The sequence below is a fragment of the Malaya genurostris genome, chromosome 3, assembly GCF_030247185.1.
Source record: "Malaya genurostris strain Urasoe2022 chromosome 3, Malgen_1.1, whole genome shotgun sequence".
Classification (NCBI taxonomy): domain Eukaryota; kingdom Metazoa; phylum Arthropoda; class Insecta; order Diptera; family Culicidae; genus Malaya; species Malaya genurostris.
The window spans coordinates 181457205-181518152 of NC_080572.1; the positions used below are offsets into that span (position 1 = coordinate 181457205).

A 60948-nucleotide genomic window follows, 5' to 3' on the forward strand; every position below is an offset into this window, starting at 1 on the left:
TCTAAACGTTAATGATGTAAGTGAGATTCAATTCAACAAGGCGTCGAACTGTGTGTACATTATGTTTAAACGTGAAAAAGATGCAATTGCATTTGCTTCGGGTAATAACGGGGTGCACAGTATTGATCATGACAATGTTAAATATAAAATCCCTGTGTTCATGGTGGACAATGCCATAGAAGTACGCGTGCATGACCTTCCCCCGCAGACCAGCGAGGGGTATGTTCGGGAATGTATGTCGCAGTACGGTGAAGTTCTTTCCATCGAAAAGGAAGTATGGCGGAATTTTTTCCCGGGTATCCGGAATGGCGTGCGAGTGGTACGTATGCAACTACGTAAAGCAATTCCATCTTACATCATTTGTGGTCAAGACGGGATACATCCGTGTAAAACGTTGATTACGTATGAAAATCAATTGGTTACATGTCAGTTTTGTGAACAACCTGCACACTACGGCAAACCATGCACTGAAACTGCGAAAACAAACAAAACAAACAAAAACAAGGACAACCACCCGACAACGGAAACTAGTGAATGCAGTGCTCCTGTTTCAAAAGCACCTTCACCATCTAACCAACTATCAACGGCAATCAATGTACAAAGCGCATCTACAGCAACTGCAAATGAACCCAAGACTGCGATCAACAATGAAAACAAGGAAACGGAAACCACTCACAATTCCAATGATGTAGCAATGGATGATATGAGCAACGGACAAAATGACGGACAATCTTCGCTAGAAGGAAATGGAAGCTCCTCTCCCCCTAGAAGAAGGGTGACAACGAGATCCAACAATAAAAAAATAATTTTATGTAACAAAAACATGGGTAAATCGGCCACGTAAAGCTATACGCAAATTGGCCTGAATAAAAATTGTTATAAATAAAAAAAAAATCTAATGGCAACTTATTATGTGCGCTAAATCATTAGAAAGCAAGGAAAATCTCTTAGTTTGACATTAGCGCTTCTACATAACAATCTTTTTCATTGATTCAATCAAAAAATTTCTGATTTGTTATGCCGTTTTTCATTGAAGAACACTGGTGGCGTGGATTGCTCTGATTTTGCACTTTCGAGCAGAAATGCAACATTCTGACGGTGTTTCATTGCGATTTCTGCTCGAAAGTGCAAAACCAGAGCAATCCACGCCACCAGTGTTTATCAATGAAAAACGCCATTAAACTCGCACTCACGATGACCAATATTATTTATCTATGTCCATTACACACAATCCATCAACTGGTAAACGATATCAGAACTTTTTCTCCTGCCTACAGCGGTTTTCTGGTCATATGCATTCCGTTATTGAGTCATTTGGCAAGCAATAAATGCGATATTAAATTAAGCACGTGGCTCGCAAAGACGAATCACATGCATCAAGTAGGCATGTGAAAACTTCACACAAAACAACTCGTTGCGCGCCAAAAGATTCTTTCAACGATCTAGTATTCCTTTCTTCGACGGCCAAACACTTATGCAATTCGTTATGCGCCAAACACCTATCAATGATCTAGCAATCATTGACGACTTTTTCAGTGGAAAATTCCATTGTCCATACAAAATAACTTTATTGGTTTTTCCCACTTTTCCGGTAAGTTTTCCTAATTTTTTTTATGTACGAACCCGGTGGGGGTAAAAACTGATCAAACAAAAAAAAATCATCTCAATCCGTCCATCCGTTCTTACGTGATGCGATTACAAAGAATGATCTCTGCATTTATATATATATATATATATATATATATATATATATATATATATATATATATATATATATATATATATATATATATATATATATATATATATATATATATATATATATATATATATATATATATATATATATATATATATAGATTTGGTATCCTACTGTATTCGTTTTTCATCTTTGTGTAAAACTTTAAAGTCCAGTTTAGCCCCATGTGGAGTCCGAGTAGTAGCTCCGAGGTTCCTAAACATTGGATTTTGGGTTGATCACATAATGGTAACTTGGTACAAAAACTTTTTTTTCAAGTCACAACTGTATAAATAAATTGGGTGAACACCTAGGTGTAACGGGTGTTTTTCCAATTTCCAAGTAGTGTCCAGGTTTAGCCCCGCAATATCTGGAATTTTGGATTTTGAGTAGTAACCAACATCGTGACTTTTTGTGGAAACTAACGCATATTTTTCCAAATCACAAGTTGGGAATTGTGGCCGAAAGTTTAAGCTACATAACGGTATAGATAACTTGAGTAAAAAGCTAGTTGTAAAGGGTGCTTTTTCAATTTCCAAAAAGTGTCCGACTTAGCCCCGGTCTCCCCTCTTAAGAGCATTAAGCGCAAAAACGTTTGCTATGAAAAAATCGTTTAAGAATACCTTTTTTGCAACAATCAGCAAAAACCTTTTAATGCAAAAACCAGATAAAAACATTTGTTTTGAATAAAAGATGTTTTAAAACAGTTTGGCATTGCAAAGCACGTTTTCATGATCAATATTCTTATGCAGTTTTCGCATTCAAAAAAACCTAAACGGAATTTTCAAAATTAAGTTGCACTATTCCGATTTTTGCATTCGGCCATTCAATTGTCAAATTTCCAATGAGAAAAAACCATAACAATCCTTCACGGTTATTGCAATTACCTCTAAGTAACTTAGGTTCCCCATTCCGCTCAATTTTATGGGGAACGTCTAAACTGATTCCAACAAGCTAGAGCTCGTTTGAAAGTAACCAACAGGTCATTTATCAAGTTCGAGGTTCAAATGGCTGTCACTTCTAGTACCGGAGATATAATAATATAAGTATTGTCGCTGCAGCACTAATCTGCAATTCGCTGGACAGTCCAGCGCAGCTACGTTGCCGAGCGACGTCAGTTGAACTGCCATTTCCTATACATCAACTGATAGAATCATGTTATTTTATACATATTTTGTTGTCTTGTTTATGAACCACGTGCTTCAACATAAATGAATACATTGTCTTGCCTCCACTATCGAAGCACATAACGATGGAATATTACTTTCTTCATGCGCTTAAAGTTGATAATGTATGTTTGGGAATGGGTTTGACACTGAACGTTACAAGGGAGTGAATTTTCGTACAATTATGAATGATTAATATATCAAATGACAGTCTACATACCATTGGGGCACAGTGAACTTCGCTGGAGCAACATAATCAGGCGAGAGAGACGTCGCTTCCGATTTTTATCTGCATGTACAATAACGTAATCGACAAAAGGAACGTCATCTTTTCTGCTTTTGCTACCGATATACTACACTGCTGAAAATCAACACTTTTCTCAGAAGTGTTTCTCTACATGAATTTCATGTTTCTAGTCCCATTAAACAATCAAGTACGCTCCATTTGTTTTGCAAAAATTGAACACATAAATATAAAGTGTTTCGTCATATGACATATGCGAAGGTCATCTTATTTGAATCTTAAGTGTGGAGATGTTGATATCGAATGCTTTGAAGATAAGATTAAATTGTGTAACTCTATGACTTAGATCAATGTCATAACATGTCAGTTTGAAGTGTCGCCGTACTGATGTTTATATGATAACTTAATAATCCTTATATTATCTGACAATTACGGCAATATTATGTGCAAAGCATATGAATAAGAAGTCCATAATGGCTGCAATAGTCTTCGTGCAACTGTTTGATACTGATGTTTCGTTTTGTTTTTACTGGGAAAATAAAGAAAGTGTTCGTGATTGCGTCAAAATAGTAGGAAAATAAGGTAAACTTGCTAGCCTTTTTTATTTTTATTTTGATGATTCATACGATGTGTTTGTGTTATCACTCAATGGAATTGGAATAAATCATATTTCATGTGTTATTTGAAGCCTAATTTTTATTTGAAGACATTCCAACAAAAAATCAACTTGCATTCATTATGAAAATGTATTTTTCATGATACTTAAGTCTAAAATTTATGGAATCTAAGAAGTTTCATCAGTTTAAATGTGTTTTTCTTACAGTTATGATTCAAGCATGTCAAGCAAATTAAATCATAAGTGTAATACATTTGGAATATATCTGCTGTTTGATTTATAGAATTTAAATGTCATATCTATAGGTTTAAATACAATCCCACTTAAAAAAGATTTGAAGTGATTTACACTTGCATTTTAAGTGTCGAGTCAAATGCGGCGAAATTAGGTGTAAAACACTTCAACTCAACGTGTCGATTTTTTATCAGTGTATGTTCGGGTCAAATGAAAACTCAACTTGAAATTTATTTCTGAACTCTATTTATCTGGTAGTGCTTCTGTATAAGTGCATTTTCATTCATTCATCCACTCATGTTTTCCATGGATTTTTTTTTCAAAAAACGTTTCTTTAAAATAAGTCTCTCACAAAATCTAAAACAGTAACAAAACGATATGTTAATTATGCCTACAAACTATCTTTGTTTGTGTATGTTAAATCGGTTTTGGTATATGTATATAGATAGGTCAGCGTTTCTTTAGCCATGCACGGCTGTGATCTGAAGGCCACGGTTTCTTATCTATCTTAGTTGTATGTAAAAAGACTAGCCGCAACACTGTTTTTTTTCTCACGGAATCTACATCTATTATGTGACGTCACGGAACTCAAACAAAATCACAAACGATATGAAATCACGCCTCTGTTTCTTGTTCGGTGATGTCCTGTTGAATCTCCTCCGGGGTTCGCAAATCAATTGCAAACTTTTTTCTTATCGACTTGCCATTCGTTTCTCCTCCGTTCTGCTCTTCCGCTTCCTTTACTCGTTTGGAATAATCCTGGAATGATGCGGCCAGCGCAAATGTCAATCTGCGGGCCATGGCTCTGTAATTGCAGAAAAATTCGATCAGAGGAAACAGTTTTGAGTATATATGGTAAAACGAAAGTATTTTTACCGACTATCACAAACGAACGCATGCACCTCGAAAGGATTCTCATCCTTCAAATTGTAATTTTCTTTAACCACAATCATGGCGAAAACTCGAGTGTACACCAGGTCTTGTACTCCATAGGAGATTGTATCGATGGTGAAGTTGGTAAGTGTACTCAGTTTGGAGGTTATCGTTTCCATTTTGACGCCATCTAGAGAAACCGTCAGATTGCAGAATGGAAGGATCCTGTTCGGAGGAAGACTTTTTGCAGCGCTGACCTAGAATGAAGGATTAGGAGAAATTGAACGATTCAGATTACTAAGTATGCAAACGTCGTTAAAATACTCCGTTCTTTAATATAATTGGTAATTGGAATGCGATTTAAACAAATAATGACACCACTAACACTGAATGAAAAGTCATATGGCCCTTTTCAAACATATATCATTCGTGTACAGTCAATATGGTGGGGCTAACGAGACTCAAAATACAACAAACATAATGAACATTGAATATTCTGTTAAAAATTCTTCTCACTCGGCCTTGGAGATGATTTTTAGTAACGCCATGATCACAGAGACAGCAAAATTTTTACATGCAGTACGACTGTTTAAAATGGATAAAAATGATGTACTTCGGCTGGAAACGAATTCAAGAAAACCGAAGAAGAGAAAACGATCGAATTTCGACAATGGTTTTTCTTTTATGATCCTCCAGTTAAATTAGATTTCAGTTTTGGCATTAAAAATGCCTTACTTCACTATACAGGGCCAATTAAAAAGTGCTAAACTAGCCGCGTAATCTTTTTCTGTCATAATTTGGAACGCTTATAATTCAGTCATTTGTTGATGGATTTGTAAAATTTAACTACCAATCAATCGACCGTTTGATTTGACCTATGTTTTTTCGAGCCAATCACTGCTTGCCATAATGATGTCATCCTCTCGACCGTACGAATTGTCGCACAAAACGGAATCTATAAATATATGCCCTACACGTTTGATTCTCAGTCTGGCTGAGATCGGGGTCGGTAGTTTGACTGGCGAGTAGATAACAAAAAAGAAAGTTACATAGATACTTCTTGTTCATTTAATGTGACAAAACACAAGAAACAATCTTTCTATCTTTTAATCAACTAAGCTATAACTACGTAACCTAATTGACATGATTTAATAAAAAAATGTATTTTGGTCTAATGTTTGATAAAAATCTTGCGTCGAGGATCACATAGAAGGAATTCAGACTACCAGGAATAAACGCTTCGAAATATTCAGAATAAAATTGTTGAAGTTACCATGAAGCGGCCTCCTATGTTTAATATAAATGGGTTGTACGGACTCACGTATACAGAATCATTAGATCTGATTTTGCATAGTATTATCAGTAGAATTCGACCAAAATATATGCAATATTCTATTGAATCGATTCACTGTTTATAAAATTAATAAATTTGTACGTACCCTACTTCCGGACCAAAAGACAAGCAGGTTTTCAATTTCTTCTATCACAGTATCGTGGAAACAAATGATTTCTTAATGGTCGTAACTGAATCCAGTAAATAAAAAAAAATGAAAAGCCGTCTGTCGTTAAAGAATATCCGAAGAGGGTAGAATCAATCATTATGAAGGAATCTAATCGCCAATTTCCTCATACGTTAACAACCTTTGCGCTTCGACTAGAATTAGTTTCTAGTTAAGTGCATAATCGAAAATTTGTATATTTTAAGATAACCTAAGAATTGCTTTATTTTAAATGTCATTGTGCTCAGTCGCATCTTGTATTTTCTAGTTAAGTTCATCCACCATAATGCAATGGATGGATCCATGATACATACATTGTTACATATCGACGCAAAAATCTGATTCATTACTTGTAAAAACAGCCTGTGCTACACTGCTCTGAATCAACAACTCGTTGTTGCTTTTGATCAACTGTGAGTAAACGCGGCACCCACTTTGAAAAGAGCTTTCTTGTGGTCAAATGTTAATGCATAATTGTAAACACGCTGTCTTCTGTTATTTTAACAAACCTACACGGATAAAAATCTATTGCCGGTACTATGATTAGGAATTATGAAAATCATGAAACGTGAGACAATGGGCCGTATGAATAAAACGTAGCATGCTTGAATTTCGGTAGTAAATGCTACGTGTGGATCACGTTCCTGTCAAAACATGCTACAAACTGTAGTATTTACTACAAGTTTTCGGTAGGTAGCTCTAGAGGTTGCTACTCGTGTGTTTGCTGATAAAGTGAAGTACAGAACTTAAAAAGTGGTATTTTTACAGATGTAAGTACGTTTCTTGCTTTGCGCATGCTTATGCCAGCTTTTCCGGCTCTGTGTCGATACGGTATGCAGTAAATGCTTAAATTCGGAAGTAGCATTAACTACATGTTCGAACTTGTTTTTATTCATACCAACCGCGTTATACTCTGTGGACTTTGTTTTTGAGAAGATACTACAAACAACAGACTTTACTACATTTTATTCATACGGCCCAATGGCAATGCATGCTTGAATTTCGGTAGTAAATTCTACATGTGGATCACGTTCCTGTCAAAAGCAGAGACTTTACTACACAACAACGTTCGAACATGTAGTATTTACTACAATTTTTCGATAGGTAGCTCCAGAGGTTGCTACTCGTGTGTTTGCTGATAAAGTGAAGTAGAAAAATTAAATTAAGTGGCATTTTTGCAGCAGTAAGTACTTTTCTTGCTTTGTACATACTTATTCCAGCTTTTCCGGCTCTGAGTCGATACGGCATACAATAAATGCTCAAATTCGATGGTAGCATTAACTACATGTTCGAACTTGTTTTTTTATTCATACCAAACGTGTTTTACTCTGTGGACTATGTTTTTGAGAAGATACTACAAACAACAGACTTTACTACATTTTATTCATACGGCCCAATATCTATTATTAATGATATGATGAGCAAAATGACTTAAATCATGAAAATTTCAATTTATGATTAGATATAACCAATTTGTGCACTTTTTTATTTTTTCTAGATTAACTACCTCCAGAACCAGAACGTTCAACACCATCGGTATTTGTATGACCACGTTCGAATTCAACAAACCAATAACAAATGTTTCTGTTCGATGGTGTAGAGCTCGAATTATACTTTCGAAGCCACTGCTGAGCTTGCACAGAATTGTTTTTCGTCAAGACGCAATGATAAATTAACACTCGAAATTGCTTTGAATCCATTGCTTTGAAAAATGACAAAAGTAGCTTCACTCAAATGGCTGTGACTAATGGAAATATCATACAATTTCACACACAGTCTTTTTAAAGTTGCTACTTCATGAACGCAAAAACATCATATTATCAAGGTATCCAGCTCTCACATTTTACGAGCAAAACGTAAGTGACATACTTTTTTGTGAGCATGGTGCCCTCAGGCGATTCCGCATAGAATTTTGTACATACAATTAAGTGAAAGAAATGTCAAATTGGTGCGCACCAAAATGCGCTGCACTGTGCGCCCGTACACTTGACATGATATGTCAAATTTGATGCCGTGCGATGGTGTAGCTGAACTAAAGACTGATTTCTCTCTAAGCTGACAGGGTCCGATAACCGTCATATGGATTTTACAATGATAGTGTCATTTATATGTCAGTCACACAACTTATTGAGCGATATGTTATGTACCACCCACCGAGGAAGCGGTTAGATCTTGTTGGGCGTTGAGCGTTTGTTCATCGACATACTTTTTTTTCGTGCTTTGCGTAAGTTTGATAGTTGACGATTAAGAATGTCGATCTACTACCGCATGCGTGACAGATCCCTGATCGACATACTGAACAAAATACTCGTTCAGTTGTTTTGGAACGTTTTTTTATTGTTTTTTTTTTCTATAAAAATAGTATAAAAACTCGAACTGTTCATCGCCGTAGAGCAGAGGTTGATTAGCCAATGTTTCCGGAAGAGCCTAACAAAGGCAAATGAAAATTCAGACGAATCTTCAAGAGAAGTTTGTTGTTCAGCAGAGCAACGAATCAAAGCATACTTCCAAAAAGATTAAAACTTTTTTCTGGTAATGTCACATCAAACCGCTGGAATGGCCTTCACAAAATTCAGATTCAAAATTCGTTGAGAATTCTTTAGTGATTCTCGATGTCGGAGTTGATGAAGCTAAAGCAATGCCATGATATTACATTCCTTTTGTGGAATTTGAGCTTCTGACACTAAGTTGATGTGTTGATAAAACTAGTGTTATCAATAAAAATGACAATTTGGAAACGGCTAGGGAAAAGCCAAATTACAGATAACAGATATACAGGCTCAAAATTTTTCAAAATCTTGTGTAAAAATTTTTCAAAATCCTGTGTAAATTTCAAATTTGCTATACGTTGCAAACACTACTGCCACCTACTCGACTGTTCGCCGCGATCCTTCAAAACATTCCACTACGTTCCGGAACGATAACTAAACCCTCCTGCCTGTTATAGAAATATTTTAACTACAATAATTTTAACACTTATCACACGCTTTTCCTAAGTGTTAAAGATGTCGCATAAATCACACGAGAATTCGATCGGAATAAACCAAAAATAAACTTGTCATTTAAAAAAACAGCAAAACAAAAATCTAGCATGAAGTGAATGTAGCACCCACGCTGATTGAGAAAATTTTACACACAGTTAATATGTGAGACTGTATATCTGTTTTCTGCGGCTGAGCCAATTTTAAACAGAATTCGATATTCACTACATCTAACGCTTGGCAATATTACTAAGTAATACATAGATTCGAGTAGATACAACTACACTGAGCTCTCTTTACGACGTTTTTATGCGGTTTTGTTTTACGTGCTTTTCTGAAGTTGCGCGATTTTTGGTGCGGATGTACGAAGTTACGCGGTTTTTTATGTAAATTTTCAAAGTAATGCGGTTTTCTTGTTTTTGCATGAAACGTCGAGATCTGATGTAGTCTTGACATTTTTTAAGTCAACTCTCTAACTCTTAGAAAAAAATTTCTTGTGCGGAAAGTATCCTCTGCGTAAAAAAGACCTCAGTGTATATATATTTAGATAATTATAGATCGAAATTTCAATTGACAAAGCCTAATGTCAAATTCTGTCTGGTTTCCATGCCATCTTTTATCATCTGGCTTTTTTTCATAAATACGTTTATTTCATAGGCAATATACATACGTTTTTCTTCGTCGTAGCATCCATAACACATGGTACTTTAAACCTAATGCATTTCGAATATCATATTAATATGTTGGAATTCGTTAGTTAATTTAAACACTGTTTTTATAAAGCGATTTATAACTATAGCTGACAAGTGTTTTTTGGCGAGACGCACTATAAAATTCGTCGAAAGCCATCGGTCTCTCAGAATATTTCACCTTCAATAGCACCACGTTTGGCTATAATATAGGCTATTTCATTACCTGAAATGGAGCAATGAGCCGGGACCCAGAGCACTTGGCTTAGTACACTATTATTCAAACAGAGCCACTATTAACACAACCAGAATTAGTATTAAACCGACTCGAACGCTGCGGTTCGTGAATGCTATTAGTGAAAGCCGTAAAAAGGACGCTGCACTTATCAACAAGAGTTCCTTCTGCGGATTTATTTTACGCACCATTCGCCTCGCATGAGACACAAAAACCTACAGTGATTTTGACAATAGTTGTGTAGTCCTACGTCAACAGTTTTTAGTTTTTTTTAATGTAAACTGACTATCAAATTAAGTAGTTTGGTATTGACATGATCTAATCAACGGAAATATTTAGGCTCAACGTATGATAAAATTTCTAAACTGAACTGAAAACTACACAAATCGATAGCTATTATCAGTAGGCAGCAAAACAAACCGATTCTGGCTGTCCTGGTTTCCGGTTTTCGATAAACGATGGGAGATAATAGTCATATGCTCAAAAATGGATCTTACTCTCTTTTCTCAAAGATCGCAGAACCGATATTCCCCATCTTAAGGTCCAATGAAAGGTCTTATGGTCTTACAAAAAATTATTGCATATTTTCGAATACAACAAAAATTTCAATCGTCGTATAGAGTACGATGTCAAAATCGTATGAAATCTTCAAAATTTGAATAAAAATTAGTAGAGTTTGTACGACATGTTAGTTGGTGGCCGTACGAACCGACTTCGATTATACTGGTACTCGAGTTCCAGCGCAGGAAGTACATATAATAGTGAACCCACTTCGTTTTGTTAAGGATGACTTACGCGAACAAAGCACTGTTTTATTATGTATGTTATACTAGTTAATGCACAAACAATCCCTTGGTTTCTTTCAAAAATCGAAGAGAAACATTTTGAATCGAATTCCACAGTATTATATATATGAGAAAGGCATCATTACGCCACTAGGTGGATTAGAACGATTCATTTTGACAGCAAGAGACCGAATTAGTGATAATGTTCCATGTTATTTCTGACCAAATATCGAAAAATAATCCAATCTTTCGAAATCTTTGAACTTCTCCACTTAAATAAAACGGTATAGATTTACTTACTAGATGATCCACCGGCCGCCTCGTGTGTTTGATGCCCCAAAGACCTCGTGCATACTGGCTGCCTAGATATTTAACCTGCGAATATGGAAACAAAAATAAAAAACCACGCAATGAAAGCAAAAGTTATAGCAATCTGAACCGGGGATCGGAATATAATTATATGTATAGCAGGAAAGTAAAGTCATTAATTTATAATGCGAAAAATGATGCGATACATACATGGCTGTATCATAACAATGTGAAAATAGCTTAAGAAACCAAAAAGTTTGCGTTCCACTTTCCATTTCAGTGCGCTTCTGCTCGTTCGTTAGAAGATTTCTCGATCAGAAATCAATTTGGGTAAAAAGCAATCGCACCAAAGTGGATGTGAAAAACCAAGTGCTGGACTGTTAATTAGGAACGCGAATATCTAAGCCTGCTCTGAAAAGATTAGCGTTGTTTATATTTTCAGTGATTAGCAGTTAGCTCAATTACTGGTAGCTATGCCTGGTGATCATCAGAGAAGTTACATGATAGATAATCATTTCCCGCTTAGCGCATCTGACCAGCTTCTTCCATCCCGCGAACCCATCGACTTCAACGACGAACGCATTGAGAGATTGAAAGGCTTTTTGTACTTCGCTATACCGTTAATGAACATCAAAATACCATTATATTAGTCCGCATGAACGAGGGGGAACCATCGAACGGGCGCGAAATTTTTACCATCTATTTTGATGGATTTTCACAAAGGTGGAACAATGATTGAGGGATATTTTGGAAATTTGACGATGCATCTGGAGCCTCTTAATGCGGCAATTAAACCGTTGACCTTTATTGGTAAAACGGGGAAAGTAGTTATTGTTCGGCAAAGGTTGATCTTGTGTTGAAGCAGTTTGAATAAAATACAATCCGTAGTGGTGTGGATTTTTTGGACAGTTTAACAATTTTCGAGACCTAATGGCATGGGTAGCTTAAAGCAAAGATTGTACAATTGGATTTGCAATGTAGTTTATAAATTGAACCATCGATATATAAATTATCACCCATCCATGTCAATGTTTCTATGTGTCAATGCTTGGTGAGATCTGGTTTTAAATGAAAATATACGTTTTTAGTTCTAGCATATATACCATCCAAATTAAAACTCAGCTCAAACAGTCATATTCACACAGATTCCGATGTAGATCCATTCCACTCGGTTTGAACGAAGACTTTCCGCTAAATTACATTTCACAATTGTTCGTACGAATTCAAATGGTGACACTGACTAATACTTAGAACAGGTGTGCCAATAGCCATTCGGTACATTTCAACACACTCTCCAAAAGAGCCCACACACAAAAAAAAATTAGGCAACGATGCGTTTCACTGGATGCACGTTAAATTCGATGGGCTAGTCTCGTCACTCGCCATTTTCCATTGTAAAACGGAAGTCAACCATGAACTTCCGCTGAGTGTCGAAAGCATCGCACTGGAACTATACCAAAGTGCTACCAACGAGATTATCATCATCGCAGGTCACGTAACAAATTGAGGAAAGATCATAACAACGAAAAACTATTCACCTAACAGTGTAATAATACCGATCTCATATGACTGAAAAAAGCTAACAGCTCGAAATTTTTCAAACTAAAACAAACGAATAGCCAACAAACATTTTGTGTTTTAAATTTTCAATCTGGAAATTATAACTACTTCCCATTATAACCCGACTTCCCTAAGTGTTTAAGATAGCTTTATTTCCATGTCGCATAATTCACACGAGAATTCGATCAGAATAAAACAAAAAAAAAAACTTGTCATTTTAATCAACAGCAAATTTTACACACTTAATATATGAGCCTGTATATCTGCACGGATAGACCGAAATCAGCATTTTGGCGAAAAAATTAGTTAATTTTCTGATTTTAGTTAGTTTTTTTTTCGAGGCAACTAAAAATATCTTACTTTTGCTAATTTAGATTTTTTAATTCTCATTCCCCTAATACTAAAAAAATTTTAGAATGGCTATTTTTTTAGTTGAATTCACCAAATAAATGTGCTGTCATTTCTTAGCTAAGGCACACTTCATTTCTATTCATTTAAATTTTTGGAAGATACAAAAAACATCATTTGACATATACAATTAGAGTGTAACATTCGAAACTCACTTCACTGTTTCGCGTAAAAACATTATTACGCACAATCGCGTCAAATGCTCACAAATTCTGAATAAATACACTTTCCACTAAGAGCTTACGTCATTTTTACATATCGGTTTAGAAATTTGTATATGGATATATCGTAATCCATGCGAAAACATAAAAACAATTTGCAAGCAGTTTCAACAAGACTGTCCTTTTTAGCTTTTTAATGGATTGTTTTGCTTTGTGAGGGCTGGGGTCCACTAGGAGATTGATAGTACCAATTAGCTCTCTCCGGACAATACCAGCCTAGATGCCGTGTGGAATCCGGCGGAAAAAAATGAACCAAGAATAGATCCACTGGGTTCCTGCTTCCATGTCGTAAAAGGCGACAATTGCAGGAGTTTCTTTTTCCTTTCAGTTATCAAATATTTTCAATAAATTATCTCTTCATTCAACCTATCAATTTCCGTCTAGCTTCGGAGAAAAGTTTTATTTGGAATGTTTTCTTCTTCCATGTTATTGATTGTCTTTCAGAATTATAAATTGAATTGATAACTATTGCGCAAATCCGTTGATATTACAAAGTTAATAACAGAGATAACATATATCGGTATATTTAATACATAGTAAAAAACACTTGATAATAATATTTCAAACAACAAATAATATTTTTCTCGGTAGCCGGCTGCCCAGATCAACCAATATAACCGATTAATAATATTAATAAATAATTAAAATAACAAAGCGGAAATAATCAAGATTCAAGACGCGCATGAAATCTGTTGACCTTTATTCGGTGATTTAAAATGATTTTATAACAACTGTTTAGAATATGTCAATGTAATGAATCAACTATTTTGTTTCACGTAATTTCATTCATAAAAAATAGTTTTTTTTCTTTACGCGATAGTATTGCAAATTTTTCTTCAGTTACCTCGAATAAGAGCTGTGAACAAAGACTTTCCGGGACTACAGTATCGGATATTACTGAAACGTTCACTCGGGAATTCAGTGAGTTTAGTGGTACATCCGAGCATCTTGAAACCGGATCATACTGAGTCGCGCGCGAAACCAATATTGAAATTTTTACTAACAAATATCCTTCTCCCGTGACACTTGTGGAGTGCGCAGTAGTATATACGGCCTCTAGTAACAACAAGTGTTGGACTAACATCCCTTCCCATTCCTTAGACGATCTACGTTCGGGCCTGGCCGGCGCCGGTACTGATCAATGAATTCTGGGGTTACCAGAAGATGTACATTGAAGGATGATTTACCAGTCCCAGGTCGGATCATCTAGAAACTCCCTGTACAATTTCAGGTAATCCCGATCAGTAACGGAGTAGCAACCAGGGGTGGTCGCTCAAGCTCAAGCAAGCTTTAATGGATTGTTTTGCTTTGACACTTCTCATGAGTTTTTGGCTAATAAACTTGTTAATAAAACCAATTTCATTTTTGTATTCTTTGTGCTGTCCTTCAGTAATGATGATGATAGATAAATAGAAATTTTTTTTCTGATTTTAATAACAAAATTAGTTGTCAATGAAAATTTCGTGTTGGATTGAAATATTGCTGGTTTTTGTCCAGGATATTCGCCAACTGAACACATTCTCTAAAAATAAGAGTTTTTTCAGTAAAGTAAATTCTCAATTTTAATCATTTCCATAGTTATTTTAAAATTTTGTTGTTAAAATAACTAATTCAAAAACAGTAATACGAATTAGCCGCAGAGCTAATTTCGGTCGTTCCGTGTGTTTTCTAGACACAGAGAGCGTGAAGGCTAAACCAGCATAGAGAATTCTAAAGAGTAGCATTTTGATCATAGTTTGTCTAGATAAACTTTGATGGACACTTTTTGGAACAATGTTATAAGAATGACAATTCGTAACGTGAGCAATACAAGTGAGGAATATTGGGACCGATGGATATTTGACTTTGCTATTTACCCAAATTCAGTTTTTACAAAGAGAGTTTCCGGGAGTGGTTATCCTTCAATAAATAAATACAGTAGGGGAGACCGGGGCTAGTTGGCCGAACTACAATTTGGCAGATCAGCTTTTCTGAAAGGGCTATTGTGCGCAGTGGCGACATCTATAATGATTTTGGTGGAGCATTAGGTCACCCATGTGCCGACGTAATTTTAGGTGTTTCTGTATTGTCGCTTGTGAAGGAGCACGTTTTTTTTTGTTTCGGCAATGGTAAATAAATTTCTGTTTTTGTAAAGTAATACGTGTAACGTGGATCAATTTATGTTTGATTTCCAAAAACATGGTACCATTTGAAAGGGTATTCAAAACTTTACAAAATGGCATATTGGTTTTCAGCATAACCTTACTTTTTTTTGTTAATCGTGATTGTTCTCGAAAACATTCATTGGGGCAGGTTGAGCATTTTTGTGCGGGGTTGGTTGGGCGAGTTGTAATTTTGGCTTAGAGTAAAGTGCACTTGGATCCTTTATTTGACGGAATTGGATTGTATGTTTATATTGATGATCATAAGGAAAAATATACATGAGAAATAAGTAATGGAAATAAATTAAAATCATTGACAAATAGAAATAAGAGATTAGAATCACTCCAAGTTGGAAATTGTCGATAGAAATGATGATTCCAATATTTTATGAATCAAATGCCATCAAAACTTTCAGCATTTAGAGTTCCTGTAAGGATTTCTCGCAGATTGACCCAACCCCGAACAAACGTCCATCATTATAGAAACTACAAAGAAAATTTTAACAATGCTCTTATAAAGGCAACATTGAAAGAGTGAAAATGAAACCAAGCGTAAACGCGAACGCTGGTAAAGGAAATGGTAGAAAGGAAACTGAAAAAGTTTGTTAATGCGGTCGAAACTAATTCCAGAATAGTTAAAAAGACTCAAAAACCAAAAAGGGGAGTTTTTTCACGTACTTAACAGTTCGGCTGAAAAGTTCGCATCGTTTATAGAAACACACATTTTTTTTGCCAAAATCTGTTTTTATTATTCAACATAATTGCCATCATAGGCGATACAGCGATTATAGCGATCTTCCAACTTTTCGATACCATTTTTGTAGTACGATTTGTCCTTTGCCTCAAAATAGGCCTCAGTTTCAGCGATTACCTCTTCATTGTTTCTAAATTTTTTACCAGCGAGCATTCTCTTGAGGTCTGAGAACAGGAAAAAGTCACTGGGGGCCAAATCTGGAGAATACGGTGGATGAGGGAGCAATTCGAAGCCCAAATCGTTCAATTTCAGCATGGTTTTCATCGACTTGTGACACGGTGCATTGTCTTGATGAAACAAAACTTTTTTCTTCTTCAAATGAGGCCGTTTTTTTGAAATTTCGTTCTTCAAACGCTCTAATAACGCTATATAATAGTCACTGTTGATGGTTTTTCCCTTTTCAAGGTAGTCGATGAAAATTATACCATGCGAATCCCAAAACACATACGCCATAACCTTACCGGCCGATTGTTGAGTCTTTCCACGCTTTGGGTTCGGTTCATCGCGTGCAGTCCACTTAGCTGACTGTCGATTGGACTCCGGAGTGAAGTGATGGAGCCATGTTTCGTCCATTGTTATATATCGACGAAAAAAATCGGTTTTATTTCGATATAACAGCTCCAAACACTGCTCAGAATCATCAATTCGTTGTTGTTTTTGATCGATTGTGAGCTCACGCGGCACCCATTTTGCACAAAGCTTTCTCATATCCAAATATTCGTGAATAATATGTCCAACACGTTCCTTTGATATCTTTAGGGTGTCAGCTATCTCGATCAACTTCACTTTACGGTCATTGAAAATCATTTTGTGGATTTTGTTCACGTTTTCATCGGTAACAGCCTCTCTTGGACGTCCACTGCGTTCATCGTCTTCGATGCTCATATGACCAGTACGAAATTTTGCAAACCACTTACAAATTGTTGCTTCGCCCGGTGCAGAGTCTGGATAACACTCATCAAGCCATTTTTTGGTATCGGCGGCACTTTTTTTCATCAAAAAGTAGTGTTTCATCAACACACGAAATTCCTTTTTTTCTATTTTTTTCACAATAACAAAAGTAGCTTCACTCAAAATGCAATATCTCACAAACTAATAATCAGACAGCTGTCAAATTTATACACGTATCTTTTGAAGGTTGGTACTAACTGAAAATGGTATGGATTTATTTCTAGTGGCGCCCTCTCATAGAAACGATACGAACTTTTCAGCCGATCTGTTACATAATAAAAATGATTCAAGCAGACTTTTTTTTAAATAATGAAAACGTTTATTGATACAATTGATGTGTTTCACATATTTTTTAAAACTCAGCCAACCTACCCCGGCTATGGAGTTGGTTGGTCGATTTTTTTTATCCGCATTTGAGTGTTAATAACTAATTTTCCTGATTTTCATACAGGAATGAAAAAAATCACACATGTGCTCAAAAGGTGTATCTTCATGACAGAGCAAAGCGTTTATCAAAATGTCTAACCAGAAAGCGTACAGAAATTCCGAAAGCGAAACTAGGCCAACTAGCCCCGGTCTCCCCTATGTACTCAAAGCCGGGAGCTTATGCTTAGAACTACACGGAACTGAAAACCTACCTTATTATGAGTATTTATTACATAACTTAGAGATTCCGCTCATTAACCTTATTTTAGGTAAAGAGGCGCTGTAGTTTCCCCAAGGCACTTGCAAAATTAGTGAGTTAAACCTACTCACTAGTAAGTTATAATTACTTAACATTTGAGTCGCATTGACTCGATTTCAGGTTGAATGCGGATTATTTAATTTTAGTTTATTGAACGAAACTCTCGCTGTTGGGCAATTTTTCCCATTGTGTTATGACAACAATGGAAAGAGCGAATGGAAGAAAATATTCAAAATAACTCAAGATTAAGTTTAAAAAAGTCAAACAATAGGTATTGTATTTATTGAACAAAGAAAAATATTTGAGTTCTTTTCACTGAAAATAAAGAAAAACTCTCTTAATCCACCAATAATGGCTTTCTCTTGTCATTCAAACAGTCTCATTGAAACATATTCTTTTCATTTGTATAATTTCAGACACAAAATTGCGGGTATATAACTAAAGTTAAAATTCAAAGACTAGAATAGTACTGGTAATTTGTACATTCGTAAAAATCACAGAAAACCGTCCTTTCCAACTTACAAACCGACCTTCCACGAAAAACCCATTTTCCGGGAGATTGCATAGCTTTTCTTCCTATGAAAACGGTAAACAAGACCTTGTCTCTGCCACGGTTAGTGCTTTCGAACGAATGCGATATGGCTGTTTGGAAGGGTGCTTGGTAAAGTTAGAGAGTAGGAATCTAGTTAACCTGGTTCACTGCCTATTGATGCTTTTATGAGTTCACTTGGGTGCGGCAATAATTAAGATTTTGAGTAGTTTACAATTTAAATGTTTTTTCGTGTGTGAGAGTGTGATTGGCATCACATCACACCATCATGAATATAAATCAATTATAACATAACATACAGCAAGTAAAATGTACCTTTCAGTTTGTTATTTCTGGATTTTATACATTGGTCTTGATCAGTGATTCCCAAACTTTTTTGGTCGAATGCCCATTTTGGATATATTATTCTATTCCCACCTGGTAAAAAATTTAATAAAATCCTATATTGATCTATTTAGCATTTTTGCAGTTAACTTGAGTTTAAAATTCAAATCTAGTTTCCTTTCCAATTCTGCAAGGGTAAAATAAAACATTAATTCAAGATCTTATCGAGCAAACATAGACTTAATAATAGCAGACTTGATAAATGTTAAAGTGCAGTATTAAACTAAAATTTAAACCATACCGGCCATGCACAGTGAGATCATATTCCAAGATCTATTCTACCACTTTCTGAATTGTGTTCCATCACATCCACAGTAGTTCAATTGGCAGAACGATTTCCCCGGATTGGAGAAGGTTGAGAATTATTAGCTCTGTCGCCACTTTACGTATTTCGTTATTTTCATTTCATCAGTAATACTTTTAATCTGTCTTTCCGTTGGGTAGTGGAAAAAAAAATTCTACTTAGGATGTGTTTTCAGATGGCATATGTGGACAATAGTGTGTATTTTCCGTTGGTGGTTTTCTAACGCGTGTTTACCCAAATCACTGACCGTGTTCAACTCTCGCTCAAAAGTAACTTCTTGAAACATTTATGGTGTTGGGTTTACTGCATGTGCGTGAGAAAAACAGAATCAAACAGTTGATTTACGACTCACAGTCTTCCAAATGGAAAATAAAGACACAAGTTTTATAGTTTTATAATATGCATGATTGTGTTTATCAATTTTGTTAATATTTGGTTCTGTGATCGACAAAAAAACTTACAAACCATCCCACTCAGTAATAATTATAGAATTTCTCAATTAGGCAACCAAAACTACATTGAATTTTTGTTTGACAGGGCATGAAGAAGGAATCGCAATAACAGGCCAAAATAAAGTTTGGGCATCTCGCATTCGTCCTCAACAAGTATCACGCCTACTGCCTGATTTTGATATTTTCTTCTCGATTGTGAAAACAGCAAAAGTAGTGACCCGTTCATAATTTTGCTTGTGCATCGCGAAAATTCATACTACTCGCTCTCAAAGTTTTCGAAATTGACGACATGATTTAAATTTTTGTTGAACATTTGAACATTTGGTGCTCCATCTTTTACAAGGCGGATTATGATGAGCGACAAAGGCCACTTCCACCTGGACAACGCGGTAAACAAGAAAAACTGTCATTATTATGTCGAGACGAATCCGTTACAGGTTGTGGAGAAGCCCTTCCAATAATTAAAAATGTTTTTCTAAACTCACGAATAGTTGTAACGTACAACTGATTCTTCAAAACCAAACAACAACACTGTTTTAGTTGCTACGAACAGTAACTAAGAAACCCAGAATAAATAAACAAATAGTTTGAAAAAAGTAGTGAAATCGTCTGTGTTAATTCCGCAACGCTACGTATTGTTTTGGAAAAAACGCAGAGAAACGAATTCCTCCTTAGTGCGGATCCCTAAAGTCTTACCATCATCAAAACAAAAAAAAATAATCGAATCTTGGAGTACTTCGTGACATTACAGCTGAACCGAACCTCAGTAAAACCTGACTATCCAGGTTGATCTAAATATAAAACAATTATAACAAATAGTGCCCGAAATCATTCACCTCGAAGTCGAAGGGGTAGAACAGAAGTAGCGCAAGCATAATTCTTCAAACAAATTTGGCCTTCTGGTAAGCAGCAAAGAGGGATCGTCTCAAAAATTTTCTTATTTACAATCTAATTAATGTCGTTTTCGTTTTTAAATTGCACTACACCGGTGTAGCGAAAGCTGCACTGAAACCGTTCGTTTTTACCAATTGCACTACACCAGTGCTACACTTTTTCTGCACCGATGCCACTGGTGTAGCACTCATCAAAAGTTTGGTGTAGCTCTGTGCAATGGAATCGTTTATTGTAGTCAATGGTTACTGTTTTTGTTTTCGTCATTTTTGTTCGTTTATTCATGCCTCAGTGTAGCACTGCACCGGTGTAGTGCAAATTAAAAACGAAAACGCCATAAGTCTTCGAGTTAGCAGTAACCAAGGTTGCGGTAACTGTTATTCGAAAAACAACAGTTTTCGGTCTGGGTTGCCAATTTCAAACATTTTCCAAATGACTTCATTTTGACATTACCAGTTACTGAGGGATAGTTAAATTTACGATACAGTTTTGATGGAAGAGTGGCAGGTCGTGTCGTCGCTTCAGTGTTCCGTGATGGTAAACTACTAGAGGAACATAAACTTTCATTCTTCTACTTTCTGTTACCGTGTTCGATTTCTCCCTCCATTGTTTGGTTCCAGTGTAACAAGAGAATAGAATGTGTCAGGTTCCTTTGCGCAACTCTGTACAAAAGATAACTGCACCAGTCAATTCAAAGAAAATCACAGAAAAAGTTTGGCCCTTTTCAAAAGACAGTTTAGATAAATTTCGGAAAAATGAAGTATTCCAAGCGGATTTCTGTGCAAAAGTCAGAAAGTTTCATTGAAATCTGGAAAAGTACTACCAACATTTGTTCGAAATGGTATGAAATTCGACTATAATATAAATCAATTATCAAACTTAGCTTACCTTGAAAGTAATAGGTAAATCCTTAATGGTAACTTGCACCTCCATGCTCTGTGCGTCATTGTTGGTGTTACTCGCGACTGTATTATTGTTGTCATTGCTATGACCATTATTATTGCTGGCACTCATATCGGCTGTGGTAGACATTTTTTCAACAAAGTTAGTATTTATTCAATTTTGGTTAACAATTCCACTGAATTAGCATCACTCGAACTAGCGCAACTTTTTTGGTATGATCTTCGTACTTTCCGATCCACTAATGTGACTGAAACACTACTTTTAACTTTATGGTAGCACAAAAAAATAACGCACAATCCACCGATGTTGTCACAGTCTGTTTCGCTCGCAGATAAAATTCGGAATCATCAAACTTCCTTGTCACAGTTTGAAACAAACAACAAAAAACCGATCAGTGGTCATCGGGGGATTTCAAGTGGAACCTAGCTCCCGTCAGGCCGGAAGTGAATTTTAGCCCCTTCTACTGTTTTCGTTAACAGTCTCATAATCAGCGGCACCGCTGACATTGAAGCACAGTTTTTTTTCAACCTTCAATTAGTGTCCACGGATCTTTTAGGCATTTTCAGAGATACTATGCAGACGATTTTCCTGATGGAAGAGAAAAAAATAATATCAATCTATCGTGACGTAAGTACGATTTTCCAATTTATAAAAACAAAGTTCAATGTTCAAATTGTGCTGCTTCCAGCCGTTTTGTTCTCAACCATGTAGTCAAGGCTCTAGTTTATAATGGCATTATAAATTGTCTACTATTTTATGTAGTCAGTAGTTGAATGACTTCTCACCGGTGTCAAGGAAATAATTAGTCCACCCGTTCGAGTCAAGCGACTACTGTACGTTATGTCCACAAGTGTTCAGTGTATTTACTAGCAATTTTTCAATGGCTTCACGGTTCGGAAGCCATAGGCCACGGGAAAACAAACGAAATTCATTCTAATAACTGCGCAACAGTTGTTCTCAACGTCCATTGTACCAGCGACGGTTGACTTTCAGAATGCCTATTCAAACGACTCTTCCACAAAACTATTCTGCACTACAATTTACTCATTTCAAAGCTATGGTATTGTACATACCAGTGCATATGAAGGGATGTTCGCATTATGCTTACGATACGAAAAAAATCGAATCGCCTACAATCGATCTACAATAGTTGAGATTATATTGATCTGGTTTCAGATATCTAAACATAGAAATATATGGTTATGGTCTAGTCCTCTCGCTCCAAAAATTTTGTAATTTTTTTTCGAACATCCTTATTTCCTAAAACTCTTCGTTTAAACTGAATACCATAATAGTGGAAAACATACATATTAGAACTCAAATCAGCAGTAATTGATAAATGATCACTCCATGCAGACCCGTACCCAGGATTTTGTTTCTGGAGGGGCCAGTTGACTTCACCAGTTCCGGAAGCATCAGAAATAAACTATCAAAAACGTCGAAATGGCTCTCACATCGATTGTTCCGATATTTATTGGCCTATTTTACGAACTTATATTCAAATGACAGGTGTTATTATCCCGTATGGCATTTAAACTAATCGAGATCCAACTTCCAGGTCCGTGATGAGTGATGAAAATTTTAAATTGCCATTAGAAGTAACGATGCAACAAAAACAGACAAATCTTTTCCACTTAGTTCAAATCTGTTTCAACTTCATGGTCTTGTTAGTTAGTTTTTATACAAACTTGGCGCTACCGGTTTTCAAAACAGAACTGACATAGATTTATATGAGATGACAAGGCCGATTTTCACAAATGATTGAATGGATTCAAATGTAATTCCAATGTAATCCGAATTCGGATTCTGGTTTCAGAAATACAGAATATTGAGTGCTGAAAATCTCAAACTTAAATACACGTTTCTTCAATGACTTCTGTTAGAGTTGAAGAAGTAGTCTTTGAAGTCTTTCAAGAATACTACTATTGCTCGCAATCGAGAATGATGCTGTACTGTCTGTTAAAGACAGAACTTTTCCAACTGGAAGTTTCATGATTGAGCATTGAAATAAAATTGGTGAGTCTCCTTCAAGGCACGTGTGCCCCTTGGAAGCACTCGTGCCGACTTCAGATCATGGTCGAGTAGTAATTTTTTTCCTGGTGTATAAGATTGGATCCAGTCAAACATGTACTCGAAGTGCGCTTGCGTTTGTCTTTTTAGTTCTAAATAAGCGTGTGGGATACAACGAAAGGATATCTTTCTCATCTGCAGAATCTTTCCAGTCATTCAGTACAATTTTATGTATTATTACTATTAAGGTTTATTTGGTCATGCGTTAACCTACATTTTATGTAGTTTTGACACAGTCAAAGATAGTGAAGTTTTGAAAATCTTGAAACCACTATCTCACGGTGTAAACTGCAAGATCATCAGCCCCATACTATTCATCAAACTTTTTTTGTTATTATTCCTAATTTCGGGCCCCCCTCTAGGTAGCTTACATTATTTTCAGTATCTAAGCGGAAAAATAGAGTGAAAAACAAATGAATACTAGCTCACAGAAAAGAGATGTTTTAGAAAAAAAAATACCGACCAGAAGCAGAGCTACATTCTTGTGCAATCCGTGAATTCGCGGGTTGCATAAGAATACTGGTTCGAGTGCTGTCACTGGGTGGATTTTATTCCAAAACATCTATTCTATTATTATTTTTTTTGTATTTAGGTTTCGTCAGTAGTTCATGTTGAACTACCACGCTACGCAGCAGTTCAACATAATCCGCTAAGCAGACTCTACTTAAGCTTAGCTTAGTCGAACGCCCGAGTGTTTCACTTGATTGATCAGAACCCAGTTGTAGCTGCATATTGAACTAGATGCATGATATTTGGGAGTAGTAGATCATGAAAAATGATCAATAACGTAGATGGCCGTCGCCCATGCAGGTCACTGTAGGATGGAAAGGAATGTTAGTCCAACACGTCTTGCTCCTAGTGACACTTACTAATAGTTCTCGGCATCACCACAAGTATAACAGGAAAAAAGTGGTGTTCAGAAATTAGAACTAATTGGCTCAAGTAACACGTTTCCCTAGTTATTTGGAGATTTGTGCCTTGTCGTGGCTTCTCATCATTTTCCTACAGGGAAGAGAAGAATAGAATGAACATGGAAGGGAAATGTATAGTGGGTAGAGGTGGAAAAACAGCATAAAACTTAAAGAAACAAATCGTTCTGCATCCTCGAACAGCTGCTGAACGATTTGCAGGTGCCAAAATGCACAGTTAAGAAAACCTCCAACCCCCGAGAGGATTAAGAAATTTTACAAAAGCGACACCATTCTGCATTCCCGGAAGAATGCAGAACGATTCGCAGTGTGTGTGTGTGAGCAGAAGTATTTTCGGCACCCATAAGATATGTCAAACAATCTGCTAAAACATATTAAGGTCAATATAGAAAGGATTCATTCACTTCAGGAAGAACGATGAACCCCTCTGACTATAGCTACATTGGGTGAGAAACGATAGAATATCCTTAGCTTATAATTTTAGCTTCACATACACAAACGCAACCATGTATGGAGGGCCAAAAACCCGGTGATAATTGAGTTTGCAATGTCCAGTCAGAGCTCTGACCAGAATAATACAATGATGCTGTGAAATCATGAGAATCATGAAACATTACTTCTCATGAGACCATGCCTATTACTGATGATTTTGTGAGTAAATCTTAAAAAAAATTCATGATTTAAATCATTTTGCTCGTCATATAATTAATAATAGGTATGATCTCATAAGAAGACATGTTTCATGATTTTCATAATTTCCTAATCATGGTACCGGCAGTAGATTTTTATCCGTGTTTGAGAAATGCAGCAGACATTTTGGCATTTTCAGACTCAAATCTGGTAAAAATTCTTTTGTCTGAGCGTAAATTTGAAAGCTGCACCAGTAGCTGATATGTTTTGATACACCCCAAGAACGAATCTTGTGCTTTATCCAACTAGTTGAAAGTGTTAGTTGAGCGATTAAATGATTAGGATTTATCTTGGTTGTTAATTAAACCTATTTATTTGAAAACCTACACGCGATGTTCGTAATCAAAACGATCATGTATAACAGACCTCCAATTGCACCTCGAAACAAGAAATCAAGGACATCTATTTTATAAGAATAATCTACGAAAATGGAAATGATTAAGTTCATAATAAGCGTCTGATTTATAATAGACGAAATGCTTTGGTGAATATGTATCGAAATGTTGGTTTTCAACCTTGTAGTCTTTTCCTCAATCTCTTGGCAGCCCGATACCGAAAGAGAAATATGAAGTTATTCTAATTTACGGCCAATTAGGTCTAAACTGATACTTTGATAATAAGTGATACTCAGTCTGTCTCACAGTGAAACTTTATGTTCTGTAGCTACTCTCATCCTAACAGTTGCATGACATTTCAGTTCGGTTTTACATCTCATCCAAGTCAGTCGATAAAACAAAACCGTTTACGTTCGGGACAAAAGAAACCAAGTACAGTATTGTGTAGTGACCAATAGAACTACCTCGAAATGAGTGAACCAAACGAACAAAAGCTACCGCCGACACGAAAGAATACAATTGTTGTTGACTTCAGGCAGTGCAAAATTCGACCTTCGATACGAGAACTTGAAGGTTTGCTTAAGGAGCAAATGCATCTTGACATTAACTTCAATGCAATAAGACGAATAATGTCGTTTAAATACAGTTTTATAAAGAGTTGAATGCAATTCAATTCGCTAAAGACAATAACAATGTGCACTATGTGGAGCACGAAAACATTAAGTACAACATTCCAGTATATATGGATGATAGTGCTATGGAAGTGCGTGTGCATGATCTTCACTCAAGCGTCACCGATTCTTATATTCACAAAACTATGTTCCAATACGGAGAGATTCTCTCTATCGAAAAAGAAAAGTGGAAGAATTTTTCCCCGGTATTCTGAATGGCGTACGTTTATTACGCATACACTTGAAGAGGCCTATACCTTTTTATGTGATTTTCGGTCAAGATACAAGAATTCCGTGCAAATCACTTGTTACCTATGATAATCAGATAGCCACATGTCTATATTGCCAGAAAGCTATTCACTACGGTAAGCCATGTGATAAACTGGACAAGGAGACAACTACACCAAAGGACAACGGTGCTTCCTTCACACCAACCCCAAGCAACCCCAATACACCTGTGACAGCCGCCAACAACAATGAAGCTTCCCCTTCAACGAAACCATCAGTATCCTCTATAGAACAAAGTACACCGGCTGCAGTTAACAACTTACCCTCCAAACAACCAGCAATTGCAACCAATATACAACAAGGTGCATCTACAGCAACTAGCAACAAAAAGAAGACGGAAATCGACAACAATACCATCGATGCGGCAATGGATGACGAGACGAACCACGAACGAAGTGCCCCTCAATCCTAGCAGGAGGGAAATGGAAGCTTCTCTCCTCCTAGAAAAAGGGTGACAACGAGATCCAACTCAAAAAAAAAATTATTTAAAAAATCGGCTTAATCGGCCACGTATAGCTTGTACGCAAATAGGCCTGAATAAAAAATATCTTTTAAATAAAAAAAATGTTGCATGACATTTTGAGCTTGGCTTGTCCTGATTTCCTACGTCATACCTGGCTAATACAGTAAACACCCGGACACTTCTTCTATTTTAACTGAGAATATCAAAGACAGCCAAGACGTTTGAACCAAAAAGGTTTCAGACTTGACAGCTCGAAGGATCCAAAATCTACTCAAGCTATATAAATCGTTTTTCCTAGCTGGCCATACAAACGCTTAACAGAGCAATAAAACAACTAATTTAGTAAGTAGATATGTGTGCTAGATCAATAAAATTACGCACATTATTCTAGTGAAACAGTTTTATTGCTGACGAATCGTCATATTCGAAATAGAGATTAGAGACGCGGACAAATTGGGCTCACCACCATCCAGACGGCTAAGAATATGCATTAGCAAACTAAATTCATAATATTTTTTTTAAACTACACAAAATAGGGGTTAACCTAAGTTTGTGCTTAGGGAACATAACCGTTTTCACTTTTCTTTACGTTCCGTCTTAGACTCGTCAGTGCAGAGCAGTTCAAATTGAACTACTTAGTGCAAGCTTAAACAGTTCAGCTTGAACCGCTCAGTAGACGTAAAGTTAATGTTATTTGCAAAACACTTTGCTGACGTACCGAACGAACTGTTTAAGTTTGAACTAAGCAGTTCATTTTAACTGCTTTGCACTGACGAGTCTAAGATGAAACGTAGAGAAAAGTACACACAACAACTAACCGGAAAATAAGAGATAAGAAATATTTTCTTGAATAATTAATAATAAACTGAACACTTTGTTGAACGAGGTGATAGTTTAGTACACAGATAAAAATATTTTGTGAATTAACATAAATTTTCATGCACTTTTTTTTGGAGCAGGCCATTGAATGGAGAGTTATTTTACAGTTCTTCATTTTTCAATATACTTTGAAAGCAAAAATAAGCCATTTTTTGAATATACAGTTTTGTTCATATGAAAAATAAATAAATTCCTATGTAATTTTACATCGATTATTGTTTTTTAATAAGATTTTATATTGATTATATTGATATCTATTAAATAGTACTACTGATTTACAAGTCGTGTAAATTTCTTTTTTTTTTTTCATTTTTTTCTGCGTAGAAAAGAGTTCTGGAAACTAAAAGAGAAACTCATGCAATTGTGACCTTTTACGACATGGAAGCAGGAATCCAGTGGATCTATCTTTGGCTACATTTTCTGCCACCGAATTCCACACGACCTCTAGGCTGGTTCTATCCGGAGAAAAATAATAGGTACTATCAATTTCCTATCTACTACTTAAGACACTTAAACTGGTACAGTGTCTTTACTGATGATGTCCCGAACATAGAAAAGACGAAACTAAAATAAAAAAAAAATAAACCGGTTATTAGTTTCCATTTTTCGGTGCTCACTTTATTTTGCCGCTCAGACACAGGAAATCATTCATCTATCCATGCGTAAATTGCATTGTAAAAAGAACTGAAATGGACGTGTTTAGAAATTAAAATTTATGCCCTCAAAATGTTCTTATAGACATTATGAATAGGAACACAATCCAGTCAGATATGTAATTATAAGCCAATACATTACGCTTCGGCAGTCAAAATAATCTGGAACTTTGCGTCTGTTTAGCGGTTTAACTACTATGTGGGAATGGCAGTTTAATTTAAACTAGTAAAAGCAGTAAAAAACTGTAAGAATTTTGTATATTTGACAGTAAAATATTGAGTGTTTTCAGAAGTACTTAGTTATTTCTTTAGTGAAAACTGCTAACATTATTTCATTTTTCAGATTCTGGAATTAGATTATATGATCCTAAGATAATTACCGAAAGCATTTGAAAAATACCAAAAAATGGAAGTAATGCTGCGTTTTGTTACTAGATTTGATGTGATTTGTCATCGGGGGTAACCCGGGTAGGTGTAAATAGCAAACAAATATCAAAATAATAACATATTTTACCATCATATCTTGCCTTGATGTTTCTGTGCTGTCATGGCAATACTTGATATTTTCTTGACATTTCATCTAAGAAATTAGCTTCAAAATTAATTATTATATCTTATTTCGTTATTGATGAGTTATTCCAATTGCATTTAGTAAATTTATCCAGTAGCACTGTTTTCAAATAGAGTTCTATTGATTAAACTTCATCAGAATAAAAAAAGAGAAATACTTACACTATAACGGGAACAATATCGAAACTATAACGGGGAGAAATACTTATGATATTAGTCTATTCTGAATGCTCGAATATGAAATAACTGAAAAATTCTATAAATATTTTATTCTTGGTTTAATATTACAGTGACAGAATTTTAAATTTTGTTGCCGTTCTCTCATGCAGACCTTGTTATGATTTTTTTTATATTTCAACTCTTATTTAAAACTAAATAATGTTATTTTCTACCATTGAGATGTTTGGTTTTAACAACAGAATTTGTTATTGGTTTCCAAATCTCTTCTACCCAGGATCGTAACAAAAAACGAATCTTGTACAAAATAGACATTTGCGGACAGTTGGATCTTCAACTAGTAACAGCATTTACTTTTTCACAATCTGTGTCAGTGAATGTAAGCAAGAAGTCTGCTATTGAGCTCATGAAGGGGTTAAACAAGATAGTAATTGAAAGTCTTGTCTGACCGAGTTACGACAAGAAAGAAAATGAAATTCAGTCGAATAGTGAAGTAGACTAAAGTCGATTTATCTATAAATTGTTATTAATGTTATTTTAGACTATCTCTAAATTTCACAGTCCTAGTAAAAGTGAATCGCAAATTTTTGAAGAAATACGTGCAATCAGTGTCATTTCAAACGATATGTCAAATCTGTCAAATCCAAAACTCAAGAAATTGCCAACATTTCTTTATGATTTTTTCTGGTTGCTGGAAACATTACGGATAAAATGTTGTCACTCTGTTTATACCCAAACTGGCTAACTACTTTCGCTAAATGTGTGTGCATAATTTATTCATTTTAATACCAACTCAACCATCTGCTTGCATCGACACGTGTATCATACTGAATCAACACCTCACTCTGTGTTTGACGTTTCCTCGGCCAAATAATGCAAACTTATTACTTCCGATAAAGTACGAGTGTCTCTACTTATTGGTATACAATAAATTCACCAATGTAGTTTGAAGTGATATCACTCGGTTATAACGCTCATAAAATGAGTATTATTCAATTCATAATCGCTTTGTCGTACAAGGAATTGTTATGTCTAGAAGTTATCAGTTTTGATATTTCCATCAGTTGACCGAATTTGCCAGCTTACTGAAAATGTCAAACATTTGACGAAGAGTTAATTTTAATGCAAAGTGTTAGAAAGGATTAATTTCGCGATTTCATATAGTGAATGTTATTTTAGGCCAAATTTGCCAGTCCCACATCGACTCACAAGTTCCTATATCATGCCTTAGCGTGTGACCTTTGATTACCGGCATCGACTGAATACTACCAATTCACAACTACGATCTTCCCAAATTGCTTCAAATCTTTCGATTGAAAATTAACGTTCCGCTTCCAACAAAAATCATTGATTGTCAATAGAGTAAAAGCACTGAAACTAATCGCAAGCTACACGTCAATCAGTGCATATACCAGTCATTATTTAACTGATTCGACCTTGATTTTTTTCTTTCGCATCTTGCATGCATATCGCATTATGAACAATCGGTGGGAATTTTCCCATTTTATTCAGTCTGTTTCTCTCGATTCGTTTGCCGCATATAATGAACAATTCAACAAAACAGGTATCTCACATCCGAATTTAGAAACAATGCGTTCAGGTGTAGTAGCTAGAAGTCGTTCATGAACATTCTTTCATTGCCAATTCATTCTTAAGAATAGATCAATTTTCTTTATTTTATTTCTTTGTAAGAAACAAGAAAAAACACAAAATTCCGTTTTAAAAATGTGTAGATGTAAGATTGAGGGTAAGAAAACACGTTTTCAATTTAAAAAAAAATCAAAATGACGGTAATATTAAACATCTCGCGGGGTAGGATGTAAGAAAAATTGTGTCCCGTTCAAGCGATGTCACCTGAAGTTGACATTTGATGCATCCAGTGCGTGAGTTGACTGAGAAGGACGTTTTAGACAGTATACCATTAGCAACCGCTCATTAACCACGTTGATTTAGTACTTTTGAACCCCTTCTCTCGTAAATATTTCGTCAATAGAAAGGTCTCGCCTGGGTGCTATCACCTGCTGCGTTAATAGCAGAATGAGAGGGTGTGAATTGGTATGTATATAGTAGCCCCTTTGATATTGTGCAATTAATTGAAAATCTTTTAAAAACGTATTTCGGTTTGACGTCGTATTGCTCCTGTAATGGTATATGGCTTTAATAAATTAAACTTTTTATCAACTTGCTGATTTGTATTCTTGAAAACAATTTGTAAAATCCCTACATTATTCATATATTCATATAATTTTTTATCCCATTCTTTCTCAAAGTATAATTGTCTGGTTTGTCTTCAGAAAGTTGGGTACAATTGATAAGAGAAAGGTCACAAACTAAATACGCGTCGATTCCTTACCAGGGATTGAAAGTCTTTCTATAATGCTTGAGTCCATTTGATGCAAACATTACTTAAAAGCGGGGCAAGTGGATGTAGCGATGACCTCAAAGACGATTTGCTTTGTATACGTATGTATGGGTCATCGGAATTCGATTGAAGTATAAACAAAACACATGGAAACATATTTTTCTGTGAACCGCTGCCAAAGCGAAAAGTGCACATCATATCAAATTATTCTAGATTTACACAAAACTGATGATTTTCACCGTCGATTTGCAAGAAAAGTAATGTTAATAGTTCTTTATATAACATTTAGAGCCATTACAACGGCTGATTTTGTATAATGTTTCCCATCGTTGTCCACTTTCAGTTTTCTTTTCCTTCAATGCAAACGACCAGAAGCTGGATGATGCTATCACTTTTGTTTGAAGCGAAACTCACACAGCAATTGTCTAACAGCAGATATGCTCACAGAAGAACTAGTTGCCATTTTGCTGCGTTTAGGCTAGATGAATAGAAACTCATATTCGCCATTGACTGAAGCAACAGTTGAATAATACCGGGTGTAGTTTTACTGTCTTGCCGTAAATGACAGCCTACGCACTCGATGTGTCTCCGTTCATGGATTATCATAGACTGAAGCTAGCAAACGGGTCTATTTTAGATTCAATTGATTTTAATGTTTCGTGTTTGGAACTATTTTTTTACAATTTAAACAATGTTTACGTAATAAACGTGGTATTATTAACAATCTTACTTCTTTTTCCATTCTTTTCGTGAAATAATTAGAGAAAATACTCAAACAGGGTAAAAGTTATTAAAAACTTTCGTGTTGTGAAATTTAGAAAATGCACCCATGTGAGCATAGCAAAGAAAGACGTAGTTCTACGTCAAAACAAGAGCCTACTTGATCACTTCTTAGCACAGAACAAGAAGTATAATAATTATAATAGAAACTATCAATCTTATAATTCAACAATGAAATTCTGGAGTTCTTCGTTTGGTAGAACAGTTTCAAAAATTCATGAAAGTTTTCTATTTAGAGTTCTACTTCTGGAGTGTATGAAGTTTATTTTCTCAATTTATTACAACTCCATTTATCCAATCTATTTCTGTCTTTGAGTATGATTAAACTTTTTGTAATAACAAACAAAATACAGAATTATTCAAGCTGAGTTGCAAGTTACTCGATCCAACATACAGGTATTTTGACGGTTATCGAAAACGTCAAACGATTATTTACATAACTCATTGTGTTCAATAATATGACCAAGCAAACGCGAGTGAAGTAATAAGTAGAAAGCGTATTTATTTCCCGTCCAATTGGGACTAGTTTTACCCGAATTGGTGAAAACTTATGAAAATGACAGATAATTCAAGTGTCTCTAAAAATTGTGATTCATGGGCTGAAAAAACATTTTAATTTACCTGAGTGCAGTAATAAATCAGAGACAGGTTCGATTCTCTTAAAATGTTGATAATGTGTTATTTAATGTATCAGAAAACTAAATTAAAATAAACATATCGAATGTCAAACATCGTTTTTTTTTAGGTTTCGTCCGGTTTCCCGCCACTGTGGAACGTTTTGACCGTTTTTTTATGTGGCCTTTTAGAGAAATATGTCGTCGGGCTGTTTACAAAATAAGTCGTTTGACAACTAAATACAAGACTAAAAAACGTACGTAATCCACCTAGCAGTGAGACGATTCCTTTTTTTATCAATCCGCATGTGTTTTTTGCATGAACATTCTTCGGTGTTTTAGTTCTAATGACATTATTTTAATGACCGTCGTTTTAAGCGACTATTTGAGATTTTAATCACTCATTACTTTGTAATGTCTAAACTGCAAATCAGATCGAGTTTGAATCTAAACGTGTGATAATCATTTGAACATTCCATGATATGTCGAAGTAAGTTTCACGTTAGAGTTTACGGTTATTTAAGGTACTTCCAGAGCCGGTATTCAGGAACCAGCAAGGCCCAAACCGAGTCGTATGGCCATAGGATGAATAAATTGCAATAGTTTTGAGTCCAACTTTAATGCTTTTAGGGATTGTCATCTTCCATGTCGGTTTGAATTTTAAAAATTCATCATCATAGCTGTATAGTTTGCATTTGTTTCAAAATATTTGAAAATCAGTGTAGATCTTTGAAAAATCGTAGTGCGAATTAAATTCTTGGGTAACTTCCGAATCGAAAACTGAATACCACTATAACTGAAATAAGTTTATTTGGTTATCGACTATCCAAATCTGCAAACCCGATAAATCTAATTAATTTATGTGAAATAGACATTTTTATACAAATCACCCTATATCCCCGAAGCCGGAAGTTGGATCTGACTGAAAAGCAAGAAGTTTTATAGAATGTTAAAACTTTTCATTTGAATCTTAGATTGCATTTAAATCTTAGATCGGTTCAGCCATCTACGAGAAAAATGAGTTACACCATTTTTATTTCGTTTCACATATCATCCTATAGTTTCGGAACCAGAAGTCGGATCTAAACATAATTCAGGAATCTTGTTTGGGAGTATACTACTTTTCATATGAATCTGAGTTTGTAGAAAACGGTTGAACCAAAATTGAGTGAAATTTTTTGTCACACATGCATTTGCTGATCTCGACGAACTGAGTCGAATGGTATATAGGATTTATGTTCTTACAGCATTTATTACTGTAAGTAGTTGCAATCGAAATAATTATGGCATTACTTTCAACTTGAAAATGCTGCCATCATCTAGTTTATATGTCATACTCGAACGATTATGTTGCCAAAAACGAACCGTGCTAAAATCGGTCCGAGGAAAAATGCCATGAAAAAAGATGCTGTACACAGTCTTTTTGGTACTTAGAAACAATTGTATGTAACAGTATAAAAATCATGTTTCATTTGGCTCCGAAACTGCGCTTTATCATCAAACGCGTAAAACTCTTACTACTGGAATAAGGCGAAAAGTCGTTTTCACAAAAATATCGATATCTCCGTTAAAAATTGACGGATTTTAACAATCTATGACTTGTTGGATAGCTATTACCGTGCGGAATCTAAGTCTTAAAACAGATCCTGTTTTCAAGGTCAATTGTGATTTGTGAAAGATATTGTCAAAAAACTGAAAATTTTGACATAAAATTTCGTATAACTCAAAAAGTAATCATCCGATCTCAAAACCATTCAATAGCGTTCAGGGGGACGGGGAGACCTTGCATTTGCGACTAGTTTGATCAAAATCGATCAAGCTATCTCTGAGATTTCGACCTCTTAGTTGACAACACACATATACACACATATACACACATACACACACACACACACACACACACACACACACACACACACACACACACACACACACACACACACACACGGACATTTGCTAAGTTCGGGGTCTCGGAAATTTTTTTTTAAGCGAATTCTATACCTATATATATATATATATATATATATATATATATATATATATATATATATATATATATATATATATATATATATATATATATATATATATATATATATATATATATATATATATATATATATATATATATATATATATAAAGGTAAAAACACAATTTCAAGACATAGGCTAACGGTACCCCCCTTTAAATCAGATCAGCTCCTTTAGTCATCTCATATACGAAAACTATTAGTTAGATTGAGATCTGTTGTCTCTGTTCGATAGATTGACTTCAAGAGTAAGATGAAGTTAGGAGCATTTGCTTCGAGTATTCGCGTCGCAACAGCAGTATTGAACCATTTTTTGATCAACTTTTTTTGCGGTATTGCTTCTTAGGGCCGAAGCAATGGTATTGTATTCGATTTTATCACAATTCATTGATTGAAAGTCGAGTTCTCAATAAAATAACATGGTGACTCTACTAATAAGATTACTATTAGTACATTGACCCTACAAAATTTTCCAGTCAATCAACAAGTTCGTAACTAAAACAGCTATTTTTTTATATTTTCTTCCTTAGCACCGCGTGCAACTCTGCGACCGGGCAATTTTATTACTCTCTTTTGACCCACTTTATGCATTTGAGTGTTAGACTATTTTAGTCGTAAAAAGGTCTAGCCTTAGAGCAAATTCAGTAGCTGGAAATTTTATATGGGAGATCTATACTAGAACTGAAACTGAAACAAACGTATCTCCAGCAAGCCGTTTTATTTATTCGAACAGTTCTACTCATATTTAGAACTGGTATAGGCTGCCGTTTTTTTTGTATTTTTGAAACACGAGTAAAACACTGCTTTCTTGCTAAAATTTCCAGATTTAAATTTTGAAATTGACATAAATTATGCATCTAGAACTGGAACACTCCTGATCATGCCCTTACTATACATGCCCCGCCAAAATTCAGTAAGCGAGAAACTGAGAGCATACACAATTCACACAATTAATCAACAAATCAACTAATAAAAACAGTTTCCGATATTCAGAAGAATTCACTCTATTTTCTTCATACATTTTTCATTATTCATTATCAAATACTGAGTAAGTAAATTGCCATTCATTCATTGTCAAATACCAAGGAAATTGTGCATTCTTATTTGTTAGATTATTATTTCATTTATGATTTGCTATCACAATACATGTTCTGCAAACTCAAGTGGTCTATATATCTCTCTTTATGTTATTGGTCTGCAATGAAATTACAACTATCTGTTATCATGAATCTTGAACAATTTACACTTAAGCACTATAGATAGTGCTTCGTTATTTTATATTGCATGCTTCGTTATTTTATATTACTGTTAGTCATCCATAAGGGACTTATTAATTGTATTTTAACGAAGTTGAACACATTTTTCATTTTTATGTTTTCTATGAAATGTTCACTCATACTTGCAACATCCAGATGAAACGATTACTAAATTCAGTTCGTGCCGTAAAAATGATAAACTGTAGTTTGGCTAGTTGATTTTTGCTAGAAAGTGTAATTTTACACTCCATGCTTCACAATAGGTTCACATTCAGCTTGAATAGAAAATGTACCCGTCCGTATCTGAGTAAGTATCCATTTTCTCACACCACCACTACTCCCCCGACACGCGTAATTTCGTTTGCTTCTTTAGTTTATGAATAGAAAATGTGCTCACTTCTAGCTTGTAGTCGCCGTAGTTTAATCGCCTGGCCGTTTTAGTGGTCAGCCACCGCCGATGAAAGTACCTACAGACTCTTTACCTCAATTCCGCAGCTGGTCCTCAATCAAGTGTCGAGATCCGACTACAAAACGAACAAAATCTCACTTTTGTCTTATCGCGCTACAGCAACCAACGTCCACAGCGAGAGTGCCCACAAACGAAAAGTGACCTCACTTCACTTTCTTCCGCGAACGGTTCGGGCCCCAACCGGACCAGGCAACAATGAAAGCTGCACGTAATTGGACCAAAAATTCACACCATCCAACTCCGTCGAAAGCTTCCGCCAATGTTCCGCGCACTGTGATATCACCCTGTTTACTCGGGCTTGGCCAACGAGTTGCTGTTGCGTTGGCAAAATACCACACTGATTCCTGGGACGCGAAATAAATCGATTTGCTGCTGACACGAGCAGTGCCACGATTTGCCATGTAGATTTTTATCGGTTCTGATAAGGAAATATCAAATTTGTGTACACGCTCCAAGTGGGCCTGAAAAATGAGGCAATTTTAGCACTCGGACTGTTGGAAGTTTTTCACTTGAACAGAACTAATTGATATTGAATGTCTCGTAAAAAATTAAGAACTATAAGTGAAAAAACAATGTAAGCTCAGAAGACTGAATGACTTGTTTCAATAAGAAGAAATTATGATCGCGCCGCCAATATGAACAACCGCGCATTTTCACTGATAGGCAGAAATACGTAGCGCAATGAATGGCAATGAAGCATCGAGGTAAATAGATAAGATAAAACTAATGTTTGAGCTACTCCGAACAAACATAGTTCTGTAATCGTTAATCATCAATCTTTGCACTAAAAGACCTTTATATTTATCTTATTACCTACACACATCTCGTTAATGTACAAATATATATATGCAAATTAGATCTCCTTCTTATCTTCGTTATCATCACTCAGTCCCTTTGTTGTGGCTTTGATGTTGTCACTGTTATAACGAGTTATAAGAGAGAATAACGCTAGTATCAGCTAAACACAAAACAAAACAGGTTGGGCCGAAAATGATACTTCCATTCAAAGTTAACAGACATTTGTCTGCAAAGCACATATAAAAGTCTCTACTCACGGGTCCACCCAAATCAAAGCCACAATTATCAGGTTATTAAATGGATTGATCCATGTAATAGAAAATTCAAGAGGGTGGCTTTACATCTCGTTAATATAAATAAAACAGTGATTTAATCAAAAACCGCTTTTACAGAAATTCTGAAATCCGAATTATTTATCTCATTATTTATCAGATAGGTATTTCATTGAGGTAAAGATATAACTTCACTGTTCATGAGATGAGCTAGTAGTTTAGGGTTAAAATGAAAATTTTTCATCAAAAACTAATTACTTTGGTAATGTCTTAAAATTGCTTTTGCATTTTGCACCTACGATGTTTTTTTATGAACTATATAAACTTCACGTTGGATTTAGTAATCGAATTGTGTTAGGAAATGCTATGCTTGTTTCTGTTTAGTTTTCTAATTATTGATAAAGCTTTCAACTTTCTTTTCAGTGTGTGTATTTTTTACGGTGAATAATCGATTTTGTACAACTATTTTAACCACTTTAATGCTATTCGCGGTTTCCAAGTATCAACGAATTAAAAAATGCGACACAATTCCTCAAAAACCAGAGTTTCCTGTAAATACAATATTTTTTTTTATGTTTTTTCATTGTACACTGGAACCTCAATTTACGCGCAGAGCCGGGGGTACGTAAATTAAATAGAACATCGCGTTATTTCACATTTTCCGTGTAAAAAAAAATGTACGATGTACGTTCTACTTTGTCTTTGTTTTGAAGTGACTAAAACAAGATCCAGAGTGGCGATATGGTAGCGCGTATGCACGGAATGCATAAGAACGCAGGTTCGAGTCCTGTCTCTGAGCGTATCTTTTTCCAATAAATCATCTTTTCTGTTGGTTTTTCATTCATTTGGCTTCTCCAATATATGTTTCCGCTCAGTCATTGCAAAAACTGAACTTAGTTATGGCGGCTTTACGTCAAACCAACTAAAATCATAAATCGGAAGAAAAGGTTTTCTACATTTTATTTGATTTTAGTGTAAATATCATCAACAATTCTACTACGTAAAATGCTTTAGCGCCTGAGGAACCTCTGAGTATGTTCTGAGACTATGGAAATGCTTAAGAGATGTTCCAATATCCAAGAACTACTTGGAGCATTGTCATTAGGGGCTACACTGTGTCACAACAAGAACTACAACGGCTAATGCCTTTTTTGTTTGTGGTTCATACTTTTGCTTACTTGTCTATTTCTAGATGTTCCAGGTAGGTTCCTAGTCGTCCATAAATATCGGTGAAAACAAGTCTTAAGATCTACTCGAGCATTCAGCAATCTATGTATAGTTTTTCAATGCTGCTCATAGTCGTAGAGATACAGCTCCAGGTAGTTTTTGGATGGTCTAGAGCAATTACAATTGTCCTATTGATCGCATGTGGCATCACGAATATGGACCGAGAACGATAAGTCCGTTATAATGCACTTATTACACTTATTAAATGTTACACTGGTAGATCTTATGACACTTATTGAATGTTACACTGGTAGATCTTAAGGCCTGAACTTCAGGTAGTTTTTGGATGGATCATCGGTTACGTTGGTAGACCTTAAGGCCTTTCCGAGGATATTTCAGATGTGCAAGTTCTTCTACAGATCTTATCACAGTATGTCAATTTTCTGTAAATAGTACTACGAATACATACCGCACTCAATAGTCATATAAAAGTGATTATATACAATATTTGCCTTCCAGATAATTCTTGGACGCCCACGATCTTCCCTGAAGCATGTTAGATTGTTTTGTATATGCATATAAATGGAGATTTCCTTCATTATGCGACAAACCTTTTTTTACGCGATCATCGCAATGAGTAGAAGTTGATGAGTAGTTGAATGTTCAAAATGAAATCCAGACTGCTCTGGTAAAAAATAGAATTCACATTTATATGAGACATCATTCTTACTGCGATACATTTATCAAAAATTTTACTTACAGCAGAAATTAAACTAATTGGTCGATATCTATAAATTCATCATAGGAGAAAGCAAATTATAATTATAAGCACATTTATTGAATTTAACTACTAAATTCATGTTTTAATGATTAACTCGCTATCCTGGTTCCAGGTTTCCGGTTCCGGAAGCATCGGAAATAGTGGTCATATATTCCAAAATGAAAAGTGAGTGATTTCTCAGCGAACGTTTGGCTGATTTGCACAAACTTAGGTTCAAATAAAAGGTCTCTTGGTCTTATATGCCATCTGATTTTCATCCAGATGCGATTTCCCGTTCCAGAACTATATGATAAAGCGTGTTAAAGATTTTATGCCGTCACTTGAAGCGGCGCAACAAAATACGTAAAAATAATTGGCTACAAAGGTACTCTAATCGGTAACCATTATCAGCCAAACAAAGCAATTCCGGCTATTCTGGTTCCCGATTTTATATTAACGGCCGAAGGTGATAGTCATGTGCCCAAAAATGGGTCTTACTCACTTTTCTCGGAGATTTTAGAACCGATAATCCCAATCTTAGGGTCAAATGGTCCTACAAAAAATTACTGCATATCTTCGGATTCAACAAATTTGAATTTGAATAGAAACTTTTAGAGTTTGTACTATTTACCCGATTCCGACTTTTAATTTTGAAATTACAGGGTGATGAGTTTTTAAAATTCAACCCATCATAGAAGATGACGATACCAAAAAATCTTCAAAGTTGGGTTCAAAACTATTCCAATGTATTCGTCATTCTAATCCATGGACATACGAACTATGTTGGGTTATGCTGGTATCTGAATACCGTTTCTGGATGTACCATAAATAATGACAAAAACTTCAAATAGGAATTCATTTCTACATCTACATCTTCTACGTTTGCAGTTCTCATATTACAAGATAATGTGTGATTAAAATTTCAAACTATCATTCAAAACGACGGTCATTAAAATAACTTCATGAAAACTAAAAAATCGATGAATATTCTCGCAAAAAACACATGCGGGTAGATAAAAAAGGTATCTTCTAGGTTTTTGCAGCCTCGCTCTAAATGACAATTTTAAACACACTCCATCCTGTAGTTCCGGAACCAGTAGTCGGTAACGAATAAAATTCAATAGCAACCTATGGGACCATAAGACTAATGAAATAGAAAAAAAATAAAATCATATATTTCCTAATTTAATCGAGGGATATTTTATTTCGCATTGGTGGATGGATTACTCTGAGACATGTCATTATAATGTGTTCGTTTCTAAGTGTGCAATATTTAGCCAGAGTTTGAGGAGAAAGACGAATCGAAAATCAAACAAGCATTGTGTAGTTTTGATAATAAGGAACTAATGTATTAATGCTCTTATTTGGTGTCTTCGTAATAGAATTTCAATTAATAGATATGGGCAATACACTTCCCCACTGATGAATCAAAAATGTAATAATAATTGACATTTCCTATATACATACATTGTTGGTTTCTTCAAAATTTTGTTGCAACATTTTTCATGTCTCTTTTGTCACAAGTTTTTCTGATTATTGTTTCATTCATGTGTGTACTGTCTGAAGCGGTACTCGAATTCAAACATCTACAATGAAAATGTCGTGATTGTACTTCGCAGTGATCCACTCTGAATCATGACCTAGATTCATTCTAATTCAACAAAATAGTTAAACAATAGGATTTCGAGTACTACGTCTATGTCCATCCAGATTTTAAAATAATTGGATAATACGTATTGGGTCACTCGACGTAACGAAACGAAAAACGGAGAATGTGCAATCGAAATTTTATATTGATCTTATCATAAAAAAATGCTTTTAAAGTGTGATGTGTCATAAACTGGAGTTAAAACTTCAAGAGTAATTTAACCTAAATAAGAGTATTTCAAAATACGCTAGTCATCGGATTTAAACAAACTACTCAACAATGTGTTAGGATACTAGACCTGAAGAAGTTCAAATAGGTGTATAAACATGCATCGAACTCAAACTCAAACCTTTGCTGTTCTAACCTACGGCAACAAACCCCAACTTCATTTCCTCCCACACCATCTACTGCCGAAACCACAAGCACCTAATCCATATAAGTCACGCATAAACCAGTAAGCCATGACTCATCCGGCTGCTTAGATTAACTTCGCACTCCACTGACACTCGACTCAATCAAGCAGTTAGTAGTATTTACTGTTATTAAACGTCTGTTTATGGATCCGTCTGCTTGTTTGCTTCACTTCACAGCTTACTGAGTAAACTAATGGTGTGATCACTCACTAGAATCCGCCTTCAAGCCGCAGGAAATCGTACGTCTACTACGATGAGTCGTTACCGGAGCTCGTTACGCACCAACCTGTTGCCAATCTAATTGAATTCCAAATTTCGAAGAGAAAAAAAACACTACCTTAATTTTGAACTGTTCAAATCGTTACTGAAGATAGCACTGGTTTGGCACCTTCCAAACGCGACGGCTCGGCGAATCCTTATCTATTGTTTGTTCAGCGCAAATTATAAACGGAAGAAACGAACACACGGTGAACACTTTGGAAGCACACGTTTGATACCCTCCACACGTCGCAAATGGGTGATCATTTTCTTGAAATAAAAGAAATTACAGATCCGCTTCACCGCGGTACCTTTCTAACACTTGTGCACTGATGAGACCCCAAAATCAAACTGCAACGGCCGTTCGGCGGCAATCCGAAAAGAGCCGCACTCAAAAATGCTGAAAAAACAGTATAGGCTAAGTGCAGGAAACATGTGCCGCGCTGAAAAAGGGGTCTTTACCAACACCAACAGCGCCGTCAAGTGAAGACGACCCGCACAACGCTCTAACCCTCCTGAGTGTGCCCGCAAAATGTAACAGACTGCCAACCGAAACCGAACTAAACCAACGCACTGAATGGAAGCCCCAAGTTCACCTGCTTTCGGTCCGGAGCGTTAATTTCAAACCGTGCTGCTCACAATCGTTTGGTTGATGCCGCCTAAAGGCCTGGTCAGTGCATGCTGCTCTCTTGTTTCGCGTTTGTTGTTATGATTCGTTCGTTCTCCTCTATTGGTCTCGCAACACGTTCGCGTTCCTAGACCACATACTCGCAGGGCCAGCGAAGCGCTCCCCCCATCAACCAAGTGAATAAGTGCGAGCCAAATGTGAGTAACAAATGTTAATATGTACGGCAACAAATGGCGTGCAAGATATTAAAACTCCTAGTAGATCTAGAGCAATTTTTGTTTTGCACCGATTTGACATATCTGTGTCCGCCGATTTGACATATCTGTTGTTTGCCGTGTCAAACGAGTTACTTTAACTGTTGAAAGTTAGAATTTATGAATAGTAGATTGAAGTCATTCTTTAAATTATATATACGATGGTATGGAACATCGCAATTTTACATCCATTTAGAATGTGAAATTGAATCTAAAATCTTGACCTGAGGAAATGGTAAGGAAACACACATACGTCTGTGTATATATTTTACGAGTGTTATGTTAGTGTTGGCTACTAGATTCATCATATCTGCGTATCAGTTTACGCATGAAAGTTGAACGCATAGGACACAAGTGCCAGTAAACATATTATTTACGCGGCTATTTGTTCGATTGTTCACACTGATACTTTTTCATATAGATTAATGAGTAATGGAGTCCAGTTTTTATACAATACACGGTCACGAGCCATTATTCAACGTTACTTAATAACAGACATCAAACATAGCAAACAAATCACCGGTGGCGCTTGTCGTGAAAAGCAATCTCTCTTCACTAACGGAAGCGGAAGTTTGCAAAAAACTTCTTAAAAGCACTTGATATATCAGTAACTTAAGGTTCTTACTTCCAAAAATTACTAGAATAAAATTTTTAACACCATTTATTTCTAAAAAAGAAATTTTATTCTAGTGAAATTATTCTACTAAACGCTCAAACGCTGATAAATTAATTTCTAAAATTAACTTTAGAATCCTAGATAGTGTTTCGCAATTATTTGCCTATTTTTCAAATTTAAATCTGTTGATAAGAGAATTTTAAAATTGCATTTTTAATGTCATCATGAGCGGCCGAGTCTCGTACACAAAACTGCAATTTTTTAACAACATGTTAGATGTGCTGGCATTGGTGGCCTATTGTATTTGCAAAGAACTCGACGATACAACAAAAATAATGCAAAATGCACTTTTCTCCATTCTTTGTCTAGAACTCTAGTTTTGCCGAACATTGAAAGCCAAATAAATAATGTTCATATAATCAAACATTTTGTCGTTCGTTCGTCTATTGAAACTTTTTTCAGTGAACCAATCAACATTCCATTGAATGATGTGGCTAATCGTACAAGCGTCGGTGCCGAAACACTTATATACAAGAGAGACTATCGTTGCTTCAAATTATTTATCTCCAGTTTGCAAAAAGCATTCAAAGGTTCAAAACATATGTTATTCTTGCGTAAATACTACAACGACAAACTTATAAAAATGTTCAGATTATATTTCACAAAACATCTCTTTATATAAATTCAATATACATTTCTATAAAATAAAAACGCTCAAAAACATCATTGGTTCCCATTTTTCACTGTAATATCTTTACTTTTACAAGAGTTCAGAAAATCATATGCCATGTCAAGTCAAGAAATCAAGAAATGTTAGAAACGAAATATACCTGATTTGTATAGAAATGAACCTGAATACACTTCTAATTTACACCGAAATGCGTAAAAATACACGTAAATGAATCATAAGATCAGTCAGTCAGACCGAAGGTATAAAAATATCTGTCAGACGGAGGGTTAACAGATCTTAATATTTTGGAAACTTACATCTTTTCCAAAGCAGATTTATTTGAAGCACGAATTTTCATGTGAAATAAGTAGTCATCTATTTTTAATCTATTTGATAGTCATAATTACATATTCATTTAAAATTGCAGTGCCATAAAGATTCACAAGAAAAGTCTTGATGTTACATTCCTGTAGTGGAATTTGACCTTCTGTTTCAACTGTTTCGTGCTATGAGGTACACTGTCAACGTACACTGTCAGAGTGACAGCGTACTTTAGAGTATTTGCCACACAACTAGGAACACTGATGACTAAAATTCACTTCATCATAGTTACTGTTTATTCTAATGCAAAAGTTACAATGTCACTTACCTAGAACATGAAAATAATCATGATTGTAAATCTTGTGCCCAAGTAAAAGTGGATTGAGAAATATTGATTGGAAAACAACAAGCGCGAAAATTAGAACCTTTTTAATTATGTTAAATGTTTAAAATAGCGTACGATACACAGAATAAAGTATAATGAGCTCAGTCGGTGTTGAACAGTCGTTCGCACCGCACGCGTATAGCTCTTGGCTCCTGGAATTTTTTTTTCTGGCTACCTAGAGTTTCATTGATTCAAGGCTTCAGTCTTTTTCAAGGCTACCTGAATCACTAACTAAGTGACTAAGTGATACAAAGAGTGATATTAGAGTGACTAAGTGATACAAAGAGTGATATTAGAGTGACTAAGAAATTAATCAGCCTTTTTTAAGGCTAGCTAGGAGTCTAATCGAAGACTAATTTAGCCTAGTTAATTTAATTTAAAATTTCATTAATTTCAAAAATGCCTGCGTCCAACCGGAAAGGCAACAAGCCTAAGGCTAAAAATAATTCAATACGGAATAAATCACAATCCGTTATTCAACATTTTTCTAATAACATTCACGATCTTATAGAATCTGAATGTAAAAATAAAAGACAACGGACGGATTTCCCTACCGTTGATCCTATGCCGTCTAACAATATTTACGAGATTCTTCCTGAATCCGATTGTAGCGACATAGAAGAAAATTCTTCAAAAATTCCCAAAATGGACGCTTGTCGTTCTGGGAAGAAACATCAATCTATGCCACCAGTGACGGTGATGATTTCCGACTTCAAAGCATTCCGTACTGAGCTTTCTACTTTTCTCCCGGAAGTAAAAGTCTCATTTCAAATCGGACGAAGAGGAGAATGTCGAGTCTTGGTGGATGGATTGGAAGATTACGAACGTCTTATTCGATATTTGTCCGAAAAACTTCATAAATTTTATTCATATGATATAAAATCAGACAGACCCTTCAAGGCTGTCTTGAAAGGATTATCAAATGATCAAAGTATTGATGAAATTAAAAATGAACTAAAAGAATTGCTTGGTTTTGCCCCTTCCCAAGTAATACTTATGGAAAAAAGAGCGAATGGTACTTCTAAACCACGCTCTGGAATTTCCCATGAACTTTACCTAATACACTTCAATCGAAGTGATGTAAACAATTTGAAAACTTTAGAAAAAGTACGTTTCATTTCCCACATTAAAATTCATTGGGAACATTATAAACGGCATAATCGTATTGCAAACTTAACGCAATGTCGTCGTTGCCAAGGCTTCGGTCATGGAACCAAAAATTGTCATATGGATATACGGTGTTTGAATTGTGGTAAATCGCATTCGAAAGACGCTTGTCCAATGAATGAAACCACTGATAAATTTTCATGTTCAAATTGCAATGGAAATCATAAATCCAATTATTTGAAATGTCCTGTCAGGGAAAAAATTTTAAACGCTCGTTCGCTTAGACAACAAGTCAAATCAACGACCTTAAATTTACAGAACATACCTGAAAATTCTTCTAAGGCACCTGCCAATTCGTCTTCTAACGAAAACAATTTATTGACAGGTAGATCGACCTCGTCATCATCTTCTTCTAATTTCACTTATGCTGGTATATTAGGTAGAAATCTATCTCCTATTTCTTCTAATGTAAATAATCAAAACACAGGACCGCCTTGCAGTTCTTCTTCTAACGAAAACAATTTATTAATAGGTAGACCGGCCAAATCATCTTCTTCTAATGGCAGTCTACCTACAAATATTCCTTCAATGCCATTCGCTTCTTTAAATGAAGTCGATTTAGGCGATATAACTGAAAATAAAATGATCTACCTACAAGATCAACTTTTTCAAATGATCATCCAAATGAATTCGACTTCATCACTTTTTGAAGCATTTCAAATCGGATGGAAATTTGCAAATAATATTATAATGAATTTAAAATTTAACAGTGATGTTAAATAATTATTTGAATATTTTAAATTGGAATGCTCGATCTTTGAAATCGAGTGAAGATGAATTTTATAATTTTCTCAAAGTTCACAAAATTCATATTGCCATTGTGACAGAAACTTTTCTTAAACCAAATGTAAAATTGAAAAGTAATCCACATTATGTGGTTCATCGATTTGACAGGTTTACTGGAATTGGTGGTGGAGTTGCCATTTTTGTCCAACGGCAAATTAAACATCGAATTTTACCTTCTTTCAATACTAAAGTTATTGAAAGCTTGGGAATCGAAGTAGAAACCATTCATGGAATTTATTTCATCGCTGGAGCATATTTGCCATTCCAATGCACCGGCGAACAATTAAATTTCTTTAAAGGCGATTTGCAAAAACTTACAAGATATCGATCGAAATTTTTCGTAATAGGGGACTTAAATGCTAAGCATGTCCAGTGGAATTGTAGGCAAAATAACAGTAATGGTAAAATACTTCATAATCAACTCTCAGCTGGTTACTTTACAGTTCTTCATCCCAGTAATCCTACTTGTTTCTCTTCCGTGAAAAACCCGTCTACAATTGATCTGGTTCTAACAGATCAAAGTCACATTTGTAGTGAACCGATTACTCATGCTGATTTTGACTCAGATCATCTTCCAGTAACATTCAGACTTTCCAACGAAGCTATAATTAAACCAATTAGTTCTATTTTCAACTATCATAGAGCTAATTGGTTGAATTACAGATCTCACATTGAAAATCATGTGGATCATGAAACTATTTTAGAAAATTCTGCGGACATCGACACAGCAATTGATAATTTGAATCATTATATTATCGAAGCTAGAAATCTTTCAGTTCCCAAAGCTCAAACTAAATTAAATTCTCCTATCATCGATGACAATCTTCAACTGCTCATTCGGTTGAAGAATGTTCGTCGACGACAATATCAACGTTCTCGTGATCCTGCTATGAAAAACATAGTTAAGGATTTACAAAAAGAAATTAAACATAGATTTACTCTTTTGCGAAATGAAAATTTCGCTAAAGAAGTTGAACAAATTAAACCATATTCTAAACCTTTCTGGAAACTTTCTAAGGTTCTTAAGAAACCTCAGAAACCTATTCCTGCTCTCAAGGAAGGAAATCAAATACTTCTTACAAATGGCGAAAAAGCTCAAAAACTTGCTCAGCAGTTCGAGAGTGTCCACAATTTTAATTTGAACGTTGTGAGTCCTATTGAAAATGAAGTCTCACTGAAATATGATCATATTTCAACTCAAGTGTTATCACACGATGACATTATTGAGACGAATTTTGATGAAATTAAATCAATTATTAGAAAACTTAAAAACATGAAGGCTCCTGGTAATGATGGAATTTTTAATATTCTTATTAAAAATCTTCCCGATGTTGCCTTGAGACTCCTGGTTAAAATTTTCAACAAGTGTTTTTCATTAGCTTACTTCCCAAAAAGATGGAAAAACGCTAAAGTAATTCCTATCCTAAAACCTGATAAAAACCCAGCAGAAACATCAAGTTATCGCCCAATTAGCTTACTTTCTTCTATCAGTAAACTTTTTGAAAAAATTATCTTGTTAAGAATGATGACTCATATAAATGAGAATTCAATTTTTTTACCAGAGCAGTTTGGATTTCGTCATGAACATTCAACTACTCATCAACTTGTCAGAGTAACGAACATGATAAAAGCAAATAAATCTTCTGGGTTATCCACTGGAGTTGCTCTTCTAGACATAGAAAAAGCATTCGACAGTGTTTGGCACAAAGGTTTAATAGCAAAAATGTCTGATTTCCAGTTTCCTATTTATTTGATCAAAATGATTCAAAATTATTTAACTGATCGTACTCTTCAGGTTAGCTATCAGAATTGTAAATCTGAATTGCTACCCGTACGAGCCGGTGTTCCGCAGGGTTCGAGTGTAGCTCCAATCTTGTATAATATTTTCACTTCTGATCTTCCAAATCTACCCGTTGGTTGTCAGAAATCGCTATTCTGTGACGACACAAGTCTGTTAGCCACAGGTAGAAATCTAAGAGTGATCTGCAGTCGCCTACAAAGAAGTTTAAATATTTTCAGTGATTATCTGTCAAAATGGAAAATTAAACCAAATGCAGCAAAAACGCAATTAATTATCTTTCCTCACAAGCCAAGAGCTTCTTTTCTTAAACCAAACAATAATCACATTCTCAAATTGAATGGCTTGGAATTGACATGGTCTGATCAAGCTAAATACTTAGGTTTAACGTATGACAAAAAACTCACTTTCAAGGATCACATTGAAGGAATCCAGGCAAAGTGTAATAAATATATTAAATGTTTATATCCTCTTATAAACAGAAATTCTAAGCTCTGTCTAAAAAACAAATTGTTAATTTATAAACAAATTTTCAGACCAGCCATGCTTTATGCGGTACCAATTTGGTCAAGCTGTTGTTCCACCAGGAAGAAAACGCTTCAAAGGATTCAGAATAAAATTCTGAAAATGATTCTGAAGCGTCCTCCCTGGTTTAGTACAAATGAGTTACACAGACTCACAAATATAGAACCATTAGATGTAATGTCACATAATATTATAAGCAAATTCCGACAAAAATCGATGCAATCTTCAATTGAATCGATTCGCTCTCTGTATTAGTTAGTAAGTTAGTATATAAGTTCCTTTTCCCCATTACACAATACAAGTAGGTTTAGAATTTTCCCTACACAAAAATCTCAGAATTGCGGAAGCAAATGATGTCTTCATGGTAATAACCAAATCATATATATATATATATATATATATATATAACAGGGCTGAAAAGTCACCACTTGAGGCTGAACACCCAATTTAAATCTTAATAATTTAATTTTAACTCATATTCCAATAAATAGTTATTACATAAAAAAAAAAAATAAAAAAAAAGTATAATGAGCTTCGCCAGTCACGTTAGTGACACAGCAAATTAAAAAAAAACTACATGTTTACGTATCGGCTACAGTGTTGCCATATTTACAGATTTTTCAACTATTTTATGCTGAGAAAATAAATAATTTATTTAATTTAAATTTTTAGACTCGGTCTTTGGTTTGAAATAAACATGAAAAATGTTCTGTTGAATGCATTTGTGTTTATTATATATTAACGTTTAAAAACAGTCAATTGAGCATACTTCGACTGTTGAATTTTTTTGCGTTGTATTTAACCTCTCCTGTCTTCAAACGAAAAGCTAAAAATCGCTTTATTAAAGAATGTTTAAATTTGTAAACTTTCAGGTATAGGATAGAGTAATCAATTGTTGTCAACTTTTTCCACCTCAATGTTTTCACCGTCATATGTCACTTTTATCGATGGAACAATAGAAAATAAACAGACATTTTTCCATTTGGAAAATGAAACTTGAAAAAAATTTAAATATTATATTTCATTCACATTTCTACAGTTTGACTTACACCATTCTTATTCCTGCTTTGATGACAAAACACGAAATATCTCATTCATGTTGAACGCAAAATCGAATCGATTGTTGACTTATTACCGGATCTTTTGGAAACCGGAAAAAAGTCAGGTTTGGATAGAAATGCTTAGTGCGACCACAGTGTGGATTACAACACTCCATTCTTCTCGTAAAACTGAACACACTTTCGAGTTTACACTAATTTAACAAATCTTTTTTGGTTACACTTCAATTCACTCAAAGGGAAAACGGCTTGATGCTGATTTTAATAACACAGTGCTGCCACTATAAACATTTATTACAAATGAGGTTGAAAAAAAGTGTGTCTTGCTCCTTAATGTTTTCAAGACTTTCATGTGCATAAATACTATATACTTGTTTCTTCTATAAAAGCCAGTTTTGGTAGTCCTGGCTCGTTCTACGATAGCATTTGACAATTACCTTTTATCATACGTTTAGTACCAGTGAATTCCACTTTTATAAATAAGTAAATATTATTTAATAACTGGTTCCTTCGATGATACCCTTCAATATTTCCTTGCGCTCCTGTATTTTTCCTAATTCATGAAAGAAATCGTTCATATTTCCTGTATTTAAAAAGGGAGATAAATGCAATATATTAATATTATATTATATATAAATTACCGCGGAATTGCTGCATTATGTGATGTATCTAAGCTTTTTGAAATAATCGTTTCGGACTTCATTACCCACAATTGCTCTAGTTACATATCTTCAGTTCAACACGATCCACATCTACAAACCATCCTTCTCTGCTGTTTTTAACAAAATAAATCACCAAATAGCTATTGCCAACCTGAAAAGACTTGGATTCAATGGATCTTTTTTGAATAGGCTGCATCCGTATCTCATTGGTCGTAATATGATAGCTAAAATCGTAGACTGCACAGCTGCACCGACGACACGACCAGGCACTCCGAAGAAAACTCGAAATAAAAAGTGTCTGTGAGTGATTTTCTGTCAGTTACCACAAATATAGCGGCCCCTTGATAATGATAAAATTATTCTTTTTAGGCAACACTGTTCTGGTTGCTATGCGTTATTTGTCAAGAAACCGCAATTATAGGAATAAACAAACAAACTGGAAAACTATCCCGTTCCATTGCCACGAAAATGCAAGAAAAAAAAGGATTAATTTCGGAATACAGGGAGCTATTCTCTTGTGTGCAGCCACATATTTCCAAATCTGTTGCAATAAAATGGACACAAGACGAAACTGAATTTATTATAATAATAATCAAGTAAAATTACCTTTTTGTAAAAGTCGAAAAAAAACGTGGAGCAGGATGTTTATTTCGTTTATTATGCATTCAATTAAGGCCAAAAACATTATTTCGTAACACTAGAAGTACCCTTACAGAAGTTAAAATCAATGGGAAAAGAACGATAATGAAATTGCTGCGTTCTGTGATGTCGATTTGAAACACCAGTATTAAATTTAAGCTATTTTCAAAGATCCTTCATGCATTGAGTCATCAACAATAAAATGCATTTATTTATGTTATTTCTCTGCTAAATCATGCTAAAAAGCTTGATTGTTTTCCATGAAGATCTTTATTGGAGATGCGTTTCAAGTCTTTTCAAGAGAATTTTCCAAGAATTATCCAGATGTCATACTAAAACTATTCTACGGTTACCAGAAGTCATAAAACAAAAGTTTGTCTCAATGGCGCGAAAAAATAGTAATGCTGATGATACGATCTTAGAAGAAATTCTTAGTCGCACAATTTGAAGATTTTATGAAAACTATGCTAAAGTTTCAATTCATGTTTGATTTTTTCTAATGGTGTGAGATGCTGATGTAGTTGATTGGTAACTGCTTTGGTATCAAATTTCCGGTGCATACAATTACTGGTGGTGCAAATAAAATAATATAACATATCGGTATCGCAAAAACATAGCGCTTCACTTAACTTTTAAGGGCCGATTCTTTTTTTAGGCACAGTAGTAAAATGCGCAACTGGTATATAATGATTCGGAGTTAGTTTTGTTTATCTACATAAACATGTTTTTGAATAACAGTATCCAAGGTATCTGTTATTCGAAATCAATAATTTATCAAATCGAGTTGCCAGTTTGAACAAATTTTCAAGTAATTTCGTTCTGACATTTCGAGTTACTGAGGGGTAGTCAGATTTGCGATACAGTTTTAATAGACGAGTGGCAGGTCGTGTCGTCGGCTGCACCTTTTCAAGCTAACTCGGGGGTACTTCAAGGCAGTCATCTAGGACTATTTTTATTCCTACTTTATCTGAACGATTTGAACCATTCGGTACAATGCTTGAAATTATCTCTCACCGACAAACACAAATTTCAAACAGTTTTTCCAACTCCAATACATAAATGCTAGATTTAGCTTTAGGGTTAAGTATTGAACCTATTAGAAGTAATTAAAAATTTAAAACCTGTTATAAGTACTTAAAGTGCTTTCTTGGAAAGAATAATATTCTTCCTTCGGTTTGTCTCTAACATCCGCTCGATCCTCCTCGCGTGACACTTGTGAAGTGCGCAGAAGTATATATGGCCTCTAGTAACGGGTCTCGTTACATTACACAAAAAATAGTATCTGTCGTGGATTAAGAATTTTGGTGTACATTCCTGTAGTGGAATTTGACCTTCTGTTTCAACAGACATCGCAGCCGATTCAGAGTGTACAGAACCATTGCATGCCTGGTGCTACGATTCTATTGACACTACGAATCTTTCCAGGTTGGGGCTCGAACATACGACAACTGGTTTGTTAGACCTGTGCCCTATCCGTTGAACTATGCCAACCCGGGTACTATTAGAAGATCCTCTATGAATAAGATTAAAACCGGGTTGAATAAATAGATAAAAAACACTGTATAAAATGTTAGAAAAGTGGACGCAGAACCATAAAAATCGTACAGTATCTGTAAATATAAGTGTGCGAATAAGAAAAATAGGGCGGGTGGGCAATGTCAGAGCATAACCGGATTGACGTGAATACGATAACGATGGTCGTTGAAACTCAAACTGCATCCTTATGAAGTACGATAACAACAGGTCAAAAGTGCGTTATTTGAACATAAACAAACGAGTGTGTGAAACTTTAATATTTCACATAATCTTACGTCTTAAAATAGAACACTAGCACAATACTTTTCTTCTGCCCAAAAAAGTTATCCTCAATCAAAATAGTAGCCTCCCCTTCAGCGCCACGCTTAGTGCACTTGCAATTTTGTTTTGCGTTTTTTTTCCTATTATTTACATATTCGGTTTCAATTTTCAAATAACCACACGCGCACTACCACAACGAATATACAGAATTATAATACATAGGTAATAACACAGCTAGTAAATACACAATAATCAACCACCAATGAAAAATACACATTTATTGCCATGTCCTGCACCTAGCAACCCAGTCAAAATAAGGTTCACCTTACGGAACAGCACCACTACCATCACCACCGCAACCACATCTTCGCAATGAACGATGCGAAATTTGTGTTTTCTGCTACAACAACGTCGCCAGACCGCCACCGCCGCGTCACTGCCAGACACGATGACGATTCTGGGACTAGCGTACGTACGGCCGTGGAGTAAACAAACCGTTTGGCGAAATGCAAGTGCATGCTTACAATTATGTTTTGTGCGGTTCTGTACCCACATGTGCTCTCAATTGAATGCCAAGCGAAATCACTCGTTGCCACAGTGACTGTTTGCGAGAACACGTGAAAAAGCCAAACGTCAAAGCACAAGTGGAAACGCGAGATCTGCCCGAAAAAAAAACAAGAACGTGGGGTGGAGAATGTATGTATTACTGTTTAATAGGCATTCATTTATCTACACTATAGTTTGTATAGAATTAACGGAAATCTAGCGTATCATTAACATGGCGTACCAAACAACGTTCATTTTTCGTTTAAACTATGCATTCTAAAAACAGATCGATTTTGTGTTTAGTTTGGTTTCAAAATATGACAATTCAGATGATCCATACGCTACGAGTTTCTACAAATATCCACCACAGAATATTGATAAGAACTGAGACAAATTTGCAAATTTGGCACGTATTGTTAACATAACCAGCGACGTGATGAGAAGTATAAGCATTCCAAATGTGACCTGTAAAATTTTTGAATCAACCGGTCAATCGTTTATTAGTTTCAAGAAATCACATTCATTTTTGGATAGAATCCGTCTACACATGCTGTGTGTCTTACCTCTTAGCGTGAAAAAATCTTTCCGCTTGGATACTTACGAGACAGGTAAACGGATCCTCGATCATTTGAGTGAATAAGCAGGTGCTTGACACTGAAATGCGCATCGATATTAGAACAACGCTCAACTTTTTATATGGTGCCTAATTCTCATTCAAATTTATTTTATTCATTTGTCTTTTTCTTATAGAAAGATAATGCAATCAAAGTGGTTTTTGAACCGAGGCCGAGTGTAATATACCATACGACTCAGTTCGTCGAGTACGCAAAAATGTCGGTATGTGTGTATATATGTGTGTGTATGCATGTATGTAACATTTTTTGCACTCACTGTTCTCGGAGATAGCTTAACCGATTTTAATGAACTTAGATTCAAATGAAAGGTCTTGCAGTCCCATACAAAGTTCCTGAATTTTATTCAAATCAGACTTCCGGTTCCGGAATTACAAGTGTAAAAAAAATGTAAATAAGTGCTCTAACTTTTGGGTAAGAATTCGAAAAATGGCGAAAAATAGTGTTTTTAGTTTTTGTTCAAGTGTTGATAATTTGGTTCTATTTGATCATTAAAATGACTTTCTGAAAGGAACGTCGAAATTTTGTTTTACTTAAAGTTATTGTAAAACGAAACTTTTCGTCAAATTTTCAACAAAATCATTCTTTAACAAATAAAAATATTTGAACTCAATTTTTCATTTCTTCAACAAAAAAATTTTTTTTTTCATTTACAGTTTTTGAAAACAATTCACTATGGTCCGAAACGGGAAATTAGCGTGACAAAAATATTTTCACTATTAAATATTAGTTTTTTGTAGTTGGTGTCTTCACAAAAGTTGTTTGTAATCAAATAGCGCTCCTTTTGATGAAAAATGTTACTAGGGTGGTCCTCATTTAGATTGAAATCTGAAATCTAACTTTCTTAATTAAACTCAAAAATGATTTTGTTGTATAATAAAGTTGTAGGAAATTTTACTTTGAGCAACTTTGCTGAAAAAAGCACCTCTCTAACTTTTCATTTGATCGAGTTACATAAATTTTCCCGAATAAAAGTAGGGTGTCTCCTGAAAATTCACTTTAATTGTTCTAACTTTTTTGTGAAACGTTCTACGAAAAAGTTATCTTCAGAAGAGTTGTTGTACCAATCATTGCGCATAACTTTACTCAACTAAGCTTTTTCATATGAGCTACCAGTAAAAAGTTATGATTACTTTTTCATCAAAAACTAATCAAGCTTCAAATATCGATATTAATTAGATGCCAGATCGATAAAAATGTATCCTATGCGGTTCCTGAAAAGTCATAATATAAGTAAAAATTTAAGAGAAAATTGGAAAGGTGTTATTTTTTTAACTTATTTAAATTAGTCTTAAAAATACCTTCAAAAAACTCAAAAACATTGCATAACTCTTAAACGCCTTAACGTATCAATATACACTGAAGTCTTTTTTTATGCGAATTTACGTACCGCATAAAAAAAACCGCATAAAAAAAACCGCATAACTCTGAAAATTCGCATAAAAAAAAACCGCATAACTCTGAAAATTCGCATAAAAAAAACCGCATAACTCTGAAACTTCGCATAAAAAAAGACCGCAGAAGGGCAAACCGCATAACTCTGAAAATTCGCATAAAAAAAAACCGCATAACTCTGAAACTTCGCATAAAAAAAAACCGCATAACTCTGAAAATTCGCATAAAAAATGTCGCGTAAAAAAAACCCGCATTAAAAAAGACCGCATAAAAAAAGACCTCAGTGTACTTCCTTTGACAAAATGATAGTATCAAATTAGTTCTAGAAATGTTCCATACATTGTCCATTCAAGAAATGAGACACACAAAAACGACAGCCGAAAATAGATTTGTTGAAAGTCCAAGCACTTCCTGAAACCAAAAAAAAAATCATTAGTAATGAAATAAGTAGAATGTATTTATTCGAACCAAAACTCATTGTGCGTCGTTTTCCAGTTTTTACAGGCTATTCGGTACACAAGTGGATGAAAAAGAAGGGCCAGTGTCATAGGCGTCTCGGCACGATGTGGATAAAAATATTTGCATTTTACTAACTTGCACCAACTTATTGGAATGGTTGTCGAGATCATGAAAATTTCTGTTCATAGATTTATCATGGCCAACTATTTCTAAATAACCATATTACACAGTATCTCTAATCCTCAGTTGCTCAAACTCAATTGAAGTGGTTATTTTGGCAATAAATAATTAAAATTGTTACTGCAATCTATTTCCGACTGTAGAACTAATTTGATACTATCATTTTACCCAAGGAAGTATGTTAATACGTTAAGGCGTTTAAGAGTTATGCAATGTTTTTGAGTTTTTTGAAGGTATTTTTAAAACTAATTTAAACAAGTTAAAAAAATAACACCTTTCCAATTTTCTCTTAAATTTTTACTTATATTATGACCTTTTAAGAACCGCATAGGATACATTTTTATCGATCTGGCATCTAATGAATATTGATATTTGAAGCTTGACTAGTTTTTGATGAAAAAATAATCATAACTTTTTTCTGGTAGCTCATATGAAAAAAGCTTGGTTGAACAAAATTGTACGCAATGATTAGTACAACAACTGTTCTGAAGACAACTTTTCCGAAGAACATTCCACAAAAAAGTTAGAACAAAAAAAATGAGTTTTCAGAAGCCACCCTACTTTTATTCGGGAAAATTGATGTAACTCGATCAAATGAAAAGCTAGAGAGGTGCTTTTTTCAGAAAAGTTGCTCAATATAAAATTTCCTATAACTTTATTGTACAACAAAATCATTTTTGAGTTTAATTAAGAAAGTTGGATTTCAAATTTCAATCTAAATGAGGACCACCCTAGTAACATTGTCCATCAAAAGGAGCGCCATTTAATTACAAACAACTTTTGTGAAGATACCAACTACAAAAAACTAATATTTAATAGTGAAAATATTTTTGTCACGCTAATTTCCCGTTTCGAATCACTGTGCAATTGATTTCAATGTTCAATGTTCTGACTTTAAAAAAAAATCGGGAAAAATATATCATAATACAATAAAATGTAGTTGAATCTCAATCCGCTGAAATTTTTTTTCAGCGTTAACAAATTTGCATTGGAAAATTTCTAGAGCATCAAATGCACGCTTCGCACACCCGGCACGTATGAAAACACCAAGCCGGGAGTCATACTTTTCGTCACAGGTTTGGAATGAATTGCTGGCTCACAATTTTCTCAACGGACTCATATTCTACGACGTTTTATAGTATTATTTTACCCGATTTTTCGAAAGCAGAGAGCATTGAAAAAAAATTAATTGTTTACAAAAAATGTGTAGAAAAAAAAAATTCTTTTGATTTGTATACAATAAGTTTAAGATTATTGTATTTTGTGTAAGGCGTTGTTGATAATCGATAATCGAGCACGACAATCTATTGAAAAAAAGAACACAATAACTTAGATGTATGAATTTACATCGAACCTCCCGACAGCCGGCTGTCCGGAGTTTTACGAGTTTCGGAAGAAATTTCATATTTTAGTAGAAAGCACATGTTAATACAAACGCGATTACAGCGTATTCTCGGTAGCCGACTACTCAGAGCAATAAACACATGATGATATTATAAGTAATGAGTAAATCACATTGTCTATCAAGATAAATTCTGATCATTTCATCGCCCCACTAACACCACTCCTTTCCTGTGACACTTGTGGTGATGTAGAGAATTTCTCGGTCACTAGTAGCAACAAGTGTTGGACTAACATCCCTTCCCTTCCCATATTGATCTGCACGGGCGTGGCCATCTACATCAGTCCATGTTCTAAGTCAGTTTAAGTTGCACGTTGAGCATGATCTACGAGTCCCCAAGTATCATGAATTTGGTTCAATATGCAATTTCAACTAGTTTCTGATCAATCACAGGAAACTCACGGGCGGTCAATTAAGCTAAGCTAATTAGTTTGAGGTTATTGTATTATTTACAAGTGTTGTAAAAGTGTCATTCAAATATGATCAAATATGAGACGGCTGAACCGATTTTCTCAATTTTAGAATCAAATGAAAGATCTTATTGTTTCATACAAAACTTCCTTATTTCATCCGGATCCAACTTCCGGTTCCGGAATTACAGCATGAAGAGTGTTGACAATTTCATAAAGTTGTACAGATCGGTGATGCAAAACACTAAAATATATTTCAAAACTGGGCTCAAAACAATTCTAATCGATAGGCCTTGTCAGTAGACGGCCAATCAAATTGACTTCGGCTATTTCAGTCCCCAGCTTCCGATTCGGTAAGCACCGGAAATATTTTTCACAAACTCTAAAATTGAACTCACTTTTCTCAGTGATGGTTTGACCAATTTTCGCAAAATTAATTTCAAATGAAAGGTCTTGTGGTCTCATACGGAATACCTGAATTTCATCCGGATTCGACTTTCGGTTCCGGAATAAACAACGTGTTTTATCTGTCACTTATACCATTATATCTCCGGAAACGGAAGTGACAACTTTTTGATCTTCGAACATGATCAATTTCAAACGAGTCTAAGCTTGTTAAAATCGATTCTGCCATCTGCGAGAAAATTGCGCGATAAAAAACGACGCGTTTTGTCGGTTACGTCACTTATACCGTTATATCTCCGGAACCAGAAGTCACAGCCATTTGATCTTCGAAACTAGGGATGGTACTCGGAAGGCAAAGTATCGATACCTAGGGTTTCGGGATACGGAAATTTTGGGTATCGATACAAGGTATCAAAAGCAATAAAGTATAGATACCTGTAAGTATTAATTCTGTATAAAATGTTCAAAACGACGTATGTAACAATGAGAGATTCTCTTTGTTTACTTTTTCTTTTGGTTATTACGGCAATCCTTCTCTCCAATCATTTACCGATCATAATAACTAAAGCTATCATCTTTTAATCTGCTCTGGAGAAATTACCGAAAAAAGCAGGAATATTTCGCAATAATCGAAAAAGGAAGTAAACAAAGAGAATCTCTCATTGTTACATACGCCGTTTTGAATATTTTATACAGAATTGATACTTGCTCAGCAATCATTTCGAAATAAAGTAAAACTGTGGAGTTATTTTATTATGAGCCACATAGATTGCACTTTATCTTTCACGACTTTTGGTCCACCTCAAAGAATTTTCGCAAGCCACTTTGTGTTGGAGTCATGATGATTTCACATTTCACCTATGTCTCAAAAATTTTCATGTCATAACATTTATGTACACGGATACTACACTAAAAGCCAATTCCTATTGAATATTTAGGGATTTTGTTGGTTTGTGCAAAAGCACTTTTTTTTTCTTCGCCTTCGGCTAATCAGTGCAAAGCTAGCGGTTTAAATTGAACTGCTAGACGCTAGATGACAGTTCAATTTGAACTGCTTAAAGCACTGTTGAGTCGAAGGCGAAAAGCGAAGATATAAAAACAATTCCTATTGCTATTACGACGGAACCGAGGACGAACGAGAGCATCAGGCTCGCGCATGTATTGGTATGACGTGGACTAGCCATCGTTGATATTCATTCTCGCGTCGTCCCACAGGCGCACTGAAAGAAAGTGCTATGAGTGTGAAAAATGATATTATTGAGTACACGTCATACCAATCTATGCACGAGCCTGACGCTTCGTCGATGCGGAAGAAAAAATGTTAAATTGGGGACGGGTATAATCTATACCTTTCACGCAGGTATAGTCGATACCTTTCACGCAGCCCACCTGGGTTCGATTCCCAAACCCGCACACACGCTTATGACATTTTCATGGTTAATACTTCTACAATTTAAACAAACAAAAAATATTCCATCGTAATGGGAATTGACTTTAATCTGTTGCGATACTACAAGTATTGAGACCAAAAGTATCGATAATAACAGTATCCTTCTAATGTGATATCGATACCAAAAATTCCAGATTCTTGAAAGAAAGTATCGATACCGCAAAGTATCGACTCGGACATCTCTTCGAAACAGTAGCTTTCAACGAGTCAAAGCTTGTTAAAATCGGCTAAGCCATCTCAGAGAAAATTGCGTGGTAAAAAAACTCATTGAAAGGTGTACTCACAGAATCTTTCCGATCTCTTCGAGCTGAGTCGATTGGTATATAACACTATGAATCTCCTAGGCTCCGTTCGAAAGTCGGTTTTTCTATTGAATTACCTCTCTATAGAGAAAGGCGAAAGGTATAGTATTCGCTCAAAATTAAATTTTTAAAGAATTTCTAAGGCCCACAGGTCCGAGTCTTGTTTAGTCTTGTTTCTATTCTAGCACGGTTCGTTTTTGGCAACATAATCGTTCAAATATGACATATGTATTAGAAAGATTGCAGTATTTTTGAATTCAAAACAAATTCACATTTATATTGATTAAAACGGCTTACAGCAATAATTGCCGGAATAACATAAGTTCTTACATTCGT

At 35.2% G+C, this 60948-nt stretch overlaps 1 protein-coding gene across 13 annotated transcripts; it reads right to left on the reverse strand.

Annotated features, from left to right (window-relative positions):
* Nucleotides 1-4227: 4227 nt before the first annotated feature.
* Nucleotides 4228-53873, reverse strand: LOC131435316 (uncharacterized). Of its 13 annotated transcripts, none has more exons than XM_058603039.1 (7): nucleotides 53756-53873; nucleotides 50975-51155; nucleotides 50771-50916; nucleotides 21559-22161; nucleotides 11361-11435; nucleotides 4875-5128; nucleotides 4228-4803 (listed from the first exon to the last, which is right to left on the reverse strand). In XM_058603039.1, exons 4-7 carry the CDS (start codon nucleotides 21700-21702, stop codon nucleotides 4614-4616), a joined length of 663 nt encoding a protein of 220 aa, XP_058459022.1. In that variant the 5' UTR covers nucleotides 21703-22161; nucleotides 50771-50916; nucleotides 50975-51155; nucleotides 53756-53873; the 3' UTR covers nucleotides 4228-4613. The 13 variants fall into 13 exon arrangements, with proteins under 13 accessions (XP_058459022.1, XP_058459026.1, XP_058459025.1 ...); XM_058603043.1 differs by having other exon boundaries at nucleotides 50975-51146; nucleotides 53756-53872; XM_058603042.1 differs by lacking the exon at nucleotides 53756-53873 and adding an exon at nucleotides 53446-53708.
* Nucleotides 53874-60948: the final 7075 nt, after the last annotated feature.

Coding starts and splice junctions, on each gene's coding strand:
- LOC131435316 (XM_058603039.1), bottom strand. CDS start 21,702: ATGTCTACCACAGCCGATATGAGTGCCAGCAATAATAATGGTCATAGC. Junction 11,436..21,558: donor ATTTACCTATTACTTTCAAG/GTAAGCTAAGTT, acceptor CCATATTCGCAG/GTTAAATATCTAGGCAGCCA. Junction 4,804..4,874: donor GCGTTCGTTTGTGATAGTCG/GTAAAAATACTT, acceptor CTGCAATTACAG/AGCCATGGCCCGCAGATTGA.